We start from the raw sequence: 72,089 nt of genomic DNA, 5'->3' as shown, positions 1-72,089 counted from the left end.
CACTACAGAATTGTTATAAAATCCCAAATGGTACATCAAGAAAGTTTCAATTGTAGAAACCATTCAAGCATTAGAGTTCAGTTATGAACCCAACAAGTAAGATCCTCGCGATAAACAATTGTAATTGTTTAGACCCGCTTCTTGTTCGATTGACCAATAGGAACAATAGAAATAATCAATATTACCAAATCGTAAAATTTGCAAAGTCTATCAATATCAATTTGATTATGGAAGTGTATATGAACCCGTTAACGTTTCAATTAATGAAAAATCCTCCAAATGGAGCATCCACCTATGGTAATCTATTGCAAAGGTTAGATTATTTCGTGTTCATGTTCCCTCTAGAAAAACACGAAATAATCTAACCTTTGCAATAGATTACCATAGGTGTAACTATGGAATGCATTCTCCTTTATCAAGAATAGTCATAAACGGGAATAATACAAAATTCGATCTCTTTCATATTTCCGAGGATATTCTTAGAAATAAGTTAAGATATACTTATTCTTAAATTGCTTGTATCTGTCATTTACTTTTATTCTCGCTTCATTTCGATTCTCTACTATAACTGTTTAAATTGTTATTACTTATAATTAAATTAGATGAGATTTGTGTTAACAATCTGATATTTGTGTAACTTATATTAAATGGGAGTTACCCGTGAATAAATGAATAAATAAAATGTACACGAAAAATCATGTTTGGAAATAAGTTCTATATCTAAAATCAGTACACAAAGTCGAAAGATTACAAAATATTTACCTAAACTATGATTTTATGCATTATTTCATAATATACAGTTATGAAAATTAAAAAATATAGCAAACTGGATTAAAGAATCATTTCAAATATTCAATTTATTATACAATCCTCAATCTGTACAACTGCAATTTATTATAAAAAAAAAAAACGATTCCTACATAAATACCCCTTTCTAATATTGCTACTATATTCAAGTGTTATAGGCTCGCTTGGGTAATCTGTTGAATCTTTCAAAACTTTAGAGGAAGGTTGAATGGGTATAGACAGAATTGATTGTACTCGAATTGATCCAAAAAAAGCTTCTGAGGTAATATCATTCATCATATGATAAAATTTAATGAAGTAAAATGAAAAGTTTTTGATTTTTCTGCAATAATATTAATTCATTTTGTTTCATACTTTCAGCAACAGTATTGACTCCAGATAAAACTTTCTGTGAAGAATACTTGAAGTTGAAATAAAAAACTGTGTCATTGAATTCAATATTTTCGTTCTTCTTTCAAATGATTTCTATAAAGTCTTGGAAGAGTAGATGGATTGTAGTTCTTTCTTTTCAATACTTTCACTCATTTTTTTTTGCATCATTTTATTCTTTGGGAACCTACACTCATTATATGAAATAACTTGCCTATAAACCAATGAGATTTCTGTTTTCCTGTTCCTTTCCGCATAATCAAAATCAGCACAAGAATGACCATATTAATATTCAAATATATCTCCAAAACACTTTTAGAACACACAAACTAAACTCGATGAAAAAACGGATTGTTCCTAAGCGGCCATCATGGTTGCGAAGATAGTGTTTAAAATCTGTTTTTCCGTTAACCAGTGTAACTTGATACTCATATTAGCTCCTAGAATCTGCATATTTTGTACAATTTCTTCATAATTTTGTGCTTTATGGTTATCTAGAAAATTTTCGACTACCAACACAAAACTTTCCCAAGCTTTACTTTCCGGAACAGTCATAACTTTAATAAAATCAGTGTCTTTCATCAATTGCCGTATTTGAGGACCATCAAGTTTTGGAAATTTTCTACAAATATATTTAAAACAATCTCTTTCCTTGCCCAAAGCTATTACGAATTGCTTTATCATTCCTAACTCAAGATTGATTTACAACATACACAATTTTAAGACGATAAAAATAAAATAAATACAACAATAAAAATTAATTGGCGCTCCGGGGCGACTTCATTGATTCCAGTGGAGCATTTGCTTTTTCAGCTGCAGGAAAACCCGGAAAAACCTGCAGCACCACATCATCTGAAGATCTTGATCCAACAATGTCCTCTCTCTCATAAAACAAAATGTAGGGTGTCTCCAGAGGCTTCAATAAATTCAATGCATCGCCAGAACACTTCGTGACACGACTATCGTCAAACTTAAACCAGTCCGTTTCTTCTTTGACCAAGGCGTAATAATGACCACATTCAACGCCAGAACCACAGTGAACAATGAGTGCATGAATATTATAACAGTGGTCTGCTAGGTTGAAATGTTCATCTATTTCAAACCTTCCAAAGAGTTTCTTGCTTCCGTTAGAGGTTGAGTCTTGTTTGAAAATCATCAGTGTTATTATTAGATTGACTGGTGCCTCAGCTTTACTTGTTTCCTTATAACAGTCAGTTAATTTGGCGCATGTTTGACAATACAGTCGATCATCACCTGTTAAAAATTCCATTTTCAGATGATTTAACAATAAGCTTTGCACGGACTGGTAATTAGTCGTATTAGGAAAAGCTAGATGAAGTTCCAGAAATTCACATAAGTTTTCAGTACTTCTTGAACATCTACCACAAAGTAAACAAGTGAGGATTTTTCCAGCAAAAGATTTACAAACACAAGACGAGATGGGTTGTACGGAATCATTCAGTCCAGAGCGGCTGGGAGTATTGATTTTGCTATTGTTTTGCTCACGAAGAGTATTCAACAAGATCCCCAAGAATTCGGAACAATCCTCTTGTTGTCCTAACGAGTATTTAGTGGACTTCAAAGACTCCAGGAAATCGGTTGGAGGAAAGATGATACCTTCTTACGAAACTGCAGCTGCATGAACAGTTGTTTGAGTTTGATAAATAAGCAGGAAACATTCCCGTTCTCGTTCACCATTAAAACTTCGTTCTTGAAATTCTAACTTAATATGCAATGGTGGAAGTATAATTTTGTCTCTGCTCACCAACGGCTCTCTGATTACGATAGCTTTACTGACAGTTAAAGAATTTCTTTCAGGCCAAACATCTTGTTCCCAATGACGTTGCTTTGCTCTACTGTCCCACATACAAAATGAAGCAAGGGTATTTCGTGAATCTACTTTGTTGACCAAGTAAAAAATTAACCATTTTTAAATCCACACAGATCGACCATTGATGCTCCGAGTAATTGATTTTTTCTAAAACTAATCTGACATTTTCATATTCTTCTTTGAGTTTTGTAGAATGGACAATTGGAATTGATGCAAATTTATTTCCATTATGCAGTAAGACGCATTTCAAACTTTTTTTACAGCTATCAATGAAAAGACGCCACTCAGTAGGTTTGAATTCTTTCAAACCCATGTCCAGAAACAGCTTCGCAATATTATTACAGTATACCAATCCTTCATTTTCATCAGAAAATTGTAATAGCTCACTTTATCGCGTTTTGTACGTTGTAATTGTAACTGTCACTGCCAATAAATTTTTTTCTTTCACTCTTGAAGCTAACAGTTTTGATCCTTGTTTTGATAAATTTAGATCACGTATTAAATCACTGAGTTCATTTTGAGAAAACAACTTTGGCGTAGATGGTTCACCCTCCCATTCACTTCCACTGGTAGACTGATTCGATTTCTGTGAATTTGGCAACATCATTGTTTCTGAGGGCATGCGAATCACTTTTGAAACATAAATAGGCCGAGGGAGATTTTCACTGTGTAAAACAGGACATTTTGTAGACCGTAAGTCTGGATATCTCCACGTTTGATTTCGATTAAAACCTTTAGTATCTATTACGCAAAAGTAACAATCATCGAAATGATTCTTAGGCTGCATTCAGATCATAGGAATACCAAAGTCTAATCCAGAACGTTCTCCTTTTTTCCACAACCGCAAAGACTCAACGCAAGACTTACAAACTTTATTAGGAACCCATGACTTATCTAATTTGTCCATTTTAAAACCGAAATATTCAGCATAAGTTTCCTTAACAAAGTCTGTGATATTTCTTTTTTGTTTTTTTTGATATATAAATACCACAAATATAACAGAATAAATCACTACTATATTTGCACTTCCTTCGTGACAAACTCATGTTTAAAAAGACAAGATAAATATATTAGATTGGACACTCAACAATTGAAACAAAATATTAACATATAACAACTTATCCAGATTTCCGTGTTAGTACTTCAATATTATCAAATAACTGAGTTCTCAGCTGTTTTGCAGAGCAAGGAGCTCGAGAAGTGGGGATCACGTGATGTTTGTACGCGCAAAGAAGTTGCGCAGAAGCCTAATCATGACTGAGAAAATACATTTTTTTTTACTAACAAGCCGATTATTATTAAAAATACAAGATACGTAAAAATCATAAAAATAGAGCACATTCAGTACTTTCATAAATATATTCGTGATTTAGGCACTCGAAAACATAAAAATTTGCAAAAATATCCAGGGCAACAAAAAAAAAATTTTTTGTAGAGCTGTGATTTTCCATAGCATGAAACAAGCCCATTGCAGTGGAAGTTTATTATTTAATGAAGGAATAGAACCATCGCAAATTTACGTCTGTTCTCAAGTGATAATAAATCTAATACAGACAGCCTCATTTGCGAGTTAAATCCAAGGTAGGGTAGGCCAAGTTTCCAAATCAGATATTTATTAAAGCAATTTTGCACTTTTTCAAGTACCTCTTTATGACAAGCATAAAGGACACCAAATAACCCTATTATATTCCAAAACATTCCGTACCAGATAGGTTTTATAACAACAGGGATCTATTAAAAGCTTGTTCTATCAGTTCTATCATATTTTTATGAATAAAGAAAAATTTTTCGTTTTTTTGGAATATATGAGTCGCTTAAATATGTCATTCAAATAAAGTAAAATATTGTTTAGCTTGGTTTTGAAGCTGATACTTACTTTGAGGTATGCCATTGTGAGCAAGGGCAATAAGGTGAATGGAACTAAATATAAGAGAGCAGGTTGGGCGGCTTTGAACAATTCTGATGTCACAGTGGCTGTCAAGAGTCCCAGAAAGTATCCGAAGAGAGAGCAGTGAAAATAGGTGAGACGGGATCCGGACATACCTTGAGATTTCCTATAGGCATCATAACGTAGAACAAAACAAAGCAACAATCCAGGCATTACAATATCACCTAACCCTAAAAATGATAAAATAGAAAACATATTAGCAATACATCTTGTAGGATACAAAACTCATATTTTGCGTCCATTCAATTAAATATGATTCAATTGCCAACCCCTCAAAATTTTACCTACTACCTTCCTGACAGTAAAATACCGTGCTATGAATCATGCGTTAGAAGATTGGACCTCGTTAATACTCGCTCAAGTTTTCACTTCTGAGGGGGTTGTTATTCATAAGGGAGCGCCAGTTGGTTAATAGAAAAAAGCAAAAGAGAGGAGCCTCATACCTCTCTCGGAGCAATTTCATTGCATGAAATCTCTTTTAAAATTTTTTTAAATTAACATCGACATTTCATGATCAACCAAAATGTAATATGTACTTTTAAAAAAGGAATAATCCATTGATAAATAATTTTGACACCGCTAGCTTCCATAATTATAAATGAAATATAAAAATAATACTGGAGAAGTATAGAGAAGGACATAGTAACGATAATTGAAGAAAAACTATTGAAAGGGGAAAATAGCCAAACAAAAAGATTATTTAAGAAAATAAATAATTTGAAACAATCATCTTTCCTAAAGTATCTACACCACAGGCTCTGGCAAATGCCCGCCGAAAAACAACTACTTCCAGGGCTAATAGTAAGCTGGACATTGAAGTATATCCTCATTCATTCTAAAAGGAAGCTACTTATCTATTTATTTATGTATATACACGGCCAAGCCGAATTCAGATATAAGTAGTACAGTGCTATGTAGTACTTGATGCAATACAGTGGATTCAAAGTAAATTATAAGAATAATACAATTTCAAAGTAAAATAACAAGTAGATTATTTAAGAAAAATTAAAATGTACAACAATATGAACTAATATAATTCTTATAGGCAAGTAACACTAGACACAATACAACAACACAAGCCGAGAGCGAAGGTATGGTAGGTAGGTGAAGAATATGGTTTTTAAAGCGGCAAACGGATACATTAAAGATTTGAAGGTTATTTAAAGAGTTAGCCAATTGAAGAGTTCTGGGAATAAAGCTATTATATGAATAATTGAATCTGCGAAAATAAACGTAAAACGTTTGCACCTGTCTAGTTGAAAGACTGGGGACATGTAAAGATATTTTGGAGAGAAGCTCTGGGCTGATACCTAGTCCGTTGATAATTTTGAATAGAAGTATTTAATCTGTATGTTTTCTGCGAGCCCCAAGAGGAGGTATGTTCAAAATGCATTCCAATGCAGTATAGTCATAGTTTACACGCATTTTGGGAGATGTGTTCGATGAGAATAAAGAATTTAGCACTTGGATGCATTCAACTACATACCATTTTGAGAACTCCAGTTAGATAGGCAATCTATATCGTTTTGTAGACACAATGTATCAGCTTCCCTTTTAATTATTTCGAAACATTTCAATTCGTCGGCAAATAGCAAAGCTTCGCTTTCATGGAATGATTCGATCGTTGATAAAAAGGTTAAATAACAGTGGTTCCAAATGTGAACATCCGATGTAACTGCGATGGTATGAGAATAGTAACGATTAACTAACAATTTGCGTTCTTTCCGTAAGATACCTCTTCAGCCACTGCAATATTTGCCCATCAACACCATATAAACAGAGTTTATGGATCAATAGTTCATGATTAACTTTGTCAAAGCTTTGGAGAAATCAGTGTACAGAGAGTCAACTTGCAAACCCTTAGAAAGAGCATCAGACAAAAAAAATCAACGTAGGTAATCAGACCCAGTTCAGCTGACTTTTTTTTTTGATGTAAATCCGAATTGTTGGGTCCCCATAATTGGGAAGCAGTCATTTGTGAAAATTGTGTAATTATTATCATGAATAGTGTTATTAATTTTCATCAAGTAACGGATCAGTCCAGTCATAATATTTTTATGTATCAGACTTCAATATTTAATGAAAAGCGATTCTCTTGCAGGTATCATAAATCTTCGCTCTGCACATATACTGGACTACTCGTTTTTGTAAAATAGAAACAGTTTGCAGCAGATCTTGCAAATTTTGTACCTAACTCTCTTGAAAAAACTGACTTAATAAAAAAACATCTAGATGCGAGTTCTTTATTCAGTTTGACATTCTCCTCGAATTTAAAATTATTTATTATCTTACAATTTAGAGGCCAATTTTATCTCTAGAATGGTATCATTCAGACTGAGCTGTTGAAGATCGCATTCAATGGTAAGGGGGTGGGTTTTCTTAAAGTTTAATAAAAGTACGTTAGAGTCGCACCAGTACTTTACAACAGAAAATGCATTTTTGAGATATATATAGTCTTCTGAATTTGAATTACTTTGTTTTTAATAGGGGAGCCCACGGTGGAAAATGGGGATTTACTCGAGCGTCATAGAGACATATTAGGTTGCAAAGCTTAGATGATAAGAAGAAAAAATGATAACGTGTTAGGAATCACACGTTAAAAGGTAAGACCTCGTTAGTCCTCAGCTCACACAAGTTTCTCAACTTCTGAGAGTTGTCGTTCGTATGGGAGCGGCAGCTGATTAACGGAAAAACAGAACAGATTTCAAAACAGAATATATAACATTTCATTGGTGGGGGAAGCGGTTATAGATTTTTAAATATGTAAAAAAATACTGTTGCATGGACATACTCGAGCGCGTCAGATATTGATGTACGTCAGCGCGTCAGATATTAATGTACTAGGTATTTTTAATAATGTTCGTATGTTAATCTGATCGTTTGCGTGATGCGGGTGGTTGTACGTAAGGGTTGAAAGTGAAAAGAAAAAAAATTAATCGAGCGCGTCAGATTTTCTAAGGGGGTGTTAAGTGCAACATTTTGAAATACTCAAGCACGTCAGATTAAGATATATATCGTTCATCTTTATGTTCTAGACGTGCTGTCTCATAATCTGACGATTATCTAGAGGGATTCGCCTAATCTGACAAAAACATATTTTTTTAATTTTTTTTTTAAATCATTGAACTTAATTAATTGAGAAGCTCAGGTAATAGCATGCAAATAATTAAGTGTATGTTTTTAAGTAGAATACTTGTATTTATAAGAGAATAATTTTTAAAAAATGCTCAAAAAAATTAGGTATCACACAGCTGCTCGCATAAAACTTTATCGACGAATGTTTGTTATTTTGGCTTGCGGAAATTGTCAGATTATATATTTTCGTTATCCTTGAATTATTTCCTTCAAAATAAAAAAAAATTAGCTACGCTCGAGAATGTCGAAATGACTTTATTTTCTTACAAATTTGCTGCCCTCCCCTTTCTTTACGTCACTCTAAAATTATCAGATTACACTTTTTAGCATGTAATTAACTCACCCTACCTTAATCTGACGCGCTCGAGAATTTCTGATGATTATTTTTATTTTTACTAATCTGATCCTTCATCTTCCACGGGCGGCTTTATATATGGAGCTCATATTTAGTGGAGGTACTTAACCGGGTACAAGGTATCCCCCTGTATATTAATCTGCCGCGCTATAGTCAATCTCGAAATCCCCGCTTGGGATAACCTATTATCTGTTTTGGTTGGAGTAATGTTTTAGAATCCAAAGCAATCACACAGCTTGAAATAAAAAAATGAAAAATCTGGAATGAAGTCTGACTGATTGTAATCCCAGTTATACGTGAAATGATGACATTTTTCAATGATTTGACACAATTCTGTTGAAGGAAAGATAACTCATAACTATAAGCAAAAAAAAAGCAGTTATGTTATATCAATGAGTCGAAACATAGGTTATATTTACCTAACATACTGAAATGACCAGAGTTATGAAGACTGGGAAATACTAGTTTTCCAGGCAGACTAAGTTTTGGTGCTTCCTTGGCAACACCTCCTATGTGCAATTTCCTTGCAACTACTCCCACAGGGTTCTCAGCTGGTCTGGTAGCCACCTATAAACAAAGTTCAACATAGTGAGTCGTGCTAAATATTATTTTCAATGCAGATATCCGAATTATGTGCAGCAGACTATACAAGGTATGTGAAAAAAATAAGGTGAATGTTCAAATTTCGCCGGCTACGTACATTCGATTAGTGATTTTTTTATGTTGGTACACTCGCCTCGACCATATGTTCACAGTTTCAGCTGTTTAGAATGTTTAGTTTGTTGGTGACAGGCTTAAAAGTTAGAAGTGTCGGCGATTTTCCGCTATCGGAAAAAATAGATAAAATATTTTGCATCAAATGTTCTGTGAAAATTGGAATTAATTGCTCAAAAACACTTGAAATGTTGACAGTGGCATATGGTGATTGTACTCTAATCAGAAAATGTTTACAAGCGGATGTCGGCATATCAGTTGGGTCACGCCATGCAATTTTTTCGAAAAATTTGGGCATGAAGTATGTGACAGCGAAGTTCTTTCCAAAATTGCTGAATATTGACCAAAAAAAAACCCGTCGTATGAGCATGCTCACGAATTATTGAATGACGAAAACGGCGATCCAGATTTGCTTAAAAGGGCCATAAAAGATGACGAATCATGGTATATGTTTATGACATCAAAACCAAAGTTCAATTGTCCCAATGAAAGAGCCCAGGAGAGCAAAGACCAGCTAAAGCACGTCAAATTCGATCAAATGTCAAAGTTTTGCTTACTGTTTTCTTTGATTACTGTGGCGTGGTGCATCAGGGGTTCTTGCGACATGGTCGTAACGTCAATACGGCATATTTCTTGAAGTTATGCGCAGTTTGCAAGAAGCAATACGAGTGTTGCCTTTTATATTTCGGGATTAGAGAACAAAAACAAATATTAATAATCGAAAATCACTTTGTTTTTAAAATATTCCCCATGAAGATCTATACACTTTTGCATGCGTTTGAACCAATTGTCGAAGCAATTTTGCACTGTGATTGAGGCATCTCCAAAACATGCATTCTAAATGCAGCAATCGCTTCTTCAGGTGTCGAAAAACGTTGACCTCTCAGTTTGTTTTTTACGTGCGGGAATAAAAAGAAGTCATTTGGTGCCAAGTCACGACTATACGGCAGATGATTCATCAAATCGATGTTTTGGGTGCTCAAAAATGCAGTTGTTTGAGCCGATGTGTGTGAGCTCGCATTGTCGTGGTGAATATTGATCCGTCTTCGGCGGTTGGTTTTCCTGATTTCTTGGAAGACAATTGGCAAACAAATGGTTGTGTACCACTCAGACTGTTCTACGTTGTTCTAGTGGTACGGTTCCGGCATGTCTAGTTTTTCCGAAAAAACAGGCGACCATTTGCTTGGAAGTGCTTCGTGCGCGAACAACTTTTGTTGGATTTGGCTCATCTTGAAACACCCATACAGTCGACTGCTGTTTACTTTCGGGCTCATACGCGTAAATCCACGATTCATCACCTGTCACGATGTCAGACTTGTTTCGAAGCACCGCGATCTATTTTTTAAGCATTTCCTTCGACCAATCGACACAAGCCTTTTTTTGAGCAACTGACAAATTGTGTGGGATTCAACGGCGAACAAATTTTTTTGATTGTCAAACGTTTATGTTATATTGAATGTATGCTGGTCCCACTACTGCCTAAGGCTGTCTCAATCTCTCGATAGGTCACATGATGATCTTGCAATATCAGTTCGCGCTCAGCATTCAATGGACCACGATTGAATTCACCATACCATCGATAAACACTGGTCCTTGATGGAGCTTCAACGCCAAAAACTGAATTAAGTTCATCCATGCACCGCTGCTGAGTTAATCCACGTCGAAAGTTGTAAAAAATAATCGCACGAAAATGTTCACGATTTAATTTCATTTATGGGCCGAGATGAATCTTTAAAATCACTGTAAACAACACAAATAGCGCGCGTATGTCAAATCGTATAAACTCAAAAATGTCCAACTTTACGATAGAGCTGTCAGTTGCCAGATTGCAACACTAGGATTGCCAAATCCCGAAACGTAAAAGGCAAGCCTCGTATGAAGAAAAGCCCGGTATTGTGGAAAAACAAATAATGACTTTCACATCACGATAATGCACCCGCTCACTCGTCATTACTTGTTTGTAACTTTTTAGCTAAAAACAACTCCGTAATCATGCTTCAGCCACCGTATTCACCAGATTTGCCCCCTGCGACTTTTTCCTGTTCTCAAGATTGAACAGACCCATGAAAGGACGGCGTTTTGCGACGATTGAGGAAATTAAAACACAATCGCTGAGAGAGCTTAAGTACATACAAAAAGTGCATATTAGAACTGTTTCGAGAGGGTTTCTTTCAAGAGAATAAAAATAATTGATGAATAAATATTTTTTGAGAAAAATGAAAACTCACCTTATTTTTTGAACAGACCTTGTATATGTTACTGTTTTGTTTGAAAAACTACTGAATTTTTTACTGGCCTATAAAGAAAAACTGACTTCAATTGTAGAAAAACATATCCGAGTTTTTTTAAGTCAATAAATAATAGTAATTCCATTTGTTTTTTTCAGGATTCAAATAAAAAATTTTCGTGCTTATTATTATTATTATTATGTATAGTCTATCCAAAGATGTGTAGATCATGTAAAGAAGTAACTTCCAGACACGAACTGGAAAAAACCCTCTCAAAACAACTACTTTCATATAAACAATGAATTACATAAAAAAAATAGTTTTGAAAGTACTTTTATATGAGCATTGAATTATGCAAAAAACATTTTTCTATTCAGTCAGTACTTTAAACATTCGTTATGGAATGTTTAAAGTATATGTGTAAAGAATATCATTCACAGGATTTCAACACAGTATCGTATATGTTTCAACTTGAAAGTAGTTGTTTTGGGAGGGTTTTCTTTTCCAGTTTTTGTCTGAAAGTTACTTTTTTGCATGATCTACACATCTTTGTAAAGAGTTAATTTTGAAGCTGATTGCTTTCTGCCTATCTTTGGAAGATTCCCATATATTTTTGTATAAAGATGGAGAAGTAGAAGTAGAAAAAACACCCCTTTCAATTCAATAATCTATCGTTTTTTTCAACTCTCGATTTTGTGAATTAAGTTTCCTATTTTTTGAGACCATGTACCATGATCCTATCAAATGAGCAGGTCAATCAACTTTGACTCAACATCATAATTTTGGTTTTACATACTATAATACAGAAAACCCCGGTTATCCGAGGTAATGGGGGGATCCCATCTCGGATAAATGATAACTCGAATAATCCGGATTTATTTATTATTTATGTTCCTAGATATGTGGAATGTAGATAAGTTCATTACAAAACAGTAAAATAATTATCTATTCACTTCTGTTTCATATTGCATCCTCTTTTTCTCGCTGCAATGTTCCCCCATCTATTAAGAAGGAGTTGACCAGCAGGTGTCGCCTCTGGTTGCTGCTCAATATAAATTAAAGCAGCAAAACCTTCTTGATGGGACATCTTAGTGGCAGGCTCTTCATCTACCATATTGTCATCGACTTCTCCGGTTTCCTGCAAGGCATCCGTTATTTCTCCGATACGTAGTTCTTCTTCTATGTTATCTGCTGTAATCCATTCAACGACACCTTGTCTTGTCACATTCTCGCAACCCTCTAATGCTCGCATTACTTCAAAGAAACTTTTTTCTTCTTCCTTGATTTTATCTGTCTCATTGACAGAACCGGGACCTTAACGGCTTTTCAATTTAGAAGCCAAATCATTCAATGGAATACCTTCTTCACTGTCATAAGAGTCCTCAGAGTCAATAACTTTTGACCAAGATTTTTGAATAGTGGAAGCGTGCACAGAATCCCAAGCTTGAGGCACCCAGTACATAACATCGGTTAATCTGGAGCTCGGTTAAACGCATCACGGATAAACGGGGTTCTACAGTACTTTCTTGCTTACCCTCGATGGAAAACTTAGGAAATTATCATGTTCTGGAATGTTTTATTCTGTCATTGCATATTTGCCCTTTAGCAATGGATAAACCTTTTTACTAATACAATTAATGAGAATTATTTTATAAAAGAAGCGAGGAAATATATGAAAATCAATAAAAATCTATTCATTTTTCAAAGAAAACTCAAGAGAAACATGTTATTTGGCAATAAAAAACAATGAATACCTACCTTTACCATAACATTGGCGCTGAAAATATATGATGAGAAAAATACCCAGAAAACATCATAAATGAGTAAACCAGTTAACAGCAAAGTAGATACTTTCAAACTAGGCAACCTGACGAAAGCAATAAACGCTACACACAAACCCATTCCCATTGCATCCATTAGCAGCCAGTGACCTGAAACGGTTCTGCATTAAAATAAATGGGTTCCTAGTTACAATAATGTTCAATATGATATAATTAAATAGACAACACACGGACAATGATGTTTCCTTTTCCATAGTAAAAAATATTATCAGAGCAAGTATTTATGTTTTAAAATTTGATGTGAAAACATGCAACTCCATTTCCTTCGAATAGATTCCCAAATGGATGGAGATATGACTCAATTATTTCTTAACTATTGAAGTAAATGAAAAATAAATATTAAATTTTTATTTTATGTTATATCTAGTATATGTTTTTATCTTACCCGTCAATACCCATATACAAACTATGAACACAGAGAGGGAAAAAGAAAATAATTCTGCGGCAGTGAATCGACCACACATTCCAAACGAGATTTTATTGCCATCCGAACAAGGTCCCATAATATATTGACACATTGGCAACAAGAGAAAGGCAAGAGCTACAGTTGCAATAACTGAAAAAAAATTATCAAATGAACATTTATGGGATATTAGGTTGGTTCAAAAGTTTTGTCCGTTTTAATGTCGAGTGTTTTTGTAGCTCCACATCTCGATAAATATTCTACTGTGTCGTAGTATATATTAATTGATGGAGAATTTTCACCTAAGTCATCATTTTACCTATTTTCAAGGTTTATACTATTTACCAATTTCGTTCTTGTGAACTAAATTCAATAAAGGGGAACAATTCAAATCTATTTGATCATCGAGCAAAAATCCCGAATTTTAAAAAACGTGATTGAACTCGTGTCCCTCTGTCAAAAGATGGTTTGCAAATATTGAATTTGTTTTCTCATTTAATAAATTACTTCTATGCTCTTTTATTCTTTTGGAAAAAGTTATTCCGGTTTGTCCAAATTAAACAATTGAATACGTTATAATGGATATTCATCAAGTAAGGATGAGTTCTATTATTGATTTTTTAATGATTCAAGTTGTCAATCAATCAAAACTGTACTGTACTGTCCAAGAATTAGTCCTTATTGACAAAGCGATGAGTGCAATAACTTGTGATACAATCCATAGTGTCATATATATAAAAATTTAATGTAAGTATGTATGTAAGTATATAATTCAAAATATATAAGTTATAAAATTTTCGTATCAAAATAATTTTGTAATATAATTTTTAATAAAATGAAGGTTGGAGAAAGAGAAAAATTAGTTCAGTACATTACAAATCAGTAAGGTTGGGTTAGATCATTATGACAAATACAAAATGTAAAGATCACTTAAAATTAATAAAATGATAACACAGTAGCACTGCTTAAGATTTTTCAATACTTTCAAATATTCTGGTAGGTGGTTATATATTTTTCTACTTTCATATATAACTGAAGTCAAATTAATGCTTGAAGACTGTTATGAATCAGACAGTTTCCAAAATGAAAATACTGGTTATGGAAAGATTGTTTTTAATAGCTTTAATGTTTTTCAACATTAGTTATTATGTTAGTTATAATTGTCTGTTGGCTTCGAGTTTCATCCTCTTAGAATTTTGAATGGAATTCAGTTTCCACTTATTTCAAGGGTTAATTTAAATAATGTTGTTGAAAAGGCATTTCATGAAAACTATAGACTCTCTAAAAGATATGTACTTTCTCGTCTAGGCTATCAATCAATACACATTTCAATAATTTTTTTATTACAATATGTTCGACTTTTTGAAATACTCAACTTGTTCACAAATGAGGTGGACTTGTAATGCTTAGGGTTTCTTATGTGTACTCACCAGCTGTGCATATTGCAAATAACATCTGCATAGAATCAAAAAAGAAAAACATAACCAGCAAGGAGACACTTGCTCCTAAAGGTAAACATAGAGCCTGCACTGTGTCTAAAGTCTGTACATTATTTTCTGTGGAAACTGTCTGGGGAGGGTTCAACAGACAATTCGTTGTTCCGTTTGCTCGTTCTCTAGCCTCTTGTTCCATATTGAGACTGCGAAATGATCCATAAACAATGAGAAGCATAGATATAAGGAATGTAGAAACTCTGCTTGAGTCCATTATCGAATATGCCCATTGATATTCAACTGTCTGGCTTTGACTATCAGCCATTTTGGCAGTTGTTCATTTAACACTATCTGGAAGTGAAATAAATATTTGAAGAAAATGAAAACTTCAAGCTTTCAATTTCTAATATCTTCATTAAGTAATGGATATTCAATAACAATACATGACATATATTCGAATCAGACAATGATATTGTACATAATTACATAAGAAATGCAACTGTAAAATGATACTCTAATTTTTTGAAATGATAATATAAAGATCCTGTTATTTTTAACATCAACATACCTGGGCAAAGTTGAAACGACTATGGATATATAAACAACCATTACTTTTTTCTTGTTCGGTCCATTAATTTAAAATGAATACATCAATATCAACAGCCTATAAGCAACAACATCAACAATTATTGTTTATTATCGCCATCTTTAACAAATCTTTGAACAAATAAAAACAAAGCCTGACAAATGAAATGTCTTACCGAATCTGAAGAAGAAGATATTCCTGTCAAAATTCTTTGTGGTTGAGCATTGTTGACACGGAACATTCCACTAGTTCTCTGGTGCATATGATGATGTTATTAATGATATTAGTATCCAGCTGTGATTAACTGCCCATTCTGATATTTGTTTGTTTTAATGATCAATAGTTAATAAATAACAGTTTTTCAATAGATCAGAAGTTGTTGAAAATTGCAAAGGTGGCCATTGGAGTAATATCAAATCTGTCATCCAATATAAATCTACGAATTTTCATATGAGCGTTATAATGCATTAGCTATAGTGGTTTTTATTGCCATTTCAGAAACAACTCTTCCGAAAGTTTTTGCTATCGTCGAATGATTAGTAAGCTGCATCACCGACTTTCACATCGAAATATTGAAATTGACTCATCACTCAGCATTCCTGGATCTTGTTGATACTAGGTTAACTAACCGAGGACTAGTAGAATGACTCTTCACAGTTTGTGACTACTAGAAACTTTCAACCTGAGTTAACTAATCAGTAAGTGGGCAACGGAAATGTTACCATTTTCTGACTTCCTAGGATTTCCTCAAGATTTTATCACTCTTTTCATTTAGTATTTTCACCTTTCTAAAAATTATGAATGAGAACTTTATATAGTTGCAGGAAGGGCAAACTTTTTAGTTCACCTCGATGAGTTACTCTGTGAATTCAAGGTACTTTTCACAAAGAAAAATGTTCTATTTATCAGTACCTAGATTGTCGTATATAATAATTTAGCGTAAAAAAAGAACTAAATATTTATACAGATACTTATCTTAACGTTTTGGAGTCTAAAATCTACCCTGTCTTCAGAATTGAAAAAATTCTAATGGTTCACGCAGTTTTTTCTTCCTCTCGGTTCGCTTTATTTTATTTTCGTGAGCTAGCGATTTGGCGTTATATTTGTTTTAGTGTCAGTTACAACTTGTATCATTTGTGTTACCCCTCCAGAACGAATGAAAAAAAAACACTAAGAAACCACAGACAGGAAACTAAAATAGATTACAAGATTTTGTAGTATTGAGATATCAATATGGATCATTCCCAATCCGGTCATTAACATTTTCAATATAGGGAAGGAAAGATTTACCCTTGCCTAGCCTAGCTGGGGTTCTTTTCTGGGTCGAAATCTCTTTCGCTGTACCCATTCGTTTTGAGGTAGACTCTCAGGTTCACAGATATGTCGTGCTCTCTCAACAAACTCTCTAATTAATGTCTAGTAGTTTGGACTACTACTGTGATCTGCAGGCATAAAAACCTGCAGATCACAGTAAAAAAACCAGGCAAATAGCTTTGGCACACTTATCTTCGGCCGTGAAAGTTAACATTCTTCAATGTAAGAGTTGCCAGAGAAACTGTGAGAATCGCATGGGGTCAAATTTGGTGAATACGATGGCTGATTACGGTCTACTATGAACCAGCAACGACGAGTGAGCAGGCGTTTTTTTCGTATTGCTTCTTGAAAGTGGCGCATAACTTTAAGATAATACGACACGGTAATCGAACGGATAATCCCCATGATTCGTCGCCAGTTATGACCCTTCTGAGCAAATTTGAATCGTCGTTAACGTCATTCAATAATTCCTGAGCGATGCTCATGCGACGGTTTTTTTAATCAAATTTCAGCAATTTTGAAACGAACTTCGCTGCCATACGCTTCATAGCCAAACATCCAAAAAAATTGCATTGCACGAGCCAACCGATATGCCGACATCCTCAGCAGCTTCTCTAATAGTGATTCGATGATTCTCCATAACAATTTTCTTCACTTCCCCAAGATTTTCATCGATTGTTGATGGGCTGCGAAATTTGAATATTCACCTTATTTTTTGAATAGTCCACGTACCTATATATTTTCATTTGATGGATTCAGCTCAAAGGAATTATTAAAGAAAAATTTCCTATTTAACTAGTTTTTCAATAATTCACTTCAAGTTTTTTTCTAACAGGAATCAATTTTTGATAGTATCTAGAATACACCCTAATTTTTATAAATTTTCAAATTGATATTCAATAGTAACAAAAAATGATTTTTTTGTGACTACTTTTTATGCCGCATCCGCATCCCCAATTTCTCCCGCGGGGGCCTATTTTCGGTGTTAAATTAAAGTGATAAATAATAGAGATAGTTTCTTGAGGTGGGTCTTTTTTTTGAAAATTTCCTCCTCTTTAAAATCTTTTTTTCTTGTTAATTCTTCATAGTTTTTGAGATATTTGCAAATTTCTTTTACATCTTAAGTTGTTCATAACTTTTGTAATTCTCTATTCATCATTTTGTGAACTATACTAGAGCAGCAAAAGTTATAAACAAGTTACAATTGTTGCAATGGCAGCTTCTACAACGCCTGTTCGAATAGCTCTGTTTTTCATCAACTCAGTTTAATTCTTTTTTTTCGTATTCGGTATAAAAAGTCTAGTTATCGGATTATCGCAAGGGGTACTTTTCCATTCAAAGACGGATTTGACTCCTCATAAAGATTACAGAATGACAGGTGAAGAGTTATACACCCAATGAAAACTACCTACGTAACTAATGAAAATCGATCTTTATTATTCTGATTGATTCGGCCGTTATTTGATGAAGATCCATAGTAATTTCATAAAATACAACTCACGATTTGATCTTCACTAACTTACGTCTACAATTCTCATATACCTGACGTACCTCTTCAATTATGATTGCCTGAAATATATTAAGTACCTCACTTCTACATCAATAATGTTACGTTTTTCCCCGTGGATTCACCAATAATTGACTACACTGAATAATCAAACTTAACTTTATTTCACTTCAAATACAACAAATACTTCAACTAAAAATTTACCTATTTTAATGTCTATCGCCTTACTAAATCACTTCGCGTACCGCACTGTAACGTCCACTTGACTGTCTATTGCCTTACTTGATCACCTCGCGTATCGCACTGTATCTTCCACTTCAATGTATACTTGACTGTCCGAATACGCTTTCAGTCAGCGTTTAAATATCGCAATGGAACATCGTAGAATTTTCGCCGAAGTTCCATCGACATCGGTAGCATGTTTTTTGTTGCTTCTCGAGCAGCAGATAACATTGGGCATTCCCACGCTCTCACGTTTGGTTTATGGTTACCAGTGGCGGCCAGCGTTACTTTCTTTCGGGCATGATCTACAACAATAATAAATAATACCTTCTCGGTTTTTTAAGAAAGCAAGTTCAATAATGGTGATCTATTCAAATCCAGTCATCATTCATTGAAATGTTTGGATTTTTAACTTGATTAATTTTCATTACTTCCAAATAATTCAGTTTCAAATCTTTATTTTCTATGTGTAAAATTTTGAACTCTTCGTTGAAGATATGATTTTTTTCTAATAGATGTTGAATTTGTTTTCTTATTAACACAGGCCATATGATGTTCCTCGATTCGATTCCTAAATGTTCTGCCAGTTTGACCAATATATACCTTAGGACACGTTCCACACTTTAATCTATATACTCTTGACTTCTCGAATTTGGATGTTTTGTCCTAATTATTTTAACTAACTTTCCCAACGTATTACTTGTTTTATATGCAATTTTAATATCTCGTTTTCTCAAAAATGAAAAGCCACTTTTTCTGTTGTTTGTCCAAAATACGTTAAAGCTCTATAATTTTAATTTTGATTATCTTACTAGTCTACGCAAAAGCGATTCAGGACGTTTTTCCTATTGATAGCGTTTAGGTAATTTGATGGAGGTAGTCCCAATTGTAGTTATAATAATAATAATAATAATAATTCTTTATTCTCCAGAAGGACAATACAAGTATTGTATAGAGTAGTCGTTTATCTAAAATTAACAAAACATGATAACATTCAGTTAAATTGTATATAACAAAACAGTAAATTTGCAGGTATTATATTCGTTTTATCTACAGTATAGATTAATTGTGTAACACATATATACATATATTCACCCAAATACACAAATAACAGAAAAATCATAAAGGATTCACAAATACTTATTATAGTGCCTGATCGACCTTATAATAGCATCTTTCAATTAAAAAATGTTTAAGTCTTTTTTTAAAACATGTTAAGGTTCGACTCTCTCTTACATAGTCTGGAAATTTATTAAATAATAACGGACCTAGTGAGTTTGGAGAGTTTTTAGATAATTGGACCCTAGAAAAGGGTATTTTCAACTGATTTTTTATTCTTGTGTCATGTTTATGAAGGCTAGATCTGGTTGAAAAACTGTTATAGTTACTAAATATATACACACAAACTTCAAAGATAAAGAGTGATAGTAGCGTCATGATTTTACATGTTTTGTCGAGAGGATAGACTAAACATTACTTTTGTGCAACAAATACATTATTAGCTCTCGAAGACCTTCCTCTGAGGGAGATGGCATATCGAAGTCTGGAGTCTACTTGGGCATAGTAGAGCATTAGCAACTGATCATTAGACAGAACTGATCTCAAATTACGTAATTGATAGGAAACAGAATTCAATTTATTGATTAAGATTTTACAGTGTTCTCCCCAGGAAATATGTTCGTCTATACATATATAATCCAAGAAATCGGACGGTCTTATCAACTGACTGTAGGTCTCCAAAATCAACTACACTAGCTTCTTTTTGTCTATTGTGAAAGCGTATACATTTTGTTTTATTTGTATTTAGATGAAGCGAGTTGGCTCTAAACCACTGACCCATATCAAAGGAAATTTTTTTACATTCCTGTAACACTACAATATTCAGCCCTATCTGATACAATAACTGATGTATCATCAGCGTAAACAATAATTGAGCTATCACATATCTTCACAATATCGTTGATATATAGTATAAATAAGGTAGGTCCTAGGACCGAACCCTGAGGAACACCTACTTCAGAATAGTTACCTGTGGTATATAAATATTAGCGTAAGAAGCAACTTGTAGTTTTCAAATCACTATTTGAACGAAACATGCCGTGATATATTTTTCAAATGAAGTTTGTGAAGATCAAATCGTGATATATTTTTCAAATGAAGTTTGTGAACAAACTTCAACTTCAACAAACTACAACTCACGATCAAATCGTGAGTTGTAGTTGCCTCTTGGAATATTTTTTTCAACGATTTTATAGATTACTTTGGAAAGTGCTGTTATTCAATTCTCATTGAGAGAACCTATCGCTAGATTTTATAAAAATTTTCAATAATCCAAACCATAAAATGACCTTGGTGTAAATCTGTAACATTTTATTTATGCATGGCAACTGTACACACTTTTGAACCTTACAGAGAAAGAAACTTCAAATTTGGCCGACATCCAACTTGGAGATGGTTCAAAGCTTTTGTGTGATTGGGAGGAAATACAGAAATACTTCGAAGAATGCCCGAACAAAAAAATTATTAGTCCAAAAATACTTTTTTAAATCAACAGCTCTCTCTTCATATACTGAATAGGAACTTCTCTCGAAGAATCAGTTATATTTCAGGAAGTCCCTACTCAGACTTGAACAAGTGGATACCGATTTACCGCGAGATATTTTCCAAATATAAATAGACTGGGTGTTATTATTGTACCTTCTTACTAGTTTGACGCAAATACGATTAGGTGCAGTTGCTGATTTTCAGTAAAGGTTCATATGTTAAAATTTTTTGCTGTTTAGTAGCAGTGGTGAAACACAATTTGAAGCACGAAAGGTAAGTATTGCCCTTAAAATAATTTCAGTATTATCCATTTTATTATTTCATTCAATACATTACATTTTTCAAAAGGAACATTAGACTCGTCCAAAATAAATCCTTTGTTTTGTGCCTACGTCTTGCGAATAAAGAAGATTCTTTAGTTCAAATGAAACTGAAATTTTTGAAAATTTGTTATCAAAAATTGTAGACTGATGAATATAATATTTTCAAGACTGAAAAATTCAACTTTATAATCAAGTAAAAATATACCTTGACAAATCATAGGCTTTCACAATTATTCAAAAAGCATTGCATCATGGACTAACTGAATATTCTGACAATTAAAGGGTGTTGCATAATTGAAACTCATTAGGTATTACTGATGTTTCTGAATAACCGGAAAAAGTGTTGTGGTTTTCCACAAATATTTCATTCATAATATCAAATTTAACATAATGTATACACTTCAATTTAAGTGAAAAATCCTTCAATTTTTAACAATGATACCATCAAATAAAGGTGGGTTTTCTTCGTGTTATACCAAGATGTGATCACATAATTTTATATCGGTACATAAGTTCCATGAGATACTACAATTATGTCGTCAAACAAATCGAACAGTGGGTATATAGCTTTCTTTATGTAAAATATTCTTCCTTTTCATTTTCTTCTTATAAAATCATAACAATTAAGTAGTATAAAATCTCAGACTTAATGATTCTACAGAGTTCCATTTAAAATAGCCAACATTCTCAGTGATAACAATTTCTAATTACGGTCCTGTCGTAAGTTATTTTGTAGTTTTTATTCTTTCAAAATTCAAATTACGGAATATTTCCGTAATTCATAATCCGGTAAGTAACAAAAATATTAGGTACATTTTTGCACGCCTAGGCTTTACTTGGTGTCTATGGCAGGAAAAATAAATGTCTGTTAAGAACTGTCAGGCGTTTTTATGCACTTGTTCACATTTTCAAGACGTTAAAACGTGTCTGAAGACTGAAAGGAGGAGAAATACATACGTAAATTTCGAATTGAAGACGTTAATAACTATTTTGTTTACGAAACAATTTTTGAGATCAAAACTTATGCCAAGGGATGAGATGGACTCATTGTCTGTCTTTATATAGTACCGTAGATTAGGGTTAGGTTAGGTTAGGTCCAAAGTGAGTAGGTTTATTCGACCCTTCACCGCAACCCGCAAGGGTTCATTGTGACTAACATCTAGTCACACTCGAACAAATAAACCCAGCTTCTTAACGAAGCCGATTAGTTTGTATCGTGAGTGGTCTTTCAGGTCAGATGGTAGTAGTACGGTTCTGCCGAACTCTAAACCTGATTGGGTCCCCAGCAAGGCAGGCACAAAGTATATGTTCTGCTGTTTTATCGTTAATGTGGTAGTCGGATAGTCAAGGTGCAAGATTCTCACCTTGATACCCGCGACAACGTTCCCATATGAGGGTTTTTGCTCGTCAGCTTCACCTGACGATGCCTTAGATTCAATCTTGCAATCACGCCTCTGGTTTTGGTGAATCATCACTTGAGCGAAAACGTTTGCTAACCTGTTCATGGGGGTTTGTTAACCCACCTGGGACAGATTCTGCGTACGCCGCTCAAGAATTTGGTGCACGGCGGTTTCATAAGGTACGCCGCTCTTGAGGAGAGGACTCAGTCGTTTCCTGGCTGCACCACCAAACCTTTTTTTTTAAGTTTAGTTATTGGATCAGGAGTTGATGAGTTGAGAAGCTCTCGCTCCTGATCTAAATTTACAGGGAGGTCAGTTGGAGTCGTAAGCTCGACATCCATCTCCTCTGTACACTCAGCGTCAGAAATAATTTTTAAGTTTACTCTGTCCATAAAAGTACCACGAGTAGCTAGGGAAAGAAGGTCAATCACGGCAGAGCTCCGCTTTACCGAGACAAGGCAATGCTACGAAAAAAGAGCGCCCTGTACCTCGAAGGTTCCGTAGAGACAGCTGATAGGCTCAATGTCATTCATTCTCTCGGCACGGATACACACACCTTAAATTCAAGCCATCGTTGAGATGCCATTCAGTTAGGGAATAACCACAAGTGATTCTGTCATTCCCGTATCCAGCGAGGTTACGTGGAAGCAGGCATCCGATGACCGATTTGCTCAACCCCCACCAAACCAATGCACTCACCAAAAACAGCATGCACAGTTTCAGGCAGTGAAAGATGAACAAGGACAGCCAAAGCGCCTAGTCCAGGGCGAGCGTCGTCATTCACCGTACAATACTCACATAGTGAATTTCTGTTTAACTGACAATAAGTAGCCGGCAATGTGAAAAAATGCCCTCGTTAAAGTTTTACCCAAGCAGAAAAAAAAACAAATGAGTTTGAAGATCTGAGAGCAACAAGTATGTTGCCAACTTTGTCGATACTTCTAAAGAAGTCTATGGAAACACAGATCAAATCTCATTTACAATCAATTCAAGCAGGTTTCCGTAGGGGTAATATCTGAACGGCATCACTTCTCCACGTCACCGATGATATTGTTACGTTTTTTCTCATGGGTTGACCAATAATTGACTATACTGAATAATCAAACTTAACTTTATTTCACTTCGAATACAACAAACATTCAACTAAAACTTCAACTATTATTCGAACGTCTATCGCCTCACTAGATCGCTTCGTGTACCGCACTGTAACTTCCACTTGACTGTGTCGATATGCTCGCGGCTAGCGTTTATATATCGTAAAGGAAAGTGGTAGAAAATTTGCCGGAATTCCGTCGATATCGGTAGCATTATTCTCGCTACATCTAGAACGGCAGCGAACATATTCGCGCGCCCTTAGCTACATCACAATTGGTTTATGGCTGCAAGTGGCGGCGAACGTTATTTTTTCTAGGGCATGATTTACAACGATATCCTGAGAGCTGCTGTTCAAGGTTAGTGCACACTGCTAGTTCTACTAGATTTTAATCGTGCTTTCGACACAATTCATTACAATTTGTTACTAAACATGTTATGATATAAGTTTTTCAGAAAATTCACGAGTGTTAATAGGCAATCATCACAAGAAATAGACAGCAGAAAGTTGTTCTCGAAGATAAAAGCTCTGAATATTCAACAGTGAAGTCAGGTATTCCGCAAGGATATATACTGGGGCCTCTTCTGTTTTATATATTCTCCTCCCAGCTGTTGATTGGGAAAAAGCCTGCAATATTCATTTATTTCCTGATAATACCCAACTTTACCATAGTTTCCTTTCACATATGGTGGATGCATGCATTTCTTCTTATTAATAATGATCTTGAGGCTTTCGCCTTCTTATTAATCCTGATAAGTCAAAATTTATGTTGTTTGGAAGGAGATATCAGTGTCAAAAAGTAGAGGACTCTCAATATTACGGCAAATAATAAGCAGCTGAAAATGGTAAAGAAAGCAAGAAACCTAGGATCAATTATGGACACTGACTTGAGATTTGAAAAACACATAATTAGACAATTATAACGGGTTTACTGTAATCTGATAATGACATTTAATAATCGGCATTTGCTGCCCATTCAAGTTGAAAAATCATTATGTGAAACGCTAGTTTTATCAGCCTTAAATTATGCCGACTCTCTCTACTGTCCTAATTTAACAACACTTTATAAGAACAAGATACGGATACTTCAACTCATGTCTGAGATTAATTTACAGTATTAAATATGGATAATAGAAGAAAACATCATGCTGTTATTCTTTATAATAAAATAATAACAAAACTGTACCTCCCTTTAGAACGGAATATTTTAGACTTTAGACGGTCATTTGGCTAACAAATATATTCTCTATGCAATCCAGTTTTGAATAGGTACTATAAGAACACAAAATGTTAACAAATTCAGACAATTTTACAATCTAAAATTTTATAAGAATGTTTTTTTCAAGTGTTTACAATATATTTTTTCTTTGTATTAGGTACTACCTAGGTTTGTTTAGGGTTATTAGGGTTAAGCGAAAGAATATTTTCTGTCGTGTTTAAACAACAGAAAATAAACTTCCATACACAGGGTGAAACATAAGTACGTTAAAATATTCAAGTGACGTATTTCCGAGACAATTTTAAGGAAAAAAGTCTATAATAACTTGTGTCCGGAAATGCTTCCTTTCGGAGATACAGGGTGTTGAAATTGAATTTTTTTGTTCGTTTGTGATGCACTATTTAGAACTTTTGGTGTAGTAATGAATATTACTGGAGTTTTACTCCAACACCAAACCATTATTTCAACACCTCGACACGTGTTTCGATCACCAAGTGACCATCTTCAAGAGGAAGATTAATCACTTGGCGCCCTAGGAGCTAAGTAATATGTATCGATGTAGAAAATTGTAAATATCTCGAAAACGATCACCTCAAGCGATGTTGCGGAAGGCTACCTATTTTACTTGGAAAAGATGTGGAAATTAGGTTTTTTCATGAAAAGTATGAAAAGTTTACTGTCAAAAAGGTTAGGGCAATATGAAATAAATAAATATAACGTACGCAGCGATAGATGTTTCATGAAAATTAATACGGAATTATGATTTCCACGTCAAAAAAACCCCAGGCACCAAATTTCGTGCAAATAACTTATTCTTTGCAAAAGTTATAGAGACTTTTTTTCTTAAAATTGTCTTGGGAATACGTCTCTTGAATATTTTAACGTACTTCTTTTACATCCTGTATAAACATTAATATCTAATATTTATTGTATTCTTTTGAATGTGGAAGTAATATTGACGACTATTATTATTTTTTTAACGGATTGTGCGCTGGTCAGGCCCTATCACCTGAAGCCCCGATACATTCGGGAGGGCGCGACAGCATTATCAACCAACGACTGCTCCCCACGCCGTGGGGTAAGTGATCATTGGATCCGAGAATCTTGTGCCCTGAGCCAAGAATGACAGCCTTTTGCATCCGTTCGGCTAAGATCTCTGCCTTATTGCGGCAAGCCGGTATGATTTTAAGAGTCGAGAGTAGAGAGGACATCATTCCACCAAGAACTCCAATAACACAACACAACAAAAAATATTTTTTGAATGTTTCCTACACTAAATTAGTCAATTTCTACTAATTTTGGGGTGATAAAAACGAAAATAACAATGAAAAATTTTTATTAGCTCTGGTTTTTGAGATACACAGTACTTAATCTTAAAGAGTAGTTATACTATACGTGAAAAGTGAAAGTACATAAAACAATATTGTTATGTTTCTTTTAGAATATTTTAAGTACAAAATTAATAAAAAAAACATTATTCTTAGTGTTTTGACAAATAAAAGAAGTTTGTACCACCAAATTTCAATTAAGTCCATCCGATTCATTGTAAGATCGCTGTCGTTTAGCTTGTCTTTTATAAAACACTTCTGGAGCATCCCTACACACAGACCAGCAGTAGTCTGCAAGCATTGCTTCATTCCAACGGCCCTGATATCTCTGTTCCATTAAGGCAATGTCTTGATGGAATCTTTTTCCATGTTCGTCACTCACAGCTCCACAGTTTTGTGGGAAGAAATTAAGATGAGAGTGAAGAAAATGAATTTTTAAGGACATGTTGCATCCAAGTTGGTGGTAAGCTTGAAGAAGCTCTTTAACCAATGCTGTGAAGTTATCATCTCTTTTGTTACCTAAAAACCCATGTACAACCCCCTTAAAGGCTTCCCAGGCTCTTTTTTCATTTCCTGTTAAAATCATGTCAAAAGCAGGATCATTTACGATTTTACGGATTTGAGGCCCAATAAAGATGCCTTCCTTGACTTTAGCATCACTCAACCTGGGAAACTTTGCTCTCAAGTACTTAAAAGCTTGTCCTTCCTGGTCCATGGCCTTCACAAAGTTTTTCATTAGTCCCAACTTAATATGTAATGGGGGAAGGAGAACATCCTTAGGATCTACAAGAGGCTCGTAAACTACATTTTTCTCATTAGGGTTTAGGTCTCATGTAGGCCAGTTCATTTTTTCATAGTGAGATTTTCTATCCCGACTGTCCCACAGACACAAAAAACAACAGTACTTGGTGAACCCTAATTGCATTCCTAGGAGTAAAGCAATGACTTTCAGGTCACCACAGATATGCCACTTGTGTTGTTCATATTTGATTGATTGGAGAAGTGTTTTCATATTTATATACGTTTCCTTCATGTGAACTGCATGACCTATAGGAATAGAGGGTAGCTGATTTCCATTATGCAGAAGTACAGCTTTTAAGCTTAGTTTTGAAGAGTCTATAAACAGTCTCCATTCAGATGGAGTGTGATCCAAATTCAAGCAGTCCATCAAACCATTAACATCAGAACAAACTATGAGGTTTTCTTTTTTCTCAAAAAAAGGAAGCAAATCTTTTTGACACTGTCTGTACTGAGATATTTTCACATCATGTTTTAGAAGATTCCACTGTTGTAGTCTTGACCTTAACAGCTCAGCCTTTTCCTTAGACAAGCGAAGATCTCTTGTAAGGTCACTCAACTCTGCTTGACTAATTCTGTGCGGATCACTAGACCTATCGCTTACCTCAAAATCAGGGTCATAGGATGTAGAAGGATGGGTTGCTCCTTCTAAACAGTCTTCATCACCTTCCTCTAAAATTTCATAGTTTTGGGGTGGAGAAGGGACTGGCAAATTGTCTGAGTGTGGTACAGGGCGAAGAGCAGATGGGAGATTAGGGTATTTAACCGTTCCTCTTTTCTTCATAGATAAACCTTGCTTAATGGGAGGAGTTAAGCAGAAATAACAGTCGTCTGTATGATTGGTAGGCTCACGCCAAACCATAGGTACTGCAAAAGCCATTGCCCGGTTTTTATTTTTCAGCCACTCTCGCAATATGACGGAACAAGAATTACAACATATATGAGGAGCCCATGATTTATTTTGGTCCCCAACTTTCAAACCAAAATAATGTTCATAGGCTGTCTTAACGATAGGTGTCATTTTACGTTTCTGAGGCTTAAATGTTATTTCACCACATATATAGCAAAAGCTATCGACAGAATTCACACACTTTCGAGGCATTTCAGATCAGCACTTAAATTAATTTAAAAATCAACTTCACACGATAATCTTGAAAACAAGAGCTAATATATAATTTTTATGGCCACTTTCGGTTTTAACACGTGGAAATACATTAAAATCATCTAATTTCAACCCCGAAACAGAAACTTTGTTATGTTGTGTAATCAGAACAACCATCTTGACAGAGTGATCTGAATAGAGTCTGCGGAGTTAGAAAAGAAAATCTTTATATTTTATCCGTTTTTCCTCCTATTTCCGGACGATATTCGTCTCGCCAGGAGCTGAAAACTCCTCGACAAATATAGTTTTGCTCTGGTTCTCGAGAAGGACTACATCAGGCTTATTAGCTTGTATAAGCCTGAGGGTTGGAACGAATAGTTCCAATTAATTCGGCACTTCTCGTTCCCCACAACGGATTCAATATCCCCCGGAGCGTCGGGTAACACCGGTGTCTCGTCAATACTGTAAGAGTGCTGTAGATGATAATATGGCACTCTAAGGGCTGCGTTATGTCGATGGATATAGGCCGTGACCGCATATGCTGGACATGCTGATAGCAAGTGCATTGGGGTCTCGGGCGCCTCGCGGCAGGCCCTGCACCTTGTGTCAGGAGCCTCTATACCCATCACGCGACTGCGGTATCATTATTATTATTATTATTATACGTTTTGATCTCTATTAGAGTTTGAGTATTTTGAACTGTTTGTTTCCGGAATTGCGTTGGTTTTGATTTGAGTGCGTTTTCATGTCGTAAATAACGTACTCAAACTGAAATAAGTTTATTATAGTTAGTAAGGAAAATAGTTTCATACTGTTTGTTCCATTCCATTTTTTTGCAACGCGCATTGTTTTTGTTATGCTCTTTCGCGTCAAAATATAAACAGCTGAACGTTTCCTAAAATATAACGTATTAATCCCTATCACCGACAGATTCGAGCCGGCCGAGTTATTTTTAAGATGATTTGTTTATTTTTATTAACGAATTTTCTATCAACTACGCCGAAATTATTTGAAAGAAAGTCAGCACACTTTAACATATTCGAATGTAGTAAACAGTTGTTTTTTCGGGTGTGTGATGATGAATCGTTTTGAGATAAAAACACAATACATTGTTTTGAGATGTTTAAGCCAAACGGCTGTAATATTAGCGAAAAATGTTATTTTTGTTGATGACTTCTAACATACCCAGCTGTTCTTCACGAAATGCTTCGTTTCGAAAAGTAGTCAAGTCCAATTAAACAAAAAGCAAATGATAATGAAGTGATTTTTACGAGAGCACGGTTATTGCGTCATATAAAAAGACTACCTACGTAGGCAGAACACCAGATTTTCTTAATTCAGGAAGCTACGAGATTCTGAGGAATGATCCTATAAATCTGTACCAAAAAGAGGTATAGGAAATAGAGCTGGTTATAAATGGAAGTGATGAATGCAGGGCAGTGATCATTAGTCCACAACCACCCAAACTGTTCTCTTATCAAATTACACAAAACCAAATTCACGATTAGACCTGTGGTGTCGTTTGTAACGGCTTCAACCGTAAAAATTTCATAAATTTTCATGAAATTAATTCAAACCTATACTAATTTCAAGAGCGATTTAGTATATCAATAAAACATATCAGTTAGTAACTATCTAATAATTAAAACGTAACTCTTCCTGATAATGCTAAATTAATATCGTTTGCTGTCCAAAATGTATTTCCAAGTGAGCTGGTTGAGCGTCTTTTGGACAAAAACCAAGTGATCCCTCTTATAAAACAAGAAATTTCAGATCAACTATTTGTCTATCCCAAAATTATTTCCAATTCGATGAAAAGTTATATTCATACAGCGAATAACTAATAATGGAAAACCAGCCGTGTCCTTTGCTAGCTGAAATTTCCATGGAAAACATAGAGAATGAAATCCATAACAATTAGTAAACTAACTTTTTTTTGGACAGGTACAGATACGTAGATGATATCTTAGACTGTTTTACTGGTACAAATAGGCAAGTAGGCAAGTTTGTTGAATATTTCAAGTCCATTCACGCGTCAAATAAAATTCACCACTGAAATGGGGATGAATTATTCAATAAATTATCTAGATTTGACTATTATGAAAATCAATGATAAACATGGTTTTGCAGTTTTCCGCAAACCATCCTCTCAATAGTATGCTCACATACTAATGAATATTCTACTGTCGGAAAGTAATTTTCAGAGCGAGCTGAGATTTATCAAACAAATTGCTGTCAACAACGGTTACCAGGTAAATACTATCGAATGAATTCATTCCAAAAAACTACGAAAACAGGCCATGGATCAGGTCTACCCAACTTCAAGAAACGATGCTGTGTGTTACAAGACATTTATTGAGCAAATTTATTGAAGAAAAATAGAACTTCAGTTTAAGATGCAGGGTGTCCGGAAAGTTTTCGATCTCAACATGAAGATGGCAGCACTCGTAAATAAAAGCTAGTGAATTTCGTTGTTCATCTGTTGACAGTTACTCACCAAAGTTTCAGCCATTTTGGCTAAAATTAATGTGAGTGTTTTTATGAAAATGGACAAAATTCGAGCAGTCATTAAATATTTGTTTTTGAAAAGCAATATGGCTACGCAAATCAAACATGAGTTGAATTCTGTGTATGGGAACTCTGCAACATCATTTAGTACAGTTAAATTTTGGAAAGCTGAGTTTAAACGTGGCCGTAAAACTTGGGATACGTTTAACGTTCGGGAGGTCCAAAAACTTCAACTATCGACTAAAACATCGCCAAAGTTCACCAAATGGTGCTAGACGACCGCCGAATTGAAGTGAAAGAGAGAGAGCAGAGGTTACGAACATATCAACAAGAACGTGTTTTAGGCATGAGAAAGCTGTCCGCGTTCCGCGTTTGCTCACGTTGGACCAAAAACGTGTTCGAGTGAACATTTCCAACGTTCTGTTGGCGCAGTTTAGGCGCAATAAATCCGAGTTTTGGTGCAGATGAATTACTATAGATGAAATTTGGCACACCATTATACACTCGAAACAAAAATACGGTCCAAACAGTGGACTGTAATAGGAGAAGCGGCTCCAAAAAAGCAAAAACTGTTTTTTTCGGCTGGAAAAGTGATGGCGACTGTTTTTTGGAAAAGTCATGGAGTTAGTTTAATCGAATATCCTCAAAAAGGAGAAACCATTACAGGAGTATAGTACGCATCATTACCTACTTCTCTTAGCTGAAAACAGAACTAGCAAAAACACGGCCACATTTGTAGATAAAGAAAATCCTGTTTCACCAAGACAACGCACCGTCTCACACACCAGCGGTTGCCATGACGAAAATTCATGAAGTACGGCTTGAACTGCTTGACCATCCACCTTTCTCACCATTTCTAGACCCAAGCGACCTCTTTTTGATCCCGCATCTAAAAATTGCGCTTGGAGAACGGAGATTTTCGTCAAATGGAGAGGAAATCATCTTCGAGAATAATTATTTTGTAAAGAAAACCGCCGTGTACTATTTGGACGGGTTACAGAGATGTTTGCATCGCTGGGAGAAGTATGTAGTTACAAGGAGTTTATGTTGAAAAATATAATAAACTGAAAAATATCTGGTATCTTTGATACGTCGGAAAATTTTCACTGTTAGATCAGGAGTATATGAGTTGACTTGTAGTTCTTGCTCAAAACTCTATATTGGCCAAACAGGGAATTTTTTTCCCCAAAGAATCAAAGAGATTAGAGAATAGAGAATGGAAGATTTCGCATAGTTGAGTTTTTTGGTTTGTATGTTTTTTTAAGTACAAAAATAAGCACTACAGGAAAATCCTTGAGGCGCTCTTAAAGCGATGCATGTGCAAAAGTTGTGATTCATATTGGATTTGAATCGCTGGAGAAAAATCCATTTGGAAAAAACTCAAGAAGTATATTCCACATAAACGCCGTTCTCCAAATTAACAACAATGAAGTTCGAGGTGTACTGAGTTGAACCTCATAACGATGAGCAGTCACAGTTCGTCGCATATTTCTGATATGTTCCGCTCTTGGTGGAATCAAATGTGCCAAGTCACTAGTGAAAGTATCTATAGAAGAGAGATAAATCTCCAACCTTTCTTCGATGTTCCAGACTATCAAGGTTGCAAGTGATGTTCTCGTCTCCAATCAGGCGGTTGGCTCTTTTCTGGTTGGAATCCAGCAGCTTCAGGGTATTTTTGGGGGCGGAGCTCCAAACATGAGAACAATACTCCAAAGAAGGTCTGATCTGAGCTTTATAAAGCAACAAAAGTTGCTGAGGTGTGTACAGTTTTCTGGTTTGGAACAGTGTTCAAAACTTTTGAGAAGCAGCCTTTGCAATTCCAGCGACATGACTGAGCCAAGACATATTGGTGTCTATTTTAACTCCCAACAAACTTATCGAAGCAAAAAGCGGAATTGTAAGACCTGACATTATTATATCCGGTTCGGAGACATTTATCTTTTTGGAAAAAACCGATGCCTGGGTTTTTGTGGCAATTCGAAATTACTTTTAGATCTTCATTGAGATATTCAACCTCCTGCTGCCGATGAAGATGTGCTTCCGCACATGTGCTCTAAATGTAATGACGAGATGAATGTGCTGTTGTCAGCAAAGCAATATATTGGATTCTTGGTTTTTTCCAATAAGTCGTTGATATACAATAAAAAGAGGGTTGGAGACAATATGGATCCCTGGGGAACACCAGCGTTAATGGTGAAAGTATTCAAGAGATATCCATCGACAGCCACTTGCAGGAAACGTTGTTTCAGGAAGCTGGACAGCCATGCACAAAAATGATCCAACAAGCCATATCATCGAAGTTTGGCTAGCAAACCCTCATGCCACACGGTCAAAGGCCTTAGCAATATCAAGCGCAACAGCTTTCGACTCTCCATGTTTCTCGATTGCGTTATTCCAAATATGGGTGATATATGATAGAAGCTATGAAATTCTCGCAACCAGCTCATGAACAGTACTGGGTGTAATTGATAAAAAGGCGTTCACATTTTTTTTCAAAACTGTTGAACATTTTTTTTGTTTTAAGTGTCAACATGGGCAAGCTTCTAGGAAGATTTTTCAAATTTTAACGAATTTACTTATTCCTTACTTTACAAAGGTCTCATACATACATTCCAATTTTTCAAACTAATCATAGCGTGTAATGATGTTTTGTGTTCATTATGAAAAGTAATACTTCATACTAGTAATCTTGTGCAACAATAAAATTTACCAACTCGACAAAATTCTTGACTTCTATGCTTTATCGCGATGCTTCAGAATATCAGTACGTGATTCCTTTACTATAAAGTGTGAAGTCAGGGCCGTAGCGAAAAGAAAAACCAGGGGGGAGGGAATTCAAATTTTCCCAAATTTTCCACCATGTATAGGGATATTCAATACAAGTGAAAGAAAACGACACCTAAATAATATTGTTTCCAAGTCGAAAAAACAGCGAAAAGTTGGGAATTTTGTAAAACTGTCACATCAAAATTTGTGGACTGTTCTCTTACTTGGGAGAAATTAAACTTTTTTGAAGTTTTCAAACAACTCAGAATTTCAAAGTATGGAATATCCAAGATATGCATGTTGGGAAATCCCAACCTTCTCCTGGTTCTTTCCCTTTCCTTATTACCTCTCCCTTTCTTTTCTCTCATTTTCATTTTTTAAATTTTTATTAATTTTTTTACTATTATTTTTTCTATCTTTACGGGCCAGAATTTCCCAACTTTTTCCCAAGTTGAAAAAGCAGGTGGCCATAGCGATCGCCCTGGGTGTAGTGGTATTAAACAAGTGTCTTGGAAACTACTTCGAGTTTTTTTCATGAGTTCAGGCAGTAACTTTTCCTAGTTCCCCATTATTATACTTACGACGATTCTCCATTGATCTGGAGTAATTTATTGGTTTTAAAAAACTATGAAACTCCACAGACATTGACTCATTCCCAAAACATTTTTTCCAAAGAATAAAAACTACTGCAATCACCTGATTTGCTCACGTTACTTCCCGATACAGATTCCTTAGACATGTGACCAAAAATCAAAGTCACGGTTTATACTGCGCCATGCCACTTGATAGGGATCAGCATTGTTGTTGTGTACAAAAAACGTCATATTCATCTAAATATAGACAAAAAGCAAGTGTTGATACATTTATTCTCATAGGCTGAATACACTGCAATTTTAGCACTGTTTCTCTGAACTGAAGCGATGATGTTGTTCGATTTAGTTTTATACAACAACATATATTATTTGACAAAATATTGTGTGAGTACATTTTTATGAAATGAATGTTGAATGCTGTTTTTCGTTTTCAATAATAACTTCATGAATTATTTGTAAAACGAGATTGTTTTATTTAAAATGAATGTAATTGTAAATAACATGTCTATGGGGTAGACAAAGAACAAATTAATGACTTGAAATATTATTAATAAGATTTTAGTTATTGGAAATAACAACTAATATTCATCAGAATTTGGGGAATGTGGAATTTATTCAATTGGTTTGTTGACTATCGACAGACGTGTTTATCTTCATTCTGATGATTGAGAAACAATGTTCAGAATTTATCAAATCCAGGAAAGTCAGACATTTTTAATTAAAATTCCATATGAAGCAACTATCGGCACCAGTTGAGAACCAAGCTTTCAAACAGTTAATGACAGGGGCTAAACGCAGGTGTTCAAAATGAAGGTTTCTATAGATAACTAGGTTTCATTAGTTCTCATTCTTGTAGAACTCCAAATTAATTTGTATGTTTGTTAGAGCTACGGAAAAATATATGTAGCTTTCTCTCGAGATAGTGTTCTTCACGTAAATTCTCTTAAAATCGATAATAATTTTCAAAATACCTATGGTTTTCTTTATTTTCAGATGCCAACGGAATGCATTACCAACCCTCTGCAGAGGGAATTGGCCGATTCGATTATAAGGATGGTTCCTCTAGACGAAATAAGAATTCTCCTGGCATGTGGAGCTAAGGTAAGAAAGGTCTCATTTCTAGTTTCTCTAGGTTAGTATTCTTTAAAAAATTTTAGCGTGAACTGGTTTCATTTTGGTATGGTTTGCTGCAGCAAACAGTTCAATATTTCATTGTGGCTTACATTTCAAAGAATTTTTATTTGACAGCGCCTAGAGATTAAACAAATACTAACAATCTTCTGCATCTTCATTCTAGAAACAGTATGTCTAATTCAAATAAGAAAACTTCAACATTAAATAAAAATTCTATAATATTTGAGAGTCGGAAGATATTCAATCATCTACTCGCGAAAGCATATTATAGCTTGAAAGAATTTCTTGAAGACAGATTTTGACTACCAGAACCTTTGAGGTTAAATGGACTGATTTACTTTATTTATACATGTAAATGAATTCTTAACTGCTTTGTAGAATCTTATATCCTACCTACATGTAAGTGTTAGGCCCTGTATTGTTCCATTTTTACCTCAATTAATTCAAGATCAAGATCTTCAGATGATGTGGTGCTGCAGGTTTTTCCGGGTTTTCCTGCAGCTAAAAAAGCAAATGCGCCACTGGAATCAATGAAGTCGCCCTGGAGCGCCAATTAATTTTTATTGTTGTTTTTATTTTTATCGTTGTTTTTTCTTAAATAAAATGTTATTATTCACTGATGTGAATTGACTGATTCATTTCATTTATTTATGCTTTGTCAATAAGAATTTGTTTTCTTTGACAATAGTACATTTTGAATTGAATTGGATTGAAAAACCTAACGACTTGAAAGATCCTTGATGGAGTATAAAGAATGGAGAAATATCGTTGAAGAAAATGATATTATTTTGAACTTGGAAAAGACATCTTTGTAACATATGAATGTGTAATTCTGAAAATGGGAAATTAGTCGAAATAGATATTCACACCTAGGGATTTGAGTACGAGTGGGATGAAAGTATAGGAATACGAACAAGTTATATTGTCGATCATCAAGTCTTTGTTTGAAGATGATTGACAATGTTTCATAATGAATTTCATTAGTTCGGACTTTCATTGTCTAATATTATATAAAATAATTCGAAATCCCTGAAAGAACCAATAAAAAAGAAAAATCAAAAAAAATAGCTGAAAATAACAATTATGTTAAGGAAAAAAACCTGAAACGACCCTTAAATAGTCATCTCTCAGAGGAATTAGTCCAGTCATCACCCGAAGATGATTGTGGATACTAACAATCGAAAGGTCGTGAAGTAACTTGGATTGGAATCTCCTAATTTTTTATTTTTAGTTCAATTGTTTTATTTTTACTTGTATTTTATTTCACTGTTATTTCATTTCAGGGTTTTTTTGCTATTATTTTTTTTTTCTTTATTATTGATTTTTTCAGAGATTTTAAATCATTTTATACAATATTAGACAATGGAAGTCCGAACTAATGGAATTCACCAGGTTTTTGATGAAGTTCCATAGTTTTATACTTATAGGAATTTCGAACATTATAAAAAAATATGATATTACTGATGGTAATCCGCATAACATACGATTAAATTAACAAATTTTCAAGAACTAGATAGCACATTGCTTACTTCATTTAAGCCCAAATCCAGTAAAAATAATTTACTTATTCGTTTCTAACCCTAGATATTCAATGATATTTTATGTCAAAATGTCAGGAGGGGGATTCGACAAAATGTAGAAAATATGAACTCTTTTAAATATTAACAAACGAGTGTGATACCAAAACATAACATACTGCTATATCCGTCAAATAGTAAGTTATGTATTTATATGAAATAGCAAATGATAGTTAAGTTGAAGTCATCAACATACATCTACTTTAGGTAAAAAAAGAACTTCGATATTCAGAATATAGAGCTGATAAAAGGTACTAAATTTTAAAAACCCTGGTTTTTTTCTAAAAAAATGACTTTTGCTCCAATAAGAGAAAATCTCCCAATAGAATCTTACTTGAATATGAAAATTTGACATCAACCTAGAGTGTAATTTAGGACGAAGGGTAAACTGTAGTAATGATTTATTTCTAGGTTAACGAACCTGTTACTCAAGGACTAATGCCACTACACTATGCAGTTTGGCAAAGGTACTACGAGGCAACTCAGCTGTTATTGACAAGAGGTGGTGATGTTAATGCAACAGACGAATGTGGTTACAGTCCTCTTCATTTATCTGCTGAGCATGGGTGAGTGTTTTTGGAAATAAGTGGAATATTTTTAGCTAGAAAAATATTTTATACATGTTGATGGCGGAAAAACATTGGGAACCCAAGTTTCATATTTTCGGCCGGAATATTTGTTCTGTTTTATGATTGATTTGGTGGGACAGTTTGAGTTCCGCAAGTGGTACACTATAATATTATGTAGTTTTATTATTGTGCTAGTAACCATGAATTTCTTTCATAGATTGGTTTTAAGGGAGCTAACCGTTGCTCCAGGGGGGCTAGACCCACCCTAGACTCCCCTAGTTTCGCCAATGATCAATAGTCGAACTATTTCCGTTTATATTTCATTGTGAATATGTTTTGTGACTGAAACTGTATTCAAAATATATCCACCTTTTGTTTCCGCAGATACACAGAAGTAGTTCGCCTTCTACTAGCATCCGGAGCTAAAGTTGATTACAGACCCAATACGGATGAAGACTTTCCTCGGACTACTCAATGTGACGAACCCCTCAGATTGGCTATCCGTAACAAACATATGGATATCGCAAAAATGCTGCTCGAACACGGGGCCGACCCGAATAAAAGGTACTTCTTTGGGGCCGAAATTAATCTAGTGACGGATCTGGAATTTCTGGAACTGCTGTTGACGTTTGGGGCCCATCCTGATAGTAGGGATAGATCCGGACTGACTCCATTGATGAAGGCTGTTAGGCAACCGCAGGTATGTTCTGTTGAATGTTAGATTAGCTTGTTTGCATTTTAAAACTATTTGACGTAGTAGTATAAGGAGGAATGGTATTATTACTATCAATAAATCAATTATTTTTGCCCTGATGATAAAAAATGAACAAAGATGAAACACTTTTGTAAACCACAACAACAAATCATCAACTGATGAAATGAGTCAGAAAAATATACAGTTCCATAGGATTTTGGTGGTCTAAAAAATCGGTTTTACGTGCGACTATAGATGTTTCACATAAAAAAATTGTTACTAATAATGAAACTGCTGATAATATTGCAAAGGTAGCAGATGAAATGGATAAACAGCGATGTGTTGCTGAGTCAGAGGATATTTGAGAACATCCAAAACATCCCTGACAAAATTAACTCACCAAAAAACCTCTTTAGAAAAGCACGAGTCGCCTCCTCGTTGGACATTCTCATTTTATTCACTTTTATCTTTTAATACGGGAAACAGACCAAAATGTAGTGCATGTTATGAAATACTAAAGATACCAGCTAGAATTGAATAATCCTCACCACCTTGAACATAACACAAATTGTATTTACCGTGTTTTGGAATATAAAAAAAATCAATCAGTTTATAGCATGCACCAAACATCGCTTAGGTATAGACTCTCCCAACAAAAATACTATTGGATTACGATAGCCCCTTGCCGGCCAGTGTCGTACATACCTATAATTAGTTTTAATTAGGGTAGCAAATGGAACATGGCTTCTTTTGCAATTTCTTTCCATATTTTATTTAGTATTATAGGTAGTGGTATAGTTAATTAAAATGCTATATAATGATACACTCTGGATGACTGTTTTTTGTTAGGCGATGTCATTTTATCAGAAACAACACAAATTATTCAGACAATGCCAAACGCCAACAGCATTAATATTAATAATAATAAATATCTTTATTTCTGAAGAATAATAGTAAAAAGATACAAAAAAGAAATAACGTCACGAGTGAAATGGATTATGTCAGACAGTATGGCTGAGGTATTCAGCAATAGTATAAAGTTCTATATTCATTAGAATCTTATGAATTCCCTTTTTGAATTCATCAAGTTCATTTATTTGTTTAATGCTGGTGGGGAGTTTGTTGAACATTTTCATGCTTTGATAGAAAGGGCTCCTTTCTGTAACAGTTAGTCACTGTTTTGGGTATACATAGTCAACATTTCTAGTGTTATATACATTTTGTGGTAGACTATTTTTAAAAAGATGTTTTTTTCTAAAAAGAAATAATAAGAGTTTCTGTATATATACTCCTATAAATGTAAGTATTTTAATACTACTGAATTTGCCTCTAAATGATTCTCTTGAGTTTAGTTTCAGCATAGTTCTTAAGGCTGTCTTCTGTAAAATTAAAATTTGCTCTGCATTTCTAGTACCTCCATAAAAAATACAAACAGATTCAAAATTTTAATGATATACCATTCGGTTTACATTTGTGTCAATATACTGACCAATACCTCTTATTGAATACAACACTGAGTTCAACTTTTGACAAACATTTTGAATATGACTGTTGAAACTCAGTACTGTCTATATGCAGTCCTAAGAATTGCATTGAAGATAAATAATGATACGCCCCTGTATAGAGCATTTGTATGTCTTGCAAGAGCTCTAGTGGTGGTTACATTGAAAATGAGTTTGTGCGCATTGGGGCGGGCTCGCCGTCACGTTTGGCGCTTACTGTATGTGTTAGTTATTATATTACTGACTACGAAGCAGTGGTTAAAGGATTTAGGTAGTGGATGCAGCAAAAAAAAGTTTGATGGATATTAATTGATCTTTTTTCGTGAAATGTAAATACTTACAAACAAACACATAAACTGGTACAAAGACAAATTGAAAAAGAATCAAAATATAATTGCAATATTAAATTCAAGTTTTTTTTTATATTTGATTTCTGTAATTTCTGTGTCTGGATCAAAGTCTTCTTTCGTTGACAATCTAGATCTACCTATATAAATGTGTTATACATCTATACTTTTAAAATATATGTTTCGTGGAATTTTTTATGATGGTTACTGTTATTCTATTTTCATATTTATTTACAGGGAATGGAAGCTGTGCTACTTTTATTGAAATATGGCGCAGATGTTAATGCAATCGCCGACGAGAGACATGATTACAGAACGGTGAGTTAATAGACTACCAAAGTATCTTCAAATATTGACATGTTTGGAGTCAAATAAACAAAGCTCTTTAGTAAATCCTACTGCATCATTATAGTTCATTGAAAATACACATTAAAGGTTGCGTTTTTCAGAGGACGTGTAGGAAGGGTCACAAAACCCTTGTCCTCCTGCCGACATCTTGAAAAAAGGGATACAAAGGGTTTTCTCATAAACTAGCGAACAGAAAATTTTAAGAAACATTATTTGTAGCAAGCTGAATTGTCTATAACTTTATTTCTATTACTATTTATCGTAAAATGGAAATTAAAAAAAAATTATAAACAAAAATAACTGAAAGTACTTTTTTTAAGGACAAAACACAAGCACTACAGAAAATCCTTGAGCGCTCACAGAGCGACTCACAGTGAAGTACGAGGTGTACTGAGTTGAACTTCAAAACGATGAGCAGCCAGTCCGTCGAGTATTTCTGATATGTACCGCTCTTGGTGGAATCAACTGTGCAAAGTCACTTGAACACTTCCCGTGAAAGTATCTATAGAAGATACGATGTTCCAGACTATCAAGGTTGCACGTGATGTTATCGTCTCCACAGGGATGGCTGTTTTCTGGATGAAATCCAGCATCCTCAGGTATGTTGCAGAGCTTCATACATGAGAACAATACTCCAAAGAAGAATATTACTGGAGTTTTTTTCCAACACCAAATCGTTATTTTTCACCTCGACACGTGTTTCGAATCACCAGCAACATCTCAGAGGAAGATTAAAACTTTTGAAGATGATTACTTGAACGATTTGGTTGGGAAAAAATCCAGTAATTAATACTACACCAAAGAAAGTGCTCATAAGTACACTGGCTGATTGATTCATAAGCATCACAAGTTGCTGAGGTGTGTACAGTTTTCTGGTTCGAAAGCGTGTTCCAAGCTTTTGAGAAGCAGTCCTTTGAAATTCCATCGACATGATTGTGCCAAGACATATTGGTCTCCATTTTAACCCCTAACAAACTTATCGAAGCAGAAAGCGGAATTGTCTGACCTGTCATTATTATATCCGGTTCGGAGACTGTATTAGATCCTGATCCACAGCCTGGACAATCGAAGAAAATGAAAAAAAAGGAAAACAACTTTTTAAATATATAGTTATGTTCAATATCATCTCGCCTAGAAATTGTCCGTGGATTAGGCCTACTGGAGATACCACATAAAAAAATGCGTCTTCAGACTCTACCTCATAGGTGGTGGGAAAAAAAATCGATAATGAATTAATAATAACATATGATTCTTAAGAAAATGATGGATTATATGAATAAATAAATATAAAATAGAAAACAAAGCGTAATGGTTTGTTTTTATCGTATTCCTGTATTCAAGAACCCGGTCAACTTCGGAGCGCTGTAAAACCTTGATAAAGTAATGAAACCACATTCGTAGTGAACATTATTCGTTGAAGAACCATCTATAAGATCGCTCTGATGTTATTTTATTGTAAAATGACCAAAAAAAGTTATAACGGCCGAAAGAAAATTTGTTGAAAAATTTTTAAGTTATTTTTGTTTATATTTTTTTATTTTCCGTTTTACGATAAAAGTGAACGCGAAAAGTTGTAGACGATTGAAATTGAATTGTCTCATAAAATTTTCTGTAGGATTACTAGTTCACGAGATACAACGCGCCCCCCATGCCCCTCCCGGATTGAGTGCCCTGAAGTAGGAGCTTCCCCCCCCATTTATTTAGCGAGGAGAACCTAACTACCCCACTCCATTCACCCCCGCTCACCGAGCGGTCCTCAACTTACTGATGGGCACTTCAGCAAGATTGACATCTGACCTCTTTTGGTCGAAAGTCAGCCTTTAGGTGCTATTCTTTCGCGATCGGTAAAATTGTTTTGTCATGACTATTCCTAACTGAATTTTTGTATGGGGGCCCCCAAAAACTAACCGGCGGCTATTGTTATTAATGTCGGGCGTTCCTCAGTGAGTCTAAGGATTCTAGAATCGCGGTCGATTTGTTCTGCGGTGAACTTGTAAAAGAAAATCTGATTAGTTATGCTTACCGGAGTCGCCTTACGGCGACTCGTGGGGGCGGTCTTTGGTTCTGCTTTGTCGGACTTGGATGTTTGTCCCTTTCTCGGAACCTGGGGTCATCCATGTTCAACGCATCGTGTAGATCGCGTAGCGTTGGGTTGTTGTGCGATCTGATTCTATCGAACACGCTCTCTGCGTGTTTCTCATATACACGTCCACATATTGCGTGTCCAGGTCCAAGTCTATGTGTATATATATATATATATATATATATATATATATATATATATATATATATATATATATATATATATATATATATATATACGCTACGCGATCTACACGATGCGTTGAACATGGATGACCCCAGGTTCCGAAAAGGGACAAACACCAAGTCCGACAAAGCAGAACAAAGACCGCCCCCACGAGTCGCCGTAAGGCGACTCCGTAAGCATAACTAATCAGATTTTCTTTTAACAATTCACCGCAGAACAAATCGACCGCGATTCTAGAATCCTTAGACTCATGAGGAACGCCCGACATTAATAACAATAGCCGCCGGTTAGTTTTTGGGGGCCCCATACAAAAATTCAGTTAGGAATAGTCATGACAAAACAATTTTTACCGATCGCGAAAGAATAGCACCTAAAGGCTGACTTTCGACCAAAAGAGGTCGGATGTCAATCTTGCTGAAGTGCCCATCAGTAATTGAGGACCGCTCGGTGAGCGGGGATGGATGGAGTGGGGTAGTAGGTTCTCCTCGCTAAATAATTGGGGGGGAAGCTCCTACTTCAGGCACTCAACCCGGGAGGGGCATGGGGGGCTGTATCTCGTGAACTAGTAATCCTACAGAAAATTTTATGAGACAATTCAATTTCAATCTTCTACAATTTTTCGTTTTTACTTTTATCGTAAAATGGAAAATAAAAAAATTATAAACAAAAATAACTTAAAAATTTTCAACAAATTTTCTTTCGGCGTTATAACTTTTTTTGTCATTTTACAATACAATAACATCAGAGCGATCTTATAGATGGTTCTTCAACGAATAATGTTCACCACGAATGTGTTTAATTACTTTATCAAGGTTTACAGCGCTCCGAATTGACCGGTTTTTGAATACAGGAATACGATAAAAACAAACCATTACGTTTTGTTTCTATTTATATTTATTTATTCATATAATTCATCATTTTCTTAAGAATCATATGTTATTATTAATTCATTATCAACTCTTTTTCTCACCACCTATGATTTAGAGTCTAAGACGCATTTTTTTATGTGGTATCTCCAGTAGGCCTAATCCACGGACAATTTCTAGGCGAGATGATATTGAACATAACTATATATTTAAAAAGTTGTTTTCCATCTTTTTTTCATTTTCTTCGATTCCAGGCTGTGATCAGGATCTAATACAGTCTCCGAACCGATATAACAATGTCAGGTCAGACAATTGCGCTTTCTGCTTCGATAGGTTTTTAGGGTTAAATGGAGACCAATATGTCTGGCACAATCATGTCGATGAATTTCAAAGGCTGCTTCTCAAAGCTTGGAACACGCTTTCGAACAGAAAACTGTACACACCTCAGCAACTTGTGATGCTTTATAAAGTTTGGTATGTAGTACGGCGCGTTTACGGCGGCCCTGTACGCTCGCGTTTATAAACGACTGTATCTGCTTCGTGTATGTCTGTGCGCACTGGCCCCAGACAGTGCAGGCATACAGTATTATGGGCATGAGGACGGTTTTAGATACAGCGCGAAAACACCTGCATCCCTTTTTCCAAGATGGCGGCCGGAGGACAAGGGTTGCGACTTCACAAACTTGAACTTAAGCTTATACCAACCCCCCTACACTTAAAAAAATGAAGTTGTGTCCTCTGAAAAACGCACGCTAAGGCCTATCTCTGTCTCTGTATCTGTAGAGTGGGGAGGGTGAGTGTAAGCCCACAGTACTTAGGCCACATGTGACCCATTGTACATCCTCCCAAGGATTTGTCCTCGTAGATCATTCGTTCATCCTGTCCTTTCCAGAAAGGTGGACAGATCACTGGGATACATCTCTTTTATATCGGCAGGTGTAGGCCAAGACTCGCCGAACACACACTCTCTTATTGACGATAACTTCCGGCACTTGCATAGGACATGCCTGACAGTCTCATCTTCCTGTTCACACATCCTGCATAGAGGTGTGTCCAATAGCCCCATATTAAAGAGGTGTTTCCTTAGTTGACAGTGGCCGGTCAGAAATCCTACTGTTAAGCGTAGATTAAGCATGGATTGAGCATGGGTGTAACATTTGGCTAGTTCCGCAATTGGCCAAGTCATCAGGCTGTAGGTGCCACTGGGTCCTAAAATTCATAGTCCAGCCACTTCCTTGGCTAAAGAGTCGGCAATGCGATTACCTTTACTCCTGTCGTGCCCTTTAACCCACCTTAGGATAACGTTGTCTCTTCAAGGCTGATAGGGTTTGTCTGCTGTCAGTGTAGATTGTTATGTTTTTGCCAGAATTCCTTTCTGGTTATTTCTTTTGTGGCGATTGAGATACCAGCCAGTTCTGTTTGTACCACGCTGGTATTTTTTCCCATTTCCCACTTTGGCTTAGTGATCTGGAGTACACTCCACATCCTGAGGCCTAAACAATTTTACATTCCAATGGACTGCATGTAATATGAATATTTTAAACGTTGGTCTCCAATTTCACATTTGAGACAATATTTTACAGGTTCTGCACTACGCTGTTTTATCCGGAAAATACGAAATAGTGAATCTGATGATAAAACAAGGAGCAAAACTGAATTACGATGAAGAATATGACATTGGAAAACCCAGTCCTTTGGATTTGGCCATACTCAAAGGAGATCCGCAAATAGTTGACCTGCTTATTCGATCTGGTGAGTTAATGATTTCAAATTTTATTTCAAAAATCATATTTCTCTCGTCACAAGAGAGAATAATTATCATACTTTGGAGTATAAAGGACCTTTGTTTGGACTTGAGAACGTTACATGATAGTGGACTATTAGATGCATTCCAATATCTGACAAAGTGTGAAAATTATGATCAGTACAACCGAAACAAGTTAGAATTTAGGAATTACATTTGACCTTTTTCTATTTTATACTTGTTGGTGTTGGTATAATGAAATTATGTACACCTTAAAGCTTGGAGAAATTAGTGAATCATTGAAACATATATTTTCTTGAAAATAAAGAATAGTTCTGCAACTTAAATCTTTTTTTCTCTTATCTTTTCAGGTGCCAATGTTAATTGCAGTTCACCCATAATAGGATCACCTTTACACGTAGCATGTGCGGATAATATACCCAGTAGATTTGATATAATCACGGTATGTTGTTATTTCAATTTTCAGTGATCATTTGTGAATAGAGGTGCCATATGTTCAGGTATTTCTGGATTAACCCCTCACTTTGAAACACAAAATAGATACAAAACTGGATAGCCTATTATCAACCGATGAAGTAAACTTGAATGCTACTAAAAAAATTTAAGGAATAGTAGAACATACCTTTACCAGTCATGTACATTTGCTTCTGAAAACTTCGGTTTTAGTTCTAAAATAACTCTCCCCGAAAAACTTTTATCTGAAAATATATGTGGTGTGAATAAATGACCAGATAGAAATTTTTGATGGTTTTTATTTGAGTTTTGTATCAAAGTATTTTTTCTTTCGTCTAATTCAATGTTTATGAGAGAGTAGTTGTTACGAAAGGGGATTTTTTCCAGTTTGTGCCTCAAAGTTACTTCTTTGTATTATTTACACACTTTTGTGAAGAGTTTATTTGTGAAATAATGACTTTCTTTCTTTCTTTGGAAGATTCTCAACTGGTTAAAACTGACCAAACATCCGGATTACTAAAAGTTAGTTGGGGAACTACCTCAAGGATCAGTTTGAGGTCCATATCTATTTCTTTTGTACATAAATGATATTACCCTCCTATATATCTGGTTCCTTCACTTTATTTGCCGATGACCCTATCATCCTATGGCACTCTGAAAATGTGAATTTGCTTCGAAAAAATGTAACGAGAGACCTACAAAAAATCAGGTCGTGGTGCGATGCACATTTTTTATGTTCAAATTTCAATCAAACAAAATTTCTTACATTTAAATGTCTTCTTCCGGATACAGAATTAGGTGCTGACTCTATATTATCTGACAACAATATAGATACCAATTTGAAATTCACAAATCATATTAACATGCTAAACAGAAAAATTATCATCCGGATGTTTTGCCCTTAGGAATACAGCTAAAAAGTTAGGTTATGCTGCAGCAAAACATGTTTTTTTTGCTCTCATTGAGTCAAACTTGAGGTACGCAATCCAGTTCTGGGGTTCGTGTAATAATGAACTAATTGAGAGTGTATTTTGTTGCAAAAGCGAGCGGTGCGGTATTTGTGCCAAGTGAATAGGTTGACTTCCTGCAAACCTCTTTTCCTGAAACACGGAATACTGACACTAACCTCATCAACGTTTTAGAAGCTATATGTCTCATTTGCAAGAATACATCTTTATATGAAAATAACAATGACAATGCACGGAATGCAAAGTTGTTGTTTCGAAAGTAGTTTTTCTTACGTGTGATTTCAGTTTTTTACTTCTTTGCAAGATCTACACATCTTTGTCTGTTTTAAAAATATCCCCCTTTAAATTACGATATATTGAATATGGAGTACTATGCTACTATTGCATACATTTACTATTTCATGAACAAGCCGGTGTTTTTTTTGGCATCCTGAGTGAAATTACCCATTTCTGGGCCTGTATAGTTGTATATACTTACGTTTAGTTCAGAAAAAATGCCTATCCACTTTTCAATCCCACCAAGCTGTAGATAAGAAATCTTCATTATTCCTTCACCACATACCTATTTCATGTCAAACGTAATATGTCCAGAATTGAACACTACCATGACCTATGTCATTCTAACTAATAAGAACTGCCTGAAATCGGAACATGGAACATGGGCGGAACATAAAATACCCTCTCGCTAATTATTATATTATGGATGAGAAAAACCCGCTAATGCTATGGTGACAGTACGTAAAGACGATTATTTGATTCAAACCCAGCCATGTATCATATTTCATGAGTGAGTAGTTGTTTCGGGAGGGATTTCTCTTCCAGTTTGTGTCTGAAACTTCTATACATTCTGCATATCTTTGCAAAAAGTGTATTTTGAAGTTAATTGCTTTCTTCCTTCTTTTGGAAGTTTCTCACAATTCATTGTATAAAGTTGGTGAAGTGAAACCCAGCAAATTTTTTCCCAAAAACTTATTTCTTCTGAAAATACATTCCTTTCAATTTGAAGAACTTGTATCACTATGAATATATTTGGGACTAAATCATATCTAACTTCGTTTATTATGATTCTTAGAAGGCAAACGTATAATGTGTGTATAGACTGATTTTTTTTTGCTATTAGTTTTCGTTTCATATGTTCTTGAATTAATAACCGATTCACTACAAGATTGTCACTCTAGAAAAGCCGCGACATGTGTTTTGCTATACAAATATGGAGTTAAATAAAATATCGGCTAGTTCTATCCAACTGTTCTTGAATTATTCATTTATTTTATTCCAGATGCTCCTCAAAGCCGGTGCAGATCCAAACTTGAAGGTTTATAGTGACGAATTCGATAGAAATTCTCAATTAAGGCCTGTGTTGGTGGAATATTTAGCCAGCAATGAGAATCCCAGCATAGCTGTAGTTCATTTGTTACTTCAGTATGGAGCAAAGGTAAAAAAACGGGACATAACTGATGAGCTTGAAAGTTCGTTGGCTAACACACATATGACGCTAGTAGCATTAAATCTATATGATTTTTAGTTAACCTTAACCTTCAAAAGACACGTGTACACATTTCACAGCTGTCGGACTATTAGTTTGTGGGATAGAACAATTTGAGTGAAACAACTTTTGTTATTTTTAAGAAAATTGATAAAAAGGAATTTCGTATACTAATAAAGCATTATTTTTTGGTTGAAAAAATACTGTTAAAGCCAAGGTTGTCCTTGATAAACAATACTCGGACTTCGCACCAGGAAACTAATCCGTTGAGAATTGGTTTGCTAAGTTTAAACAAGGTGAAATAGGCACCCAGGATGATGCACGCAGTGGACACCCCAAAGAGGCTGTTGTTTCTTTAAATTAATTTTGTTCACGTAGTTGAAATAATTGATCATGATTTGATAATAAAAAAAGACGATTCTGACATCGACAATAATTTTGAAAAGTTATAACATAGGTTGCCTTTTATGTTTCCGGATTTGGAAACCCTAGTGTTGCAATTTGGCAACTGACAGCTCTATCGCAAAGTTGGACAATTTTGAGCTTAAACGTACTCAGAACATTTTGACATACGCGCGTTATTTGTGTTGTTTACAGTAACTTAAAAGATTCATCTCGGTCCAAAAATGGAATTAAATAGTGAACATTTTCGTGCATTATTTTTTACAATTTTCGACGTGGATTAACTCAGAAACAGTGCTTGGATGAACTTAATTCAATTTTTGGCGATGAAGCCCCACAAGGATCAATGTTTATCGATGGTATGGTGAATTCAATCGTGGTCGTAGTTCAGTCCAAGACGAATTTCGTGAAGGTCGTCCAAAATCAGTTGTTGTTCCGATAACCATTGATGCTGTGCGCGAACTGATATTGCAAGATCGTCATGTGACCTATCGTGAGATTGAGACAACCTTAGGCATTAGTGGGACCAGCATACAATCAATATTGCATAAACATTTGACTGTCAAAAAAATTGTTCGCGTTGGATCCCACACAATCGAACCTCGTGTCGATAGGTCGAAGGAAATGCTTAAAAAATAGATCGCGGTGCTTCGAAACACTTCTATGACATCGTGACAGGTGATGAATCGTGGATTTACACGCATGATCCCGAAAGTAAACAGCAGTCGACTGTATGGGTGTTTCAAGATGAACCAAATCCAACAAAAGTTGTTCGCGCACGAAACACTTCCAAGCAAATGGTCGCCTGTTTTTTCGGAAAAACTGGACATGTCGCAACCGTACCACTAGAACAACGTAGAACAGTCAATTCTAAGTGGTACACAACCATTTGTTTGCCAGTTGTCTTCCAAGAAATCAGGAAAACCAACCGCCGAAGACGGATCACTTTTCACAACGACAATGCGAGTTCTCACACATCGGCTCAAACAACTGCATTTTTGAGCATCCAAAACATCGAGTTGATGAGTCATCCGCCGTATAGTCCAGACTTGGCACCGAATGACCTCTTTTTATTCCCCCACGTAAAAAACAAACAGAGAGGTCAACGTTTTTCGACACCTGAAGAAGCGGTTGCTGCATTCAGAATGCATGTTTTGGAAATACCTCAATCCGAGTGGCAAAAGTGCTTCGACAAATGGTTCAAACGCATGCAAAAGTGTATAGATCTTCATGTGGAATATTTTGAAAAACAATAAAGTGATTTTCAATTATTCATATTTGTTTTTGTTCTCTAATCCCGAAATATAAGATATTCACTGGAAACGTTTGATTCCTGGTTTATTTCAACTTTGAATCCAAAAAATTCACAGCAGGACTGATTAGACGGAACATTGTTGAGTCACTCTGCTACCAGTGGCTTAACAATATTACAAAAAATGAAGGTATCTTCAATGTAAGAGAACTCAAAAACATACAAAATGAATGAAGTTCGAACTGTGAGAAGACTCTCACTTCCAAGACAAACCAATGATGTCGAATACCTGAGTAGAATCTGTCCATACATCAAGAAAGGCCAACAATTTTTATGGGTCAGGAGCAATATGCTTTAACTTTTGCAGGGAAAATTTACCAAGGTTACTGGAAGCACCGTTTGTATCAAAAACTTTACCGGGATGGGTAGTACATGGCAGATACCCCTCCGGAAAAAGTTGCTGATGAATCGTCTTTAGTATTTCACGTTTGTCTTAAGTCTCAAGAACAAATTGATGAAGATATTCACAATTCAGTGAGGGACTCTTTCAAAATTGACAGTTTTGGGATAAGGAGTCCAGAAGAAATTGAAGATCTGAGGAATATGATAGAGCATTAAAATAATGGAAAATATCATTAAACAAGTTGAAAATCACCTTGATATAGGTCTCCTGTGGAAGAATGATGATGTAACACTACCTATAGTAAAGTAGTGGCACTTAATCCTCTGAAATGTATGGAGGGAAAAATTGACAGGAATATAGGTTTTGCGAAAGATTATGGCGAGAAAATTGAAGAATATTTGAAGAAGGTTACATTCGGCAGCTTGATATTACTGACGCAGAGAAAGGTGGTCCTAGAACCTGGTATTTACCCCACTTTGGGGTAACTAATCCCTCTAAACAGGGTAAATTGAGACTGATCTTCGATGCAGCGGCAAAATCGAATGGGGTAATCTTAACGATCGTCTTCTGCAAGGTCCAGACTTAATACAAAATCTGACATCAATTTTGTGGAAATTTCGACAGAAGCGAATCGCATTTTGCTCAGATATTCGATACATGTTCCACCAAGTTTTCAGCCCAGCACTTTTTCTGGCGAGGAATGGATAGGTCCAGAAAACCTGATATTTATGAAATAAAGGCAATGACATTTGGAACAACAGAGGCTATTACCGACGAAAACATCAAAAAAGTACACAAAATGATTTTGGATGACCATAAATTGAAGTTGATCGAGATAGTTGAGGCCCTAAAGATATCGAAGGAACGTGTTGTACATATCGTGCGTGAATATTTGTGAATACGAAAGCTCGGTTCAAAATAGGTGCAGCGCGAGCTCACAATCGACTAAAAATAACGAATTGATGATTCTGAGCAGTGTTTGAAGCTGTTCCGCCATAAAAAAACCCGAATTTAGGCATCGATATTTGACAATGGATGAAACATGCCTCCATCATTTCACACCAGAATCAGTATTTCGGGATGTGCATGTCTCATAGAGACTGGATGAGCTATAAGGAACTCCGTAATTATACCACCGGAGCAATCCGACGTGAAAAAAAGCCTATTTAGAATTTGTTTCGAGAAACGGAAATTCCAGTTTGATCAAGGGTACTCTAAGAAAACTTGAGAAATAAACACAGCCCTAACCTTCGCGCGGATTTATCAGATCTGAATCAAATAAACTCCCACTTCACAAATATTATTCATCCTGCAAAATCTGATCATCATGAAACACTCATTGAAAGATATTCAGACCTATAATGGACCTACTTTGAATTTTCGCAGAGTGACGCCACTTCCGACTCAAGAATACATCAGTGGTATGAAAAGGTTGTGAATGAGTAGTATTTGATTTGATTCATGTATTAATACCACTTTATAATGAATATGTGAGTTCTCTTTATGATCTTTTTAATTGACAGCTATTTTACAACTTGATAATAATTCCGACTAATGATATAACGGGTGTACCAAATATATAAATATATGTAATACACAACAATCTCCCACGCTTATTGAATTATTTTTTTTCAACTATGTAATCGTTGAAGCGCGATGGAAGTTTAACAGGGCGGCTTGATCTTCTCAACTTTGTTATGTTGGTTGGTGGATGAGGTATTTGATCATCAGGTACTTCAATTTGATCTGGTTCAAACACCTCATTTTGAATATTATCGGGTTGATTGACTTGTTCATCTTGCACTGGAATCGTCACCCAATCAGTTATATTAGGCTGATCTTCTACTTCTACTTCAGGTGCGAAAAAGACGGATTTACTTTTGGGCAAGTTGGTCGATCTTATCTGATCAATATGTGTCTTCAAAATATGTTCATCATCGAGTTTCACTTGATAGTGAAGAAGCCCAAATTTCTTGATAATTTCTCCTGTCTTCCATAACCGTTTATAATTTGTGTAATACCTTGTTTGAACTCTTTCTCCCACGCTGAATTGTCGTGGCTTTTTATTTGATGATACTGATTTTTCATGATGAACGGGTTTCAAAGCATCCAATTCTTTTTCAACCAATGTGCTGAGTGCGTAGGGAATTTAACGTTCACGATGGAAACATGGCTGTACACCTTCACGTAACTTGAGAACAACATTGAAACCTGGAACACATCCAATTTTCTCTTCGAAAACATTTGGATATTTTGCGCTTAGTTCGTCTACACTCCACAGGTTGAATCTTTCAGAGGGTACTGAAGTGTTTTGTTGACTTAGTTGGTTCAAATCTATCTTGAGGCGTTGGATCCAAACTCTACCAAGAATAGCAGCGTAATTATCTGGCACAATATAAACATCTTCTTTTATTTTGATGTTACCATAAGAAACGTTAACTACAATCTTCCCATCGGGTATATGAGAGTATATGAGCGGAATCCGATGGTTGCAGGTTCAAGGTGAATATTCAGATTCAAATCTTGTAATTGTTGACGTTGAAGAAACGTATAAGCTGATCCCGAATCTACTTCGAATTTGATTGGTTTTCCTTCTATTTTGACGTGGGCGTAATAACGACTCATATCAGTGTCAGAACTATTATGATTTTGATGAATATCAACAATATGTTATAATCATATTGTCGTGCGATTTCACATGAATTGTCGCTTTGAATTTGATTAGTCGATTCAGATTTTGTCTTATTTGCAACTAATGAAGTAATGCAGACCTTAGAAACGTGACCAGTCCTGTTGCATAAGGTACATTTGAGTGAGGTTTGTTCAGTGTGACAATCTTTTGTGATATGATTGGATTTCCCACACCTAAGACAAATATTCTGCAGTCCTAGTGATTCGAGGTTATATTTGCGACTGAGTGGCCTATTGTACCTCGATTTTCTATTTTTTGAAGGAATATATGAACATGAATGATTTCTGTGCATTTTATGAACATGTTGGTGTTAACAGTTGACTTTATTGATATCAACTGTTGAAGATGACGTTGAAATTGTTTTCTGGGCAATTTTGTGAGTATCAATTTTCGAAGATTCGAGCGCAATTGCTCTCGTAAAAATGTCTTTGAAAGTTTTACTATCAGACTGAAGTAATTGTTCACGAATGCTATTATCGTATAAGCCACGAATGAATTAAGCTGTCAGGAAGATTTCTGCAACTGATTTCTTGCACTCGCATGTGAATTCACTCCAAATTCTGGAATTGATTGTTGTTCATTTTGATAGATTGACAAAAAGTGATGTTGGGCAACTAAAACGTTCTTCTTTGGTGCAAGATGTTCTTCCAATAACTTTATCAATTCATCATATGTCAACTGATCAGGAGTTTTAGGAGCAGCCAAAGCTGTAATCATGTTGAAATTTTGAGCTCCAATAGAATTTAGTAGCAATTGAGCACAATAAGGCTTATTTGTACTGATCTGCTTCATTTGAAGGTAATTCTGGAACCTGCTTTTGTAGTTTGAAAACGATTCTTTCTTGCTGTCAAAATTTTCGAAATTAGCTAAAAGTTCATCACAATTTCTCCCTTGCTTGATGATTCACGGTTTGTCTGACTCTGTGAACTTTGTAATTGAGACAAGTGAGTAGATATCATTGCAGTTTGAAATTCCATAAATTCTTTGAACTGTTGGGCATCCATTCTTGAACGTTTTTTTTTCGATAATTTTTTTATTTTTATAATCTTTTTTTATTCACCTCGTCGCCAAAACTGTTGTGAATGAGTAGTATTTGATTTGATGCATGTATTAATACCACTTTATAATGAATATGTGAGTTCTCTTTAGGATCTTTTTAATTGACAGCTATTTGACAACTTGATAATATTTTCGACTAATGATATAACGGGTGTACCAAATATATAAATATATGTAGTACACAACAAAAAGTAACTGTGCTGGTTCTGACAGCATTTCTCTCATTATGTTGAACTATATTGAAAATTATCTTATCAACCACATAACACACATATTCAATTCCTCTATAGAAACAAATCATTTTCCTTCTGCATGGAAACATGGAATTGTACTCCCTTTGCCAAAATGTGAAAATACAACTGAATTATCTTATTTGAGGGCTATTAGCAAACTGCCTATCCTATCTAAGGCGTTCGAGCGGATTCTGAAAGATCAAATTGATTCTTTTGTATACAATAATAATTTAATAACAAATGTTCAATCTGGATTTCGTACATTCTATAGCACCACCACCGCTCTTGTTTACCCAAGATTTATACAAAGCAACTGATAATAAGGGACTGTAAATCTATCGGAAAGTTATCTCAGAAATCGGACTCAGTCAGTATGTCTGGATGGAAAGTGTTCTAGTGCTTTACCTGTTGACTATGGAGTACCTCAGGGCTCTATCATTGGCCCCATTATGTTCTCTCTATATATATCTGACTTCCATAATTGATTGATTGCACAGTTCATCAGTATGCAGGTGACATTCAGTTATATTATCGATATCCGCCAAGTAACTGGCAGGTAGCAATGGAAAAAATTAACAGCGATCTACAAAAGTTACTGGATCTATCTATAGCCCATAACCTGAAATTGAATTCTAAAAAAGCTCAGCTGATACTTTTTGGTCCGAAACACAAAATGTGGGACTTACAAAAGACTTACTGCAAATAATTACAGAAAGCAAGAACTTGGTTTGGTAGCTAGATGCTGATCTGAGATTTCACAAACATATAAATTCACTTTGTCGTAGCTCGTACAGTATCTTAAGTTAACTCTATCAAAGTAGAGATATTATGACTTCCAAATTGAAGTTGATATTTTGCGAAACCCTCATATTGTCCAGATTAGCATATTGCGATATAATCTACGCGCCTGCTTTGATACAAATTGATGTGTATCGCTTGCAAAAAAATACAAAACAATTGCATTCGTGTGAGAAAATTCGACCATATATCCCCCAAGTTCGAGGGGTCAGGTTGGTTACCGATTGCTAAAACCTGGCAGTTCCACCTACTCGTCAATACACATAAATTCCTCATTTGCAAAAAGCCAAAGTATATTTATGAAATATATAAAACTTTCAAATCTCAGAATAATTCAAGGACACGAAACCGTCACACTTTCATTATTCCAAAACACTCGACAGTCTGCTTTTCTCGTAGTTTCATTTACAACTCCATCAAACAATATAACGCTCTGCCCAGTGAATTTAGACACTACTGTTTAAAAAAAAATATGTCTTTCCGTTAACCAGCTGTCGCACCCCCTACGAAATTTGTGCGAGTTAAGGATTAACGAGGTCTTACCTTTTAACGTGTGCTTCCTAACACGTATATATATTTCAAGAAAAAGTTGAAAACATATCTTCTGGATAGATAATATATTCATGTTATGCCTTGCTCATATGGTTTTCCTTTTGTCTCCCTTTTGTGTATGTTTTGCTATATATTTTACCTTATTTAGGCTAAATAGATTTTTAATATTTACTTTGGAATTTATAACCTTTGTTTCTTTCTTTGTTTTACAAAGATTCATAAACTACTCACTTACCATTGTATACTACGTATTTATTTTTATATTTCTATATAATACATGCTATCCCCTAGGTTAAGTTGTAAAACAGTCTCGGCTGAAGTTCGCCCTTTCATTAATTTTTGTATCTACTTTTTCTTAATAAACAATCTATGTCAATGAATAAAGCCCATTCATCATTATTATAATTATAATATTCATCGACCATTAACAGCGACTATTACATATCGTTATTGGAGAATTTGGAGGGAAAAACAGCACCATTTGAAAAAAAGAAAGTGCAGTTTCCTCAAAACAATGCACCATGTCACAAATCAATGAAAACAATGGCAAAATTGCATGAATTGGGTTTCGAATTGCTTCTGTATCCACCGTATTCTCCAGATCTGGTCCCAGCGAGTTTTTCCTGTTCTCAGACCTCAAGAGAATGCTCACTGGAAATAAATTTGGCGCCGATGAGCAAATCGTAGTCTAAAAATTATATAAAAAATTGTATGACAACTATATTGAATAATAAAATCAAATTTAATACAATTTTTTTCTATATTATCCTACGAACTATTCCAGCCCAACTGTTCGTTTGATTAATAATTTTGTTTTCCTCAGCCTGGTTGATTTTGATATTGTTTCAGGTTGTAATGAAAACTCAGTTCAGGGATCCAGACGGCATGCTCAATTCTCTACAAAATGTGATATCTGGAAACTGCGACGCCATTTTCTTTCTCTTGACGGAGGCTTGCGAATCCTTCGATCCATGCATGATAAGAAGAAATAACGTGCTATCCCCGGAACAAAAAACAACTCTTTTAGAACTTGCTAAGTATCCCCTGTCGCTGAAAAGGCAGGTTAGATTATTTCTGAGGGCGTTATTACGGACTAAACTGATGGAAGCTGTTGAAGATTTTGATATGCCAAAGTGTTTGGAAAAATATCTGCTGTTCGACTATAGTTGAATTGAAAAGCTCATCGATTCTTCTGGTGATATTTCTGAAATAACTGGCCACTATTTTCACATTTTCTCAGTTGAGTTGTCCCGTCACAAAGTTTGAATTAATACCAACATTTAACCATACAATATATACTCGTATACTAACCTACATTAACATATTTTGCGATTTTATCACTAACATAATCCTTATAATCTACTACTCGTAGCAGGAGTGAGACCGACGAAGAAATATATCCTAACAATGGAACGCTTTTACCAGAAATGTACTTACGAGGGTGATCCTAGAAGTTCCTGGCCAAAAAATACAAAAATTTTGGAATAAAATTTTTTTTTCAACATAATCTCCTCTCAGCTCGTCTCGGCGGCAGTTCATACGCTTCGTTCAAATCCTGCTACCCAATATATTACTGTTGTAAACCAAGGAGCAGACTCACCCAGAGTAGAATCCAGTTCAGGTTTCATATTGGTTGGGCTGAAGTTTTTTAAATAATAGTATTGTACCACATAACGATGACCAATTTTCTCCACTTTCATAAATTCACCAGAAACTTTTGCTATTGATGAAAACCAAACAAATACTAAACAACGCAGCGTCTTCAAAAGTGAAACATATGCTTTATACATTGTGTACTTTTCAATACAGTGATATTTTGCGAACTACTACCGCCATCTCTAGGCCAGGCCGGGTACTTGTGGGACCACCTCGTATGTTCTTAGTCAGTATCGTACATACTGCCCCAAACTTGAATTAATGCCGCCTTTCAAATAATCCTTTCGCTACCTATTCGAAATCATCAATGAGTAGAGGAGATGACAATTCCTTATTCACTTGACATTTTTCTTTTTTCAGTTGAAGCAATCGTGAAAATCTAAAAGCAAATTGTTTTATATTGAAAAAATATGATAGACACAACATATACTTGATGGAAATCAACTATAACGTATTAAAAAAACACACTTTAACGTGAGATTTTCACTTGACAGTTTATAAATAGCATCTTCAGGTGTCAACAATACTGACGGAACAAATTATGTGCTTTGTTGACACAGAAATTGTTCTGTGTTCAGTGTTTTGTTTATAGAATTTGTTTGGTTAGTATTGTTGACGTCTGAAGATGTTATTGTATAGCGAAACACGTGTTGCGGTTTTGTAAACTTCCAAGTGAAATTCTTGTCCGTGTCACAATTTTTCGGGTACCCAGAGATGTATAAACCCCTGAAGAAGCTAGCCACTGGCGCCGGCGAAACGTCAGGAAAAAATTACCAAAATCCACGGCCTTCGAACCCGAAAAATAGTGACACTGAAAACATCGACCCCGAAAGCCTTAACCATTTTGTAAAAATCTTGTATTAAAGTGTGTTTTTCGAATTGTTTTATATCGATTACACTTGTTTATCTCATTTAAATAAAACCTCAAGTTATGGATTTAGAGATCAATGTACATTCATTGCCCTACAAAAAATTTCGTACAAAAACATTTCATCGATAGAAATATCATGTATTGTTTTTAAGAAACAACTTACTTATTCTAACGTAATGAAGTTAGGTACTCATCGGACTAATTTTTTTTATCAATAAATATTGTAATGACTAACATGAAATGCTGACATTAACAATAACAATTCAAAATATCAATGTGCTTATCAAACAAAAACTTTCTTGAAAAAAATGATAAAAAAATGCGAAGGAACTGTTTAGGCAGATTTAGGCAGATGGTTCATTTCAAATGATGAATTTCAGAATATATAATATATTATAGTTTTTTTTTGAAATTTATATTCAACTGATATCCTGACAAAAAAAATGAAGCATTTATTGACTTCCAGTGCAATTTTTTTAAACACAAATCTAAATACTCTGGTCAACAAGCACCTTTTTCTTTGTCTCCAAAAAATAATAATGAGGTGTCATTCGATTCAGAATAGTGGGTAGATAATTTTTTAAAACATTCAGGTTCCGCTTGCGATAATTGCAAAAGTTATAACCAATTAAGTGTAAAGAAATTGGGTTTGGTTTCTTGCAAATATCTCAAAAACTATCTGGCATTTTCCAAATTTAAAAAAATATTCATATGGAGGAGGAAATTTCCCCGAATAGATTGCAGTTGAAAAAATAAAAGAATGTTATTTTCTGTACTTGATTTTGTTCAAGAACCATATACATGCTATTCCGAATCGAATGACATTTCGTTCATATTTTTTGAAGGCGGAGAAAAATCTTTGATTTGAAAGGTAGGTACTTGTTGCCAAGAATATAAATACACCTCCAAAAATAATCAAACAAGAGAATCGTGACTTGTGTTCTTCCCATCATCGGAATATGAAAACGGTAAAACACAGTAACTACCGGCATTTATTAGTTCAAAATCATCAAGTCAGTTAATTGAATGTGAACCATTTACACAGTTCTTCATCGAATCACGAACACGAAAGAATGATTTTTTCTTTCACTTTAATTGAGGGTTACCAACTGTTCCACCACACTGGTGGAACAGTATACTTTGTAATGTCACCTATAGTAAGTGGGCATACTTGAAGACTGGTTATAAATTAAATCATCTGAATGAACAATTCGTTCAGGCCAGTCTTCCTTATCTACACAACTGATTCATGGACTGACACATATCAGAAAACAACTTCTCCCCTGGCTAATAACACGAAGGGCGTTGGATTATATCCAACAGGTGTCAGTGAAGGATTCCTCACAGAAGTAATTTCTGCATATGCTGTTTGCGATGATACAACAACCGGAATCGATTTTTAATTATTATTATTATTGGTTATTTGTCATCAACACGAAATCGATGACTTTCAGAGTGCCATACCTTGAAAATGAATAAGGAGAACGACTAGCAACATATCCGCCATGGTCCCCTCTGCCAGTAGACGAGGTATAGTTCAAGTAAAGGATCTAGTGCAACCTACCTTCCAGCAGCTCCCCTTTAATAATATAGTTAGGGAGCTAACTAATTTCGTTATTCAAAAATTATTTCTGATTATATAAGAACCACAATAACTATATAATAATATATATATATATATATATATATATATATATATATATATATATATATATATATATATATATAATATTAAATACTTCTTCTTTAATTAGTTCTATTACCTTCTTATCAAATTTTGGAAAAAATATTTTTACGCCTGATGATTTTCCCAAATCAACTCGATGGGATTGAAACCACAAAAATAGGGGAGAAGTCTCAGTATGGTGTGTCCATACTTCACAGCGATACTCTCAAGGGCATACACTTTTTCAAATGTTTTTTTGACTGTAAAACTTCAAGTAGTTGGTTTTTGGTATAGTAATCTTCAAAATACAAATTGATATCAATTAAAAAACTTTGTATTTCATCTTTCCTCGAATTTTCATTTGGTATTTTGATGAGCTGTCGCGAATGAGAAAGCGTTGTCAAGAACTATTACATTATTCGCATCCAAATTTGATATCAATGTGTTTTCAAACCATTCCTCGAAAATATTAGCTTCCATGTTCTTATGATAGTCAACATTGCAGTCCTCAAGTTTTTTTCCACATAGCTTCAAAGAATTCGGAACCCATTCTTTACTTCCTCCGCAATGCATAATGATTAGTCGCGCTCCTTTGGTTGCAGGCATGTTAAGCGTATACATTCTCGAACCATCAATTCACCCTTTTGTAACTGTATCGTGAGTGTCATACCCAGTTTCGTCCAACTAGAAAATTTGCCGTTGTTCTTGTCTATATTTAGTTATTTGTTGTAAGTATTTGTTACGCAATTCCACTATTCTTCTGCTTTCCATAACTGTTTGACGTTTGTTTATTATTTTAAATCTAAATCTTAGTTTCTTTATCCAATTCTGAAGAGTTTTGTCACAACAGCTCACGTTATGGCTGGAAGTATTCAATTTATTCCTTATGATTTCAGTTGTAGGAATCACATTGCTTTTGTAACAGTGATATTGTTTTTTCTCAATGATTTTATTATGCGAAAATCAACATCAACATCAATAATAGTTTGTTTCCCTCGAACCCAAACTTGAGATGTAGATTCTTATATACGATGAAACATACTCTTTGTGTTTCAATATTCAAATATAACCGAATATTATTCACTGGTATATCTTTTTCGCATTGTTCACCATTGCTTGTGGAATCACTACACAGGAAAAAGTCTGCGTTGTTATCACAATCGTTATTAATATTAGTACTTGTCCAAGGACGCCACATTTTAAACAGATAACAAAAATTAAGTAATTATAACTGCACCAACATCAACTTTCAACACTCAAATCGTGATCAGTTCCTGAACTGAACATTGAACACGACGGCTCGCATTCTATTCGTCATCGTAACATGACTTCAAATTTAATTTTATGGCTTTTTAGCCAATCATAAAACTCGGTTAGTAAAAATCATCCAATACGAACCGCCAATTCTTCAGTCCTTGTGGACTAGTTGGCAGCGGATTTATTTCTCTGAATTGTTTTTTTTGGCCTTTGACAGCGCCGACACCTTGAGTATACACAATACCGGTTACTTCGACTATACTAACCCCATATCCAAATGGCCCAAATCCTCGTAAGTGGGCATACTTGAAGAATGACCTGAACGAATTGTTCAGTAAGATTATTATTTGATTCATAACCAGTCTTCAAGTATGCCTACTCACTATAGGCGACATTTATTTCTTCATACGAGGATTTGGGCAATTCGGATATGCAGTTAGCTAGCACCTCGTCTACGGGCAGATGTGACGATGACAGATATGTTGCTTGACATTCGCTTCGGCTTTGTTCGAGGTATGATACTTTCAAAGAAGTTGATTTTGAATTATGGGAAGTTATCGACTTCGTGTTGAAGTAGGACACTACCTTGCACTGACGAGAAGCCAAGTAGCACGAAACCGGTTTGCAAGTGTATCCGTTCCAATAATTGAAAATCGATTTCGGCATTTATATCGCCAAAAGCATATGTAGGAATTTCTTTTATGAACAATTCTGCACTGACACCTGCCGCATATAATTCAACACTCTTTGTGGTATTAGTCAAGGAGTTGTTGTTTTCTGTTCATGTGTAGGTAAGGAAGACTGGTCTGAATAAATTGTTCATTAAGATGATTTATTTTGTAATAAGCACATTATATACAATAGAGAAGTTTCACGATATTGCTAATGACAGAATAACCAGTGGAAGGATTTGAAAAATAATCAATGAATGTACTGAGAAATAGATCGTTGAATTTGGCGTATTTTAGCGCAGATCGACTGGAAGATGACGTCATCTTTCTTTTTTAAGTTCCAACCAATGTAATGGATGGAATACGATACCAGCGTCACAAGTAACTGTGAAACTTAAAGTGGGTGCTAAGACAATTAAACATTAGGTTTGTTTTGGTTCTGTATTTCGAACTGTTATTGAACCGTCCCGTATCGACGACGAATCAATGCGCAGAACATTACAGTCACAGAACAGTTCTGGAACGGTCCCAACAAGTAAAAAACCAAAACATATAAAAAAATTATTCTGACAAGTGTATAAACAAAAATTGGAGGTTAGGTACCTCTACTTTGGTATAAAGATCATTGGAGTTTTGAGTTAAGTTTAAAGACAAGTTTAATCAAATATTTAATTAAGGTGTAATGATGTTTTTGAAAAAATGAGAGTAACAGGAATTAACTAAGACGTTATCTCCGGTTATCCAAAATTAAATTGAAAATATACATGCCAAGAATAAATTTTTGGAATTGTAAAAGATGTGATAATAATAATGATTATTATTATTGCTACATATATTTCACGTCTATCTGTTATGGTATAAGAATAATGTTGAAATATAAATTTGTCTTATTTACAGGTCGCAATGAACTCTCCGAGTTTTTTTGTTTTACCGAAGACAGTATTGTAGATAAAATACCAAATGGAACACCAACTAAAATACATATAAAAATGAGATTAAGAAAACGTTACTACCAGAATCCACAACGCAAATGAAAAATATTATTAGTGCGCAAGAGCAAATTCGAAGTTCTAAACGGTCCCTACTCAAATGTACGAACTAATAATTACCGTTTGGGATTAGTTCCGAATCGGTTCGGAGAAAACCAGAACACTTTGTGAACGATACCAGAACGACTCTAACTGAACCAAAACACATTTTAATAATTGCGCATGATCGAACTGTACAGAATTGTGAACCAAAACAAACCTAATGTGAACATCTTCGCCTGAGTTAGATGACGTCACACGCCGGATTATCCTTGTAGGCGCAATTTCAACTGCTTACAACTTTCTCGTATTTTGACAAATCGTTCACAATTTTGTTCTATTTTACCAAAATTGATAGCATTACTCTATGTTGCAAAAATGTAAAGTTCTCCATTATTGTATCTCGAGAAAAAATTCAAGAATTCGTTATATCAGGTTGAAAATTAAATCAGCCTATTCAAATAATGTTAAGCGTCGTGTGGTGTGTGTGTAATTTATACCGTCCTGAATAACCCTTTTTCCACTTAAGAATAAACGGATTTTTTTAGCAAATCTACTAACATAGGTACTGATATTTGTACCCTTACGAATTAACATGAAAAATGTTTTATAAGAAAAGACGTTTTTGTTTATGTCTGTCACTAACTTACTAATGGCTACTTGGTACTGCCTTTTTGCAAATTAATTTTCGATTAAATTATTTTTTTCATACGGCTGCTTCATAAATATGAAACAGTCATATATCGTTTGAAACAAACTAACCTTTGCACTAAAAATAATATCATTTGAGGTGGAGATTTTGACTAACCATTCATATTAAATATAATGTGGCCAGCCTAACATGTTAAGAAAGTGATAAATGCTTTTTATCTAGAAACTTCAAATAATTTATGTGATCTAGGTGAAATCATGTAGTGATGTAGAAATGCACGACCAGGTTATTCCGAAAAAGTATTGCTGTTTGGTACATCATTTCATATGTCTTTTATCTTTTATGATATTTTATATATTTTTATCCTTGTATTCATTTATATATTTCTACCTAATAAACATAACTCACTTTGATTCAATTGTTTCTTTTGACTCAATTTCCCAAATTCTGAAAGTAGCTCAATTGATCCAGTCATCTTAGTAAGTTCACCTCGGAATTTGAGATACACAGCTGTAAAGTTTTATAAACTTGTACTCTGATATCCCAAAAGTTGTTCCAAAACCTACTTATGGTAGAGTGTCACGATTATTAAAATCTAAGGTCAAAGGTCACAAAAATCGATTTTTTGCACTTTTTGGCGAATATCTCATTTCCTGAAGATTTTTTCCTATTTGTATTACTCATCAATATTGTAGAGGATTAAATTCGCTTCAACGTTTGTTTCAAAAAGTGTTTTATACGTTGAATCGTTTTCGAGATAGAGGCGTGGTTAGATCATCATTTAACGTCAACAAAATCATGCCATGTCAAGTTTATTAATTATTGATAAATGCATAATTAGCAATAATTCTCAATTTTGCGTTTTTTAAAAAAGGGAAAAAATGTTTTCAAAAGCATATGAGAAACTGTCGAATTTGGATCAATTTGTAGCTGGTACTACCGAAACCAACGTTAGATCTGTGTAAACATCATTTAACATTTTCGTCAAACGTTACCAAACCAGTTTAAAAATATGATAGAAGTGACCGATGAAACTCCGCATTAAAAAAACACACTTTATAATATGGGAGCCCAAGCGGGGATTTCAGGATTTACTGAAGCGCGACAGATTAATATACAGGGGGATACCTTGTACTCGGTTAAGCACCTCCACCAAATATGAGCCCCATATATAAGGTCGCCCGTGCAGGATAAAGGATCAGATTACTAAAAAAAAATTGATCATCAGAAATTCTCGAGCGCGTCAGATTAACGTGGGGTGAGTTAATTACCTGCTAAAAAGTGTATATTCCAGTAATCTGACAATTTGAGAGTGACGTAAAGAGAGAGGAGGGCAGCAAAGTTGTAAAAAAAACGTCATCCAGACATTCTCGAGCGTAGCTAATTTTTTTTTATTCTGATGAAAATAATTCAAGGATATCAAAAAATATATAATCAGACGATTTCCGCAAGCCGAAATAGCAAAAATTCGTCGAGAAAGTTTAATGCGGGCAGCTGCGTGATGCCTATATTTCCCTCTCCGCGTTTCTATTCCTTTTTCACTTTTTCTCTATCTATTACTCTCTGACTCGGTCCCCACTCTGAATTCTGTTGCCATGACGCCATCACAGCTGATCACAGAGACTCGTTCGTGATGAAGATGATGATTAATTAATCAATTAATTGATGGATGATGTTCCTACGTGGTATGAAGAAAAGAGAAATGAAACTTTCTATGTTTTTTACCACTTTTATTTGTAACTAACGTTACTGCAGTTTCGTCCTATAAGGACATTTTCAAACTTACATATTGTATAAGTAACTGAAGTAACGTTAGTTACAAATAAAAGTGGTAAAAAACATAGAAAGTTTCATTTCTCTTTTCTTCATTAATTTATCGATTATAAAAAATTAAATAAAATTATTTTTTTATATATACAAGTATTCTACTTGAAAAACATACACTTATTTATTTGCATGCTATTTCCTGGACTATTCAATTAATTAAGTTCAATGATTAAAGAAAAACAAAAAAATATTTTTTTGTCAGATTAGGCGAATCCCTCTAGATAATCGTCAGATTATGAGAAAGCATGTCTAAAACATAAAGATAAACCATATATATCTTAATTTGACGCGCTTGAGTATTTCAAAATGACGATTTTGTTTTGCACATTATAATAATGGCCGCGAGTTTCCGTCAGATCGAAATCGTCAGATTATTGAATGAGAGCTTTTTTTTGGTGCACTTAACAGCCCCTTGGAAAATCTGACGCGCTCGATTAATTTTTTTTAATTTTCAACCCTTACGTACAACCACCCACATCATGCAAACGATCAGATTAACATACCAACATTATTAAAAATACATAGGACATTGATGGTATCAATATCTGACGCGCTCGAGTATGTCCATGCAATAGTTTTTTTACATATTTAATAATCTATAGCAGCTTCCCCCACCGATGAAAAGGTATATATTATATAAAATTTTTTTCTTCTTATCATCTAAGCGGTGCAACCTCATAGGTCTCGACGCTTGAGTAAATCCCCATTTTGCATCGTGGGCTCCCCTGCTATAATATGAGATTTCCATTTGAAAGTCTACAAAACCGTGAAACACGTGTTTCGCTATACAATAGCATCCTTTGGCGTCACAATATTGTATTATGACGCCGGAGAATGCTTTTGTATAGCTAAACGGTTTTGAAAACTGTCAATTGAAAATCCCAGATTTTTGTTGCAAAAATCAGAAAAACGCTAAGTCAGAGATTGAATTAAAAAAGCCTTTCTCTGTGAAGAATCCATGATAAAACTCTAAAAATGTTCCAAAGGGGAAACTTTCTGTTTCTGGTATGGCAATGTGCCTGGATGACTAAAATCTAGTCATTGAAAATCTGGAAATGAGTCGATACATTATTAGACAAAATAATAATAATTGTTACTGTATATGTACATGGCTAATTGGGTAAATGATCTAGTTTTCACGATACAGTCTTTGAAATGTGATGCTCACCTTCAAAATCTCCAAGTTTCGAATCTCGTCAAAAAATCATCGAGCATACTTAGAGACTTCAAAGAAAAATGACATTGTAAACTCACTAAACTCATCAGATTCAACCATAGCTAATGCTGATTGTTATGTGACACCTTTAAGAAGTTCTTTCAAGTAAACCTACAATTAAGTAAATCAAAAAAGGGAAAGCTCACTAGTAATTGTCCCACCTGAAAACAAAAAATGTCCTTATTGCACAAAAAAGAGGAATGTGATATTTTCAATTTAATAATGCTCAACCAGTTGAAGAGAAGATTTGGATTTATAAAAAACGATTTGTTGAGTAGAAGGGACAAGTGGTGACAATTATTAACTAGAAAATTTCATAGTGTCTCATAAAATAAACAAATTATCAATTACACAAATTTTGTTGCTATATAAATCTGAAATCATTTGAGATTTCACTGAGAACGTTATCATAAAATGCAGTTCTAAGGAAGCCAGTACTGCTTTCTAGAAATCACCTACTCTCTATCAAATGTACACTTCCGATTACCTACATTCATACGGTAACTGATACGGCTTCTTTGCCATTATATGGGACTTTCTTGACGTTCCTGCTTTCTCTTCTTCGGATATGCAATCTTCTAACTGCATGTATGCAGTTGTATCTAATACCAATAGGTATCTTGCTATTCTTGAACTATGCCGAATTGATATTTCCACATTCACAGTTAATCAATCGTTTAATAAATTCGAGTGATAATTCCTGGTGAGTCTAATTATTTATTTTGTGCATGTTTGTTATAGTTTTTGGTAAAAATAGTAATAAATTTTGGCCTATTAGACTCGAGATGAAATGCAGCTGAGCGAAATTTTCAAATACTTTAATTTTTTTGTGAAAAATAATCTGTGTAACGCCCAAGAACATTCAAGTTTTAAAACCCATTTTTTCTTTTTTTGGCTTCTTGAGAAAAGTTATGTGCTTTTTTTGTACAAATTCGAAGTACTTTCAGAAAAGTGGTCGTTGAAACTGGAAAATGTAATGTTTGATTATTTTTTCTTTCATACAGAGGTAGAAAATAGTTTGCTTATATAATTTTTTTCTATTTTCCTAAAGTTACCAACAGTGAAATTTGGAATACTCTGTATGAATATCACGATTTGAATGCAGATTATGATAACTTATTTGTAGAAATTTTTTTATAAATAAAAACGATCAATACTTCAGGAAATATTGAGACTGAAATAAATTAAATTTTGATATGGAATAAATAAACTCGTGGCGCTTTTCAGGAATTGTAAGGTTAAAATCTTGAAGCATAGTTTCAAGATTTTGACCTTACAAAGAAGGGTAATAACAAATACAATTTCATTGAATATAGAATATTGAGTCTAGGTTCATGATTCATCCTGTTACAAACAGTATCCTTTTCTCGTTATATTTTCAAGTTTTCCCTGGACTAGAATGATTTAGTCATCTGCATAGTATTTATATTCATTATGGTCCGTATGACGTAGTAACTGTTTTTCATTAGTACAAGGTAGAACATATCAATACGGAGAATCCCATCTACAGAAAACTCCAAGTCTATATTTTAGATGAATAAGGGATCTCGCCAAGCTCCTATGTCAATCACTGAATGATAATTCACTTTCTGTCTCTCTGCGAATTGCACTGCAACTAGATTTAATCAGAGTCGGTTCGAAAATGACTTTTAGTCTATCTCATAAGTGGCTTTTTGGTCAGAAAAACTTCTAAATGAACAGGGAGTATCAATGACTGTTTCGGAAAAAAGTTGTAGAGACCAATGAAAGATATACAGCCATATTACTGGAGTTTTTTCCCAACACCAAACCGTTATTTCAACACCTCGACTCGTGTTTCGATCACCAAGGGATCATCTCACAAAGCTATCCTTAGTTATACTATACATACCTGTCCTAGGTACCTACGTCTTGAGTATTTTCAATTAATTTTACAATTTGCCTCATCTACTTGTCTTAAATTAATTTACAATAAGGTTGTTTAGGTTTATACCAGGTGGTTCAGAAGTTATACCAAAATTTATGTCAAAAAATGATCTTATTCAACCTCAAATATTATCTCCTATGCGATCAAATAGATTGAGGAAATTTTTCAACCAAATGTCCTCAAGGAACAAAACTCGGGATCTCTTTTTTCTCAGGTTTCTCAAATGGAACACCCAGTCCCAGAATAGTCCACACTTTACGCTTTCAGAAAATGTCGGGATTGACTACTTTTTTTCGCAGAAAATGTGTCTGATTCTTGGGAAACATATGAAAAAGTCAATAAATAGAAGTAATAATGTTTTTTTATTCAGTGCTGGACAAAACAAGTATCACAAATTCACAAAAGATATTCGAATTTTCTTTCATTTCGAGCTATGCATAAATGTAAGTTATCCACAATTTCCCTTCGAACTTCAACTGAAGTTGATTTTGTAATAGATACTTCTCTGATCATATTTATCATTTCTTCGGTTAAAAAAATCATTTCGAAGAAAAAAAAATAGATTGACAATTCCTATAACATTCAAATGTTCCAAGCGAAGGTGATTTGATATGACTGGTGTCGTTTGTTTCTTTCGATAGACCTCCCCTTTAACATATCCCCATAAATAGAGATCTAGGAGCGTGAGGTCTCGGGATCGTGCTGGTCAGTAAATGGGTCCATTTCTTTCAATCCATTTATTTCTAAGCCACCTATTCAAAAACCTCCTTACCCGATTTTGGTTGTGGGTTGGCGCGCCATCATAATGGTTATATGACCTATGCTTTGTGTCAATCGGTACATCCTCCAACAAATTTGATGAACTGATAGATTGATTCAACGAATTTTTTTCCTCTATCACAAGAAAAACAATAATGGAAGTCCGAAGAGAAATTGTAGGTATACATAATTGATGACTTTTTCATACTTTCCTCAAGAATTACATACATTTTCGATAGAAATAAAGTGTCAATTTCTACATTTTCTGAAAGCTCATAGAGTGGAATATTCTGGGATGGCCCATGTATAGGGTGCTTCATTTGAAAACACTGAAAAAAAGTGATCCCGAGTTTTGTTTACCCCTGTATAAATTTATGAAGACGCAATAAAAATACACTATCCTCTAGGATATTTGGTTGAAAAATTTCTCATTTCATTTGACAGAGTAGGTATCGATTAAACCCATTTTTTGATATAAATTTCATTATAACTTCTACCCGGTATAACAAACAACTCTATATTTTCAAGAAGCAGTCTGCCTAAGAAATTCAATCGAGTGGAAATGACTCGAAAAAAAGAAACATAAGTTTGGTCTGTCAGACATTTATTGGTCACCCTGCATAATAATAATAATAATAATAATCAAAATAAAATGTATTCATCCTTCAAGATCATACACATGATATAGGACAAGTCATAAAATGTATATACACAGACATATATTGGTACACATATATACATACGATAAACAAATAACCATATTACTTTAAAAAATATCGTCCATACAAACAAGCAATCAACAAATCAAAAGATTATGCGAATTCGCAAAATATTCACTTGTGGCATAAAAGCTGGATTCCACTAAATATTTTTTCAATCTTGTTTTGAATTTATGAGACGAGTCATGGACTTTATTTAAACACAATCATAAAATACAAATCAATTCAGAGAATCAAGTTTATGAAAGAAAGAAAGAAGAGACAATAAATCACCTCAAAGGTGCTGCTTCGTTCTCTCCTGTTCATGAAAGAGGACATATGCCAAAATCACTCACAAGCAATTTTGCCGAAATTGGGGACACGTGTGAATCGTTGTATTTATGCCACGTGCCATCATAACGGTGTCTGCAATATGCTGTGTAATGTCCGTTGTAAGTAGTCCCACTGTGATTCGAAAGTGCATATAGAAAATAACGACAACGAGCCACATTTTCCCAATATTTTTTCGTTTGTGATATCACTTAGGAGATGATTGAAAAATCGTATTCCATTATACTTAGGACTGCTTTCGTAAAGTGACGTATGGTGCTTTGTACTTCTACATAAGTCACCATGCCTCGTAGCGTAGTCACGAAAGTCAGAATTTTTTGAGAAGCTCTTGATGTTGAATTTGAGATATGTTACAGTTTAATTTTACAGTAATTTAAACTTTTTAAAATGATTCCTATACGTCATTCGGTAATCTGAGCCAAAGATCAGACGGATTAGTCTTTTTTGACTAATAAAAACTCTGCGGGCATTGGCCGTACTTTCTCAAAGGACAATATTTAACATGCGTGTATTCCACGTCAAATTTGCATCTAAATATGTGCCCAGAAATTTTATTGAATCCGAAAAACATATATCAGTACTAATTGTTGAAATATAGCTTCCATTAGTCTCTACAACTCTTTCCCGTAACATTTTTTTTATATATCTAATGGGAAAGTAGTTATCGTCCACCCACTTATCGTTGATACACCCTGTATGATGAGATTTATCAATATTCTCTTTATGAAATGAGCATGATGGCTTACCAAAACGCCATCTCTGGAGTCGACAGAATATTCAAAACGCTGACATTCACTGAAAACTTAGCTTCAACACAAGAAATCGCTTTCTATCTATCTGCAGATTCCACTGCAATCAGACATAATCCAACACCAGACATGGCTATTTTGATTTGGTATGGATCTCAACAGTGGTACTTGGCTGGTTCCCATAGACTCTTTTGTTTTGTTCATTCACCAAAAACTCAATTTAAACATATTCATGACTCAAACCATTACCATTGACGATATTTACGAAAGATTGAAAGAGTAGTTTGAAGTTTTGGATAACAAAATTAATATTTTTTGAGCACCTGATTAGAGGTGATTACTCTCCACTTGATCCGCTAGTTGGTTTTTAAATACTTACGAATTTATTACTTTCAAGATTCACCATGACGTCCAACAGCGTATATATTTTGAATAACCGAAATTGGGTATATGAAAAAAATAACGACTTCAATAATAACTGCGAACTAGATACAACAACCAATAACATTGGAGATTTCTACAGAAATTCGAATATTTTCGTCACAGGGGGAACAGGATTCGTTGGAAAGGCGTTGATAGAAAAACTTCTTAGAACATGTTCGGATCTGAATCAGATTTATTTACTGATGAGACCAAAAAAGGGATTAGCCGTCCAGGAGAGACTGAGAGAATTGTGGAACAATCCTGTAAGTAAAAGGAAATAAATATTTCCTAAAATCCTTTAATCCTCTAAGTGTCATTTTCAAACATCTGCTTTTTTTCTTATTTAATGTATTCAAAACACACTATACTATGAGGTTTACACTAAAAAGTTTTACAAAATCGCTACACGTGTTTCATCATACACTGGCTTCTTCAGTACAGTATGACTGTGCGTATAAGTGACTTGCAGTAAAAACATGCCCAAAGAAGCCATTGTATGGCAATACATGAAAAAAACACTAAAATCGTTGTCATACTGTAGTCATCAAACAGGAACTTCCGAACATTGGGAATTGATAACGGCAATCTTATTTAAGCTACATCTAACGAATTAGTTGTCGTTT

The 72,089-nt window shown here is 34.8% G+C and overlaps 3 protein-coding genes across 4 annotated transcripts in view; 2 read left to right on the top strand and 1 right to left on the bottom strand.

Moving 5' to 3' along the window:
* Positions 1-15,827, bottom strand: part of LOC111501922 (signal peptide peptidase-like protein) — a 16,514-nt gene extending 687 nt beyond the window's left edge. The window contains exons 1-6 of the mRNA XM_023155854.2: positions 15,633-15,827; positions 15,062-15,415; positions 13,614-13,784; positions 13,146-13,318; positions 8,865-9,012; positions 4,884-5,125 (exon numbers count right to left, since the gene is read on the bottom strand). Coding sequence (XP_023011622.1) covers positions 4,884-5,125; positions 8,865-9,012; positions 13,146-13,318; positions 13,614-13,784; positions 15,062-15,389 — 1,062 coding nt within the window. The 5' untranslated portion in view covers positions 15,390-15,415; positions 15,633-15,827. The remainder of the gene's footprint in view (positions 1-4,883; positions 5,126-8,864; positions 9,013-13,145; positions 13,319-13,613; positions 13,785-15,061; positions 15,416-15,632) is intronic.
* Positions 15,828-21,270: 5,443 nt separating this feature from the next.
* Positions 21,271-63,950, top strand: LOC111501921 (uncharacterized). 2 transcript variants are annotated; one of them, XM_023155853.2, is made up of 9 exons: positions 21,271-21,510; positions 35,361-35,468; positions 37,490-37,644; positions 38,032-38,347; positions 40,428-40,508; positions 45,257-45,425; positions 45,789-45,880; positions 48,139-48,294; positions 56,586-63,950. In XM_023155853.2, the coding sequence occupies exons 2-9, from the start codon at positions 35,361-35,363 to the stop codon at positions 56,904-56,906; spliced, it is 1,398 nt and encodes a 465-aa protein (XP_023011621.1). In that variant the 5' UTR covers positions 21,271-21,510; the 3' UTR covers positions 56,907-63,950. The 2 variants fall into 2 exon arrangements, with proteins under 2 accessions (XP_023011621.1, XP_023011620.1); XM_023155852.2 differs by lacking the exon at positions 21,271-21,510 and adding an exon at positions 34,634-34,751.
* Positions 63,951-71,447: 7,497 nt separating this feature from the next.
* LOC141486985 (putative fatty acyl-CoA reductase CG5065) overlaps positions 71,448-72,089 on the top strand; it is a 17,562-nt gene continuing 16,920 nt past the window's right edge. The window contains exon 1 of the mRNA XM_074185587.1: positions 71,448-71,729. Coding sequence (XP_074041688.1) covers positions 71,448-71,729 — 282 coding nt within the window. The remainder of the gene's footprint in view (positions 71,730-72,089) is intronic.

This window comes from Leptinotarsa decemlineata, unplaced genomic scaffold (genome assembly GCF_025532065.1).
Source record: "Leptinotarsa decemlineata unplaced genomic scaffold, Ldec_3_MD MMD2_tig00027589_RagTag, whole genome shotgun sequence".
Lineage (NCBI taxonomy): Eukaryota > Metazoa > Arthropoda > Insecta > Coleoptera > Chrysomelidae > Leptinotarsa > Leptinotarsa decemlineata.
The sequence above is the reverse complement of the archived record's forward strand: the minus strand, read 5'-3'. Positions and strand labels throughout refer to the sequence as shown.

Coding starts and splice junctions, on each gene's coding strand:
- LOC111501921 (XM_023155852.2), top strand. CDS start 34,695: ATGATGTTGTTCGATTTAGTTTTATACAACAACATATATTATTTGACA. Junction 37,645..38,031: donor CATTTATCTGCTGAGCATGG/GTGAGTGTTTTT, acceptor TTGTTTCCGCAG/ATACACAGAAGTAGTTCGCC. Junction 38,348..40,427: donor AGGCTGTTAGGCAACCGCAG/GTATGTTCTGTT, acceptor ATTTATTTACAG/GGAATGGAAGCTGTGCTACT.